General features: G+C 37.4%; 2 protein-coding genes across 2 annotated transcripts; both read right to left on the bottom strand.

The window, feature by feature from the left end:
- Window positions 1-9,846: 9,846 nt before the first annotated feature.
- On the bottom strand, window positions 9,847-13,442 carry LOC127878859 (uncharacterized). The gene is made up of 5 exons (XM_052425384.1): window positions 13,417-13,442; window positions 12,270-12,389; window positions 11,875-12,108; window positions 10,127-10,976; window positions 9,847-9,987 (listed from the first exon to the last, which is right to left on the bottom strand). The coding sequence occupies exons 1-5, from the start codon at window positions 13,440-13,442 to the stop codon at window positions 9,847-9,849; spliced, it is 1,371 nt and encodes a 456-aa protein (XP_052281344.1).
- On the bottom strand, window positions 13,178-48,777 carry LOC127878106 (uncharacterized). Its single transcript, XM_052424525.1, has 22 exons — window positions 48,589-48,777; window positions 45,816-45,881; window positions 38,943-39,134; window positions 37,311-37,514; window positions 36,355-36,492; window positions 35,681-35,824; window positions 33,824-33,973; window positions 33,290-33,445; window positions 31,938-32,090; window positions 30,433-30,576; window positions 28,466-28,645; window positions 27,687-27,824; window positions 26,996-27,119; window positions 25,941-26,122; window positions 25,061-25,203; window positions 22,214-22,292; window positions 20,165-20,226; window positions 19,701-19,811; window positions 17,406-17,525; window positions 16,678-16,832; window positions 15,793-15,928; window positions 13,178-15,165 (listed from the first exon to the last, which is right to left on the bottom strand). Exons 1-22 carry the CDS (start codon window positions 48,641-48,643, stop codon window positions 14,317-14,319), a joined length of 3,681 nt encoding a protein of 1,226 aa, XP_052280485.1. The 5' UTR covers window positions 48,644-48,777; the 3' UTR covers window positions 13,178-14,316.
- Window positions 48,778-52,880: the final 4,103 nt, after the last annotated feature.

Below are 52,880 nucleotides of genomic sequence, written 5' to 3' on the forward strand. Positions count from 1 at the left end.
TGGTTATTAGATTGGCGAATGCGGGCGGGCTGGCTGGCGGGCTGGCTGGCTGGCTGGCTGGCGGGCTGGCGGGCTGGCGGAATAAGCTTGTCCGGGCCATAACTATGTCGTTCATTGTCAGATTTTAAAATCATTTGGCACATTTGTTCACCATCATTGGACGGTGTGTCGCGCGAAATAATTACGTCGATATCTCCAAGGTCAAGGTCACACTTTGAGTTCAAAGGTCAAAAATGGCCATAAATGAGCTTGTCCGAGCCATAACTATGTCGTTCATCGTCAGATTTTAAAATCATTTGGCACATTTGTTCACCATCATTGGACGGTGTGTCGCGCGAAATAATTACGTCGATATCTCCAAGGTCAAGGTCACACTTTGAGTTCAAAGGTCAAAAATGGCCATAAATGAGCTTGTCCTGGCCATAACTATGTCATTCATTGTGAGATTTTAAAATCATTTGGCACATTTGTTCACCATCATGGGACGGTGTGTCCCACGAAAGAATCACGTCAATATCTCCAATGTCAAGGTCGCCACGACTAAAAATAGATTTAAAAAAAACAAAAAAACTTACAAAGGGGCTTAATTTTTTTTGGTCATTTCAAAAGTTCAGTTTGAGTTTTCTCCCTTTATCAGATTTTTTTTTCACAATGAAAACCTGGTTTTGTGACAATTTTGCCCCTTGTTTAGCATTGATTGAGGTCTGATCCACCTGTTTCAATGATAAATACAACACATGTTTAACGTTCAATTAGAGAATATTGCGAACAAATCCTTGCAAGGTCGCGCGTTGTTTTTATATCGCGTATTTTAAACCGTTTGTGTTGTGTAAAATATACCCAGTATATTTTACATCGTTACGTATTTTTGTATGTGCACTTCTTATTAGTGTGTATACAAAGTTGAAATTGGAGTAGTGTGCCATATGTTTGGTTAGATTGTACAAACATCAGCGGCGCATGGTTTAAAATATAGGTTAAACTTAAAACGTGTGATACATAAACAGAATTTACATTGAAGAAATAAAACTAATGTCAAATTAAATTAACTCAATTAATTAATCACAAAACAATAATAAAATAAAAACAATACAAAAATAAAAAATAAAAATAAATTAACAATTGCCCACTAAATAATCTTTAATTAGATTGAAGATTTTAAATTGTACTTAGTCATCTTGATTAAAATTATATTGAAAACATTTTGACCTTAAATATAATTTAGATACTTTAAATTAAATATAATTTAGATACTTTAAATTTGGTTAAAATAAATTTCACTGATTTGTTAAATAAATCTGATTTCAGTAGGTTTTAAAATAAAATAAATGTAGTGAACTTGATGAACTTGGGTGTTTGAATTACTTTATATATAGTAATATAATATATTAAGTTCAATTAAGTTTAATTCAATTAATTAAATTAAAAATAAAATAAAATTACATTAAATAAAATTAAAGAAGATTAAATTAAATTAGGTTATGTTTAATTGAAGTGAATGGAATGAAATTAAATTAGGTTTAGTTTAACTTAAAATGAATTGAATTAAATTTAATTAGGTTAAGTTTATTTGAATTGAATTTAATTAAAATAAATTAGGTTATGTTAAATTAATTGAATTGTGATTTGAATTGTGAATTGCATTGTGATTTCAATTGGGAATTGAATTTTGATTTGAATTGTGAATTGAATTGTGATTTCAATCTGAGAATTGAATTTTGACTTGAATTGTGAATTGAATTGTGATTTCAATTGGGAATTGAATTTTGGTTTGAAGTTTGATTTGAATTTTGAATTGATTTTGAATTCAATTGTGAATTGTGATTTGAATTGATTTGTGAATTGTGATTTGTAAATTGAATTAAAGTGTTCAATTGAAGTGAAGTGTTGAAGAGAAGTGAAGTGTTCAAGTGAAGTGAAGTGTTTAAATTAAGTGTTCGATTAAAGTGTACAAGTGAAGTGTACAAGTGAAGTGTACAAGTGAAGTGTACAAGTGAAGTGTACAAGTGAACTGATGTGTTGAAGTCAAGTGAAGTTGAATTAAATTGAAGTTTCTAAATATTAAGTGATAATTGGCTGTAAAGCTGCTAAATCATGGATAATCCTTTATCTGAAAGAGACAAAAGGTTGATGCGAAGGGAACAATTGAAATTAGAGATTGATAATAAAGGGAGACAAATTCAGAAGAGAACAAAGCTCGCAAGCATTAAACAAAGAGACAAAGAGATTGAAGAGGAACAATTAGCAGAATTGCAAAAACAGAGAAATAGAGTGGTTGAAATTTGACATAAGGCTCGACAAGATAAAGAAGACCTAAAAAAAACGCAAATGTGAAGAAATCAGAATAAAACGAGAAGACAAAGAGATTGAAAAACTGAAAGAAAAACGAAGGCAGTTGGAAAGACAGATTCTAGAAATCGAAGGATTTGATGCGTTGGAAGATGCTGATGGAAGCATGGAACAAGAAGGAGCATGTGGTTATGATACACAGTTTAAGGACATAAACACAGATGAATATAAACGAGATGACGTGAGATATAAAGACAATGCTAAAATGAGCAAATCTATATTAACGGTAGATGAATATGGACATATAGAGGATATCAGTAGCATCAGTAGGGGCATTAGGTACCATGAAAGTGAATTGGAACGTTCAGAGACTTGTTCAGAGAGTACCACAGACACCGTTGACAAGGAGTTAAAATGGCTGGACAGCAAAGCCAAGAAGCATGTTGTACCTGATCGTGGTGACAGGTTGAAATTTCAGAGGAACTATACTGTCGACAAATGTGATGATGAAATACTGAACATAGATGTTAATCATATATATCATAATTATAGAGGAAATAGAAAATTGAAAATGTCACATAGAAAGAAACATGGCAATGTGGATCAAATACACAGATTGAATTCTGAGGCCAGAATTAAAAAGGAGGGAGGTACATATATAACAGATGATGATGACACGTACTCAGATGACGAATATAGTATTGAAAGTGAAGTAGTACAGCAATTAAAGAAGGAGATAGAAGACATGAAACAGAGAGAAATACAAATGATGGATGAAATTGAAAGTAGAAATAAAACGGAAAAATTAAAAGCAGCTAAGAGAAAGCTCAAGCAACAACAAATAAGACGACTATTACAGCAAAAGCAAGAGTTAGAAGAGAGTCTGTTGGAGAAACAAAGCACTTTAAGTTCCCTAGAGGGAGAGTATAGTGCAGATGATTTGGACACTGACATAAAAGCAGTACGTGAACCTAAAGTGCCTTTTGTAATAAAGCCTAATGTTCCAAAGTTCTCTGATCCTCAAACATTCAATGAATGGAAAGTTGAAACTGAATGTATGATGAAATCTGGCATTTATCACCAAGATGTATTGAGGACAGTCGATAAGAAATTCCATCACTGGAAAGCCAAGAAAAGTTCTCACAACTTTAAAGCCTGATGCAAGCCTGCCAGAAATACTTACAACTTTGGAAACTAATTTTGGTGATATCAAGACGGGCCAAAGTGTTATGGAAGAATTTTATAATGCCAAACAAGAAAAATACGAAGATATATCGACATGGGCCATACGGTTGGAGACACTTATCCAGAAGGCCATTAATCGACATGAAATACAAGAAGAAAAGAAAGATACAATGTTGAGAACGAGATTCTGGAGGCACATCAATAATACTGAATTGCGAAATGCAACCAGAGTTTACTTTGAAACGGTCTCAACATTCGAAGAGTTGAAAGTTAAAGTCAGAAGGGAAGAACAGGAAATGGCTGTATGTAAAGGAACAGAACTGCCTAAAGAGAGTAACGTACTGCACATCGATGAGCAAATGAAAATATTAAAGGATCTCACAGAAAAAATGAATCTAATGGAGAAGAAGTTGAATGAGATGTCAAGAGAGAAACCATCACAAGATAGAAACGAGTCACGTTTTGAAAATCGAACATCCGACCAACCAAATTATAGAAGAGGTCATATAGGTCGTTACAGAAACATGAACAGAGGAAGAGGATTTAGAAGTTATCGAGGTCAATATCCAACTCGTGGGTACTTTAGACAAGATCCGACAGAACAACAACCTAAAACACAACATTTAAACCAACAGAGGCTCTAATCGCGGGGGCTGATGAGAGTGGCATGAACAACATATGCCGCGACACATTGACTGATGAACAACATGATAAAGGAGACTTACTGCAAAGAATGATCGGAGACCCTAATTAAACAGACATAAAAATAAACGGAATTCTAGTTAAAGCTTTGATTGACAGTGGCTCACAGGTCAGCTCAATCACTGAAGAATTTTATGATAACATGGATCACAAACCTGAATTGAATTCTATGGATGATTTTCAAATAGATCTAAAAGGTGCAAATGGCATGAAAGTTCCATATACTGGATACATCGAAGCATCTATAGAAACACAACTTACCTCTACACCAATACTTACCGTTTTATTGGTAATCCCGGTGTCACAGTATCATGGTGTAGCTCCAGTCCTTCTAGGTACGAATTTAATTCGCAATATTCAACAATTCAGAAATACAGATAACTTACCTGATGAGTGGGATGCAGCCATGATGTCCATCAATCCGTTTATCGGTAGAGTAACAGCAACGAAACCCATTACCTTACATCCAATGGAAACCAGAACGGTTACTGGATATGTAAGGAAGATCAAGAATACTGACGCAGCAATTACAGAGGCATTTGAAGATGAACACTCTCATAGTGCTAGTGTTTGTCCACGCGTGGTCACTGTGAATAACGCTGGTCGAACCGCAAGAATACCGGTAAGAATCTGCAACGTAACAGCAAGACCAATTAAGATCAAGGCAAGACAGAGCCTATGCCAATTAAACGAAGTTCAAGTATTACGAGAAGCACCCGTTTTAGAGCCATTGACTGCAGCAATACAGACTGAAACAGCACCCGCAAAGAAAGAAAAAGTTGAAGATGGAGATATTAAACATCAATACGGAGTTAATTTAGAACAGACCGATTTGACCGATGATGAAAAAAATCAAGTGTATAAGCTGTTCCAGAAATATGATACAATCTTTCCAAAACATCCACTGGATCTTGGACATACCTCAACTGTAAAGCACTCTATCAAACTAAACAATGAAACACCTTTCAAAGAGCCATATCGAAGAATCCCACCTGGAGTATTTAATGAAGTCAGAGAACACCTGAAAGAAATGCTGGACATGGGAGCAATTCGAGAATCAAGAAGTCCTTGGTCTTCAAACTGTGTAATTGTGAGAAAGAAAAATGGTACAATTCGATTTTGCATCGACTTCCGGAAACTCAATGAGAGAACGAAGAAAGACAGTTATGCTTTACCACGAATTGAAGACACCTTACACTTGTTATCAGGGTCCAAATATTTCTCCAAACTAGACTTGAAAGCCGGATACTGGCAGGTAGAACTTGAGGAGGAAGATAAGGAGAAGACTGCGTTTCAGGTTGGAGGCCTGGGGTTTTATGAGTGCAACCGTATGCCCTTTGGGTTATGCAATGCCCCCGCGACCTTCCAACGATTGATGGAACGTTGCATGTGAGATCTTAATCTACGAGACCGCCTCATCTACTTGGACGACATCGTCATTTTTGCCAAAGACATTCAAAGCCATATCCATAGATTAGACGAAGTTTTTTTTCAAGATTAGCTTCCTACAATCTTACAATTAAGCCATCCAAATGTGAATTCTTCAAAACCAAAATAACATATCTCGGCCATGTTGTCTCCGAGGAGGGAATAAGTACAGACCCCGAAAAGACTGAAACGGTGAAAAATTGGCCCGTTCCTTGCAATGTAAAAGACGTCCGGAAATTCTTAGGGTTTGTTGGATATTACAGACGTTTCATTAAAAACTTTTCTAAGATTGCCAGACCTCTCAACAACCTACTTATTGGCCACACTAACAAACCCAAGGAATAAACAAAAACCAAGTGCATTGTCCAAGAAAGTTCCGTTTGTATGGACAGATGAACAACACTCGGCTTTTGAGGAGTTAAAAAGACAGTTGGTTAATCCTCCAATTCTTGCCTTATGCGAACTATGAACTTCCGTTCGTTGTTCACACTGATGCGTCGTCACAAGGTCTTGGCGCAGTCCTCTATCAAAAAGAAGATGGGAAGGAAAGGGTGATTGCGTATGCCAGTCGTTCTCTGAGTCCAGCTGAAAAGAATTACCCAGCCCATAAACTGGAATTCCTCGCTTTGAAGTGGGCGATATCGGAAAAATTCCATGATTATCTATATGGAACCAAGTTTGAAGTGGTAACTGACAATAATCCTCTCACTTATGTCACCACTACAGCCAAGTTGGACGCCACTGGTCAGCGTTGGATGGCAGCATTGGCTAATTATGAGTTTACTCCGCGCTATCGCGCCGGACGTCAGAATGCCGATGCGGATGGACTCAGCAGAAAGACCGTGGATACAGATGTTTTAACTGCATTGGCTACAGCTGTGATGGCTACAGTCGAAGAAGCACCTTTATGCTTTAGTATAGCTGATCCCGACGTGATTGACAAACTTGAACAAGAAACAACTGTTCGAGACGACGTTATACAAGCATATGCTTTGAGTTCGAAAGATTGGCGAAAATCTCAACTGTCTGATCCAGTAATTGCCGAACTCATAAACCATATCCAGCAAGGCACCAGGCCGACTCTTCAACCGACCTCGAGTGAGTTTTCAGCTGCAAATAAGTATTTAAGAGAATGGAACAAATTGGAACTAAGGGGTGGCGTTCTCTATCGTATAGCCAATTATGGGAACCAGTTGTATAGACAGCTTATACTACCAGTCAGTGGCGGGGTGAAGTGTTCCGTGCCCTACACGATGATCTAGGCCATCAGGGTAGGGACCGAACCACGTCATTGTTTAAACAGAGATTCTACTGTCCTGGTATGGACACTTTCATTAGTCGCAACGTAGCCAGTTGTTCTAGATGTATTCGGCGCAAGACACATGCAGAGGCAGCTCCATTGGTTAGTATTCAGACATCTGCTCCTATGGAAATGGTGTGTTTAGATTTTCTTAGTCTCGAGAGATCTAAAGGTGGCTTTGAGAATATCCTCGTAATCACTGACCATTTCAGCAGATATGCCCAAGCATTTCCTACCACCAACCAGACAGCTCGTACAACCGCCCGTGTCCTTTTTGAAAAATTCTTCGTTCACTACGGATTTCCGGAAAGGATACATAGTGATAAAGGAGCCAATTTTATGTCCAGCCTCATTCAAGAAATTTGTCAACTTGCAGGCATACAGCAATCCCGCACTACTCCTTATCATGCAATGGGCAATGGAATGGTAGAGAGGTTTAACCAAACCTTAATACAAATGTTGGGAACATTAGAGGAAGATAAGAAAAGCAACTGGAAGGACTATGTAAGTCCAATGGTTCACGCATATAACTCGACTATTCACAATAGTACTGGGTACGCACCTTACTTCTTGATGTTTGGGCGCCACCCAAGGTTAGCAGTGGATGCACTTCTAGGTCTCAAAACAGACGATATTGGTGCGAAGTACAAGAATGAGTACGCTCGAAAACTCCGTGAACGGTTAGCTTCCTCATACCACAAAGCTAAAGAGATTGCTAACAGGACTGCGGAAGTGACTCAGCGTCAATATGACATGAAGGCAAGAGCTGCTAAAATCCAACCTGGAGATATTGTTCTTGTGCGAAATGTTACCTTAAAGGGAAAGCAGAAAATAGCTGATCGCTGGGAAGATACGCCGTATGTAGTTTTAGGCCAACCTAATCCTGAAATTCCAGTCTATGACGTCAGGAGGGATGATCCGAGAGCTAAACGCATACGTCGCCTTCATCGCAATCTGTTACTACCCTTTGGACAGGACTTAACCAGTAATGGCAGTGTTCCACAGTCTATACAAAAGCCACCAACAGAGTGAACTGGTTGACATACCACGGTATGTAATTCCGCAGCGGAGAGCCGGAAGTACAGTTTCCCAGGACGACGAAAAATCGTGTGTTGACGAAGTTCCAGTTTTACGCCGTTCCGCTAGGAAACGAAATCCGCCTAAATGGAGAACATCCAGAGATTTCGTGTATTGAGACAGTGAACTTTGTGCAATATGACAAACTGTATTAAGTAAACGTTGACCGTAAGTGAAAACGGAGAGTGCGTGTGTGTTTTTTTTCCTATGCTGTGATATATAGTAATTGAATATCGTTAATATGTATCACGTGTGATTGTGTTTTTTTTAGTATAAATATGCATGCCTTTAATAATGTGAATATTGCTTAATGTCAGCTTGTAATATTCAAAATGTGGTGAATTTTTTAAAATATATAGATGTTTCACTATATATGCGTTTGTTATTTAGTAGTCCGTATAAAGCCGGTTCTGACATGCTCTAAGTTAAAAGTTTGAGCATATTTGCTTAAAGTATAAGAACCCTATTTACTTATTATTTTCTCTATGTGTTGATATTAATTTAAATGTCGGGACGACATTTATACACCGGGGGGATATTGTCATAGGGTGCTTATAATGCCATAGGTTGATTAAATCGATGTTAGAATTCAAAGCCACTATCTTTAAGTAGGCATAGTCAATTGTTATTAGAATTGTAGTTGTAGTATTAGTAGTGTTTAACCGCTATTGTTATACTTCATGCTAACACCGTTTATGCGCACGAGCACTTGATTGATGGTTACAATATACTAAATCTTTTTGGAGTGCAATGCTATACTCTCTAAAAACATGAACATCATTTATTTGAAGACACGGTTCTCTGTAGGGTCACTTGCCATGACTTTATTTTAGTATATTTCTGTGTGCATGTGGCAGGGAAAACATTGTTGTTTACTAGAAATTCACTCTTTTATCTGAAGATTGGAGACTACATAAGACTTTGACAGATGGCGGGAAACCCTCATGAACTGGATAGAAGCCGGTAAATAGATGGCCGTAGAACAGTGACTTTTGATTCGTGGCGAGTTCTTTCTTACATGTCGCGTGACCTATCTTTTTTATTGCTTAAATCAATTCGGCTTGGAATGCTCTTCGAGAAAAGGTATGGTTATGAGGGTCTCTATGCGCAAAAGTTTGACTTTATTTTTCGTTAAAGTTATTGCATTTACATTGAATTTGTGTAGGAAATCTTTTACTATATTGTAACCTGATAATCCTTTTCGCGCCACTGTCCAAAAGCGGTAGCGACGGTCAGATAGCTAGACGCCATTTGAATGTGCCGATTTAGCAGTTGTTTATAAATACAACTGCAGGTATTTCATGTTATTATTGTTATTATTATCATTACTATTATTATTATTATTATGTTTATTATTATTATTATTATTATTATGTTGAAATAATATTGTGTTGTTAAACATGTCGATGCGGTTGCATTGTTTGCATTGTTATATGTTTGCTATATTGAAATGATTTATCATCTATTCTTTAACATAAATCCATTTATCTTCATATTATAATTTAATGCTATTGTTGCAGATTAATTCATATTTATTTGTCTGCACGGGGAAATTACACTTAGAAACATCAACCGTTGTTGGTATTCATTCTCCACCCACTACGGCTGGCGAGGCCGGCAACAGGTAGACGATTTCAAGACAATTCATGACTAGATGGCAAGGTCGCTCCACCAAGGGCATGCTGCACTGCCTTTATGGCCCCTCTAGATATCACAAAGCAGTCCACCCAAACCCTAGAACAGGATTCCCAAGAACGCTGCGCGCACTGTATACCGCCGTCATGGGACACTTCAATTATCTTCAAAAAGCCCCGCCATCGAAGTCCTTGTATGCAACTCTTCTCAGGCTCAATACCGTCCGTCTTCTACACTTCTTGGGAGTAGGCGAAGTCGACCGGAGGGGACGTCCGGATCGAGGGATGACGGAAGCGCTGGATTCGTAGAGCCGCCCGAAGAAGTTCACCTATCTGACCATCTTCAGACGATATAGTGAGGCGACTATCCACCTACAGATCATTAGCATTCCGCAGTGCGATTCTTCCGAGAAGTCTTCAATAGAATCTACTGCATGTCACTCTCGCCCCGGTCGCGATGCGCCCGCTCCAGCTACTGACCAAGATAGAGGGGGGTAGACATACTACCAACATCCCTGTATATACGCGTAGACATCCTTCCAGCAGACTCGTATATAGAGATAGAAATCCTGCCAGCAGACTCGTATATAGAGATAGAAATCATGCCAGCAGACTCGTATATAGAGATAGAAATCCTGCCAGCACACTCGTATATAGAGATAGAAATCCTGCAAGCAAACTCGTATATAGGGATAGAAATCCTGCCAACATACCCGTATATAGGGGAACAAATCCTGCCAACATACCCGTATATAGGGATAGAAATCCTGCCAGCAGACGCATATATAGGGATAGAAATCTTGCCAACAGAACCGTATACAGGGATAGAAATCCTGCCAACATACCCGTATATAGGGTAACAAATCCTGCGAACATACCCGTATATAAGGGAATAAATCTTGCCAACATACCCGTATATAAGGAAAGAAATCCTGCCAATAGAACCGTATATAGGGAAATAAATCTTGCCAACAGAACCGTATATAAGGGAAGAAATCCTGCCAACATACCCATATATAAAGGAAGAAATCCTGCCAATATACCCGTATATAAGGGAAGAAATCCTGCCAACATACCCGTATATAAGGGAAGAAATCCTGCCAACAGATACGTATATAGGGATAGAAATCCTGCCAGCAGACTCGTATAAAGGGATAGAAATCATGCCAACAGACCCGTATATAGGGATAGAAATCCTGCCAACATACCCGTATATAGGGATAGAAATCCTGCCAACAAACCTGTATATAAGGGAAGAAGTCATGCCAACAAACCCGTATATAGGGGTAGAAATCTTGCCAATAGACCCGTATATAGGGGTAGAAATCCTGCCAACAGATTCGTATATAGGGATAGAAATCCTGCAAACATAACCGAATATAGGGGAAGAAATCCTGCCAACAGACCCGTAAATAAGGGAAAAAATCCTGCCAACAGAACCATATATAGGGATGGAAATCCTGCCAACATATCCGTATAGGGGAACAAATCCTGCCAACATACCCGTATATAAGAGAAGAAATCTTGCCAACATACCCTTATATAGGAGTAGAAGTTTTACCAACAGACCCGTATATAGGGGAAGATATTTTGCCAACAGACACGTTTATATGGGTATAAATCCTGCCAACAGACCCGTATATAGGGGTAGAAATCCTGCCAACAGACCCGTATATAGGGGAAGATATTCTGCTAACATACCAGTATATAGGGGAACAAATCTTGCCAACAGACCCTTATAAAGGGTTATGAATCCTGCTAACAGACCCGTTATAGGGGTAGATAGTCTGTCAACAGACCCGCATATAGGGGAATAAATCTTGCCAACATACCCGTATATAGGGGAAGAAATCTTGCCAACATACCCGTATATAGGGGAAGAAATCCTGCCAACATACCCGAATATAGGGATAGAAATCTTTCGAACATATCCGTAAATAGGGATAGAAACCTTGCCAACAGACCGTATATAGAAATAATAATCCTGCCAACATACCCGTGTATAAGGGAAGAAATCTTGCCAACAGACCCGTATATAGGGGGACAAATCCTGTCAACAGATCCGTATAAAGGGAAAGAAATCTTGCCCACAGACCCGTTTTTAGGGGAACAAATCCTGTCTACAGAACCGTATATAGGGAAAGAAATTTTGCCAACAGACCCGTATATAGGGGTAGAAATCTTGCCCACAGACATGATATAGGGGTAGAAATCTTTCGAACAAATCCGTATATAGGGATAGAAATCCTGCCAACATACCCGTAAACAGGGAAACAAATCTTGCCAGCAGACCCGTATATAGGGGTAGAAATCCTTCCAACATACCCGCATATAGGGGAAGAAATCTCGCCAACAGACCCGTATATAGGGGAAGAAATCCTGCCAAGAGACCCGTATATAGGGGAAGAAATCCTGCCAACAGACCCGTATATAGGGATAGAAATCCTGCCAGCAGCCCGTATATAGGGGAAGAAATCCTGCCAGCAGACCCGTCTATAGGGGAAGAAATCCTGCCAACAGACCCGTTTATAGGGGAAGAAATCCTGCCAACAGACCCGTATATAGGGGAAGAAATCCTGCAAATATACCCGTATGTAGGGGAAGAAAACCTGTCAACAGACCCGTATATAAGGTTAAAAATCCTGCTAACAGACCCGTATACAGGGGAAGAAATCTTGCCAACAGATCCGTATATAGGGATAGAAATCTTGCCAACATACACGTATATAGGGGAAGAAATCCTGCTAACAGACCCGTATATAGGGGAAGAAATCCTGCCAACAGACCCATATATAAGGTTAAAAATCCTGCTAACAGACCCGTATATAGCGGTAGAAATCTTGCTAACAGACCCATATATAGGGATAGAAATCTTGCCAACATACCCATATATAGGGATAGAAATCTTGCAAACAGACCCGTATATAGGGGAAGAAATCCTGCTAACAGACCCGTATATAGGGGAAGAAATCCTGCTAACAGACCCATATATAGGGATAGAAATCTTGCCAGCAGACTCGTATATAGGGATATAAATCATGCCAACAGACCCGTATATAGGGGTAGATAACCTGTCAACAGATAAATCCCGTCAACAGACTCGAATATAGGACCAGTGCATTACTTCGACTGTATCAACCATACCACCATAGAAGATTTGGTAGTTGAGTACGGAGGCCAGGCATGCAAAACACGCATCATAGCGGAAACAACCTGTTTGACGCCTACACGATCAATCAACCAGGATTGTCAACTTCGTCAAAGGTAGAAATCATTCAGATAAGTAGATGACCAGAGTAACGAGTCGTGATCTCACACACATTTGCGGACGGACAAAGAACATTCTTATAACCCCTCCTTCTTTTTGGCGGGTGTAACTGTTTCAGAGGTATGGCAATAATAATAGCGCCAGTCTGACACAGACTACCAGTAATACAGAATGCTTGCTTATAACCGACAAACTTTAAAGTAGCAAAATCTGATTGTTGTGCAAGTCACTTAAAGATATTGATTGATACAAATCACTTCAAAGACAGAACAAATCACAAGTAGAACGCAAAGCAATTAATGTTATTTTATTTCTTATTTTCTTCTTTTGATTACATTTTTTATAAAACGTAAAATATTAAGAATACAGAAATATAGATAAAAGCATACTTATATACAAACAAATCGACTATACCTAATTATTATGTACACGTATATGCAAGTATATTACATTAACATTTATAAAAAAACTAGTTTAAATGTCGGATTAAAAGAAAAAATAAGCAAATTAAACGTATAAATTAAGATACATACAATAGCTTCAGAGAAATAAGTGCCATTGCAATAGTTGCCAGAATAATTAAATAGCGATGCACTAGTTTTCAAACCCCTTTCGATTCGATTTTGATATCACTACCTGAGACACGAGAACAATTATCATAAAATACAGGTTTACCAAACATAGCAACACATTTAGCGAACCTACATGACAACATCAATATCACCTTTGCTTGTTTGCAAATTAACAACTGGTAACGACATATACTATCATTTAAAAAAGCACAAGCCGCTAGACACGGTGTTTTCAAGTTTTCATAGCACTGCTTATGCACTATGTGTAAGAAATAAAAGAAACATTTCTGTCGAAATATGGCACGATGTTCGGTAAAATGAGAAACATGAAAGAAGGAAGAGAAAAGAGATATAGACAAATTAAAAATCTAATCAAGAAAATCATTATAATTATAACAAGAGATTGCCAAGCAATATGGTCCCCTACCGGTGAAACTCCACCATTGTCAGTAAAACAATTTTTTATTTTTTATTTGTTGCCATAGCAACCATAATTTTTGACGCAGGAACAAAATGAAATGACGTGCATAATCTCCATATTGCCATCTATCCATGTTTCAAGTTTCATGAAAAAATATTAAGAACTTTTTAAGTTATCGCAGGATCCAGAAAAGTGTGACGGACTGACTGACAGACTGACAGACAGACTAAAACTCTCCGAAAACAGCCAAGCTAAAAATATCTGACATGCGTCTGACTGGTTTCGCGGGGTTAATAAAGATCGCTTCAGTAAACGTACAACACGTTTTTCTCTGCTCAAGTCACAGGTCTACGCGTTCTTTAACGACATTTCATAGAAATACTAAATGCTGCTTACAGCTTTTATATATTTGGCCCCAGCATCACTTTCAGTGTGCACTATCACACTATTGTACTAGACGAGGGCACAGTTTCTTCGTAGTGTCCGGGACTCCGACTATTAGCCCGACTCCGACCTTGGCCTGGATTTTGCCCAGGATTAGCACTATCTGCATACTGTGAGCGTGGATGGGGGCGGTCCTCCAGATCGCGACCCGGGGAGGAGTCTCTTGTTCTCCTTTGACTGAAGTCATCTTGCAGCGGTCTACCGGGCGACGCCGCTCTGGCTGCCTGATTGCTAGGCGGTCGGTTAGGTCGGTCGGGGGACGGGCCATGTTGTAATCTCTCTTCCCGCGGGTCTCTAGAGGACTGAACTGGTCTTCCGTTATGCCCGGCGGCATCGGTGGGCCGCTGAGGGTCGGTCTCTATCGGCCTGAAAGAGCGGTCCTCATCTAACGCCCGCGGCTGTGTTCTCGATTGACCACCTGGTGACCTGGAGTCCATTCCGAGGTATCTTTGCTCCGGCAAGGCCTGCTGGTGAGCGCGCGGTTGTAAAGGTCGAATGATGGGTAAAGGATCGGCATTATTGTCCGGAGCCATTGGGCGACCATAGCTGCCAGCCTCACGCGGTGGTCTGCCACCATCATTCTGTTGTGACAGATTCCTTTGGGAAAACACGTAAGCCTGATTCGAACTTACAGACGGGTTTGTGTTATTGTTATTCGATGCAAAGTTTTTTGTTCGGTTGTTTGGACCGTTCTTGGAATTTAAATTTCCCGGTGCAATATCCGCCGTTACTTGTTGCTTGGTTGGACCCTTGTTTCGTGATGTCTGGTTGCTACCTGCCGGGGTTTTCTTGTCCTTCTCGGACAGGTAATTGAAGGCTATGTCATGTAAGAATTTGAACTCATCCTGCAAACAAAACATAACATTGCAAACTTCGCACGTCGAAAATGGCTAAACCTCTTAAACAATGTCAAAAAGTAAAACAAGAGCACCGCATAACGGGTGCCACGCTCGGCTGCGGGTGCATTTTTGAAGAAATGAAAGCTTGTCAATTTTTTTTAGAGGTCACAGTGACCTTGACCTTTGTCCTAGTGATCCAAATATGGGTGTGGCGTGTAGAACTCCTCAAGGTGCAGCTACATATGAAGTTTCAAAGTTATAGGTGGAAGCACTTTGATTTTAGAGCCAATGTTCAAAACCTTGACAAAATGTTATGGTTTTGCGGACGGCGGACACGACGACGGACATGACACGACACGACACGACGAGCTGGCGATGACAATACCTCGGGTTTTCTCCGAAAACAGCCGAGCTAATAAAAGCATTTTCCAATACTTTTAATATTATTGAAACGTATCAAGATATCTCCAAACACATCAAGGAACTGGTTCTTCCCAGAAAATAGAATCATTATAAGTGTAAGTCCTAAGTTTTAAAGAATAACGAATTAGCTACAATTAATATGTTTAAGCTTACTCAGAACACACCAACGGAAACAACAACCGTTGAACTAATAAGAACACTGTTACTTACGAATGTCCTCACGGAGGTATCCGTGGCCTTGCCCCCAATGGCGACCGTTCTGAGGATGTCCACCTTCCGGGACTCCGCCAGGATCTCAAGCATCGAGGCGACCAGTGTGAACAGCACCGCCTGCTCGTTCATCGAGCTGTAACACGTACCGCGGTGACGTCATAAGTTGCAGATACGTTATTATAGGTTGATGTCATACAATGTTTGATTTCTTAGAGGCTCGTATGCGGGAATATTGATCAGCTTTCAATGCACACTTACAATCTAATTCTGTACAAATCTGACGTTAAAGACCCAATAATGTTCTGGTATCGAACTGAACACCTCATATTCTTCTACGCCATGACCTTGTTGGAGCTCAATAAGGTTATGACGTAAGTACTAAGCGCCATTACTGACACGCATAAGCAAAATCTGTTATGGATCTTAATAACATAGCGACATCTCATTATATGTACTCATAGTGATTTGATTACAATTACGGTGGCAAAGTGAAGTATAAAAAGGAGCTGATACCGGCGTTAATGTCATATAAAAACATGAATCTAATTATGAAATATGACTTTCTTTTGTTCAGTAAAATTAAAATGACGTCGCACCAGTTCTTATTTGAGCCACATGTTGACAAAACTGGACTAAAAGCATGTGCGTCAAGTGCAATCCAAGATTAGCCTATGCAGTCCGCACAGGCAAATCATGGATGACACTTACCTTCTTTACATGATTTTGACTAAGAAGATCTTTCCTTTAAACGAAAACTAAAAAAAAGCCGAATGTGTCGTCAATAATCTACACGTGCTCATCTTGGATGACACTTTACGCACACGCATTAAGCCCGGATAACCAAGAACGAGGCTCGATTAATACGTGAATACTGATGCTTACACGTAATTGACGATGATGGAGCGCTCCCGTTGCGACCGGTGGAGCCCCCTGAACGTGTCCATGAACAGCAGAAGTGTCCCGATATTCGGATGAACCTCGTTGTGGCTCCAGAAATACAACTCTAGGTGGCGCACCGCTCGGCGACCTTGCATGCCCTGGAATAAAGTTACGACAAATAGTTTTGCTAGTAACCATGGAATTTTACTAGTGTTCATCGATTCACTATGCCGTCCCTGAATATATGAGTATATTTTTCTCTAAAAGATTGTCAACTCAACGGCATACATAGAAATACAATTGAATTTATGCTCGAGTTAACTACCATTATTACGTTTTTTGACTGTTTGAAGCGATGTACGTTTGTAATGGCATGTATTTACAAGACTGAATTTTTCGTGTCAGAATTCATCGATACTTTTTCAAAATGGCGTTTTTTTCTCACGAAAACCTACTAGAACTGTCTAAACAGACGGATGTTACATGAGTCCCGTTATTTAAAATCTGGGCTTCATGCATGTGCGATTAGCGTCATACAATATCAGGTGCCACACTTTTCGCCTAGAATGAATGTTTGTTTAGAGAAGACATCATTTAAACAAAAAATCAATTGAAAATTATCGTCCCTGATTAGCCTGCGCGGACTGCATTCGCTAATCTGGGATGACGCTTTACGCACTTACATTAAGCCCAGTTTTCACAGGCCCCGGCTCGCATGTTTCAGCACTAACCTGCCTAGACACCACCAGTTTGGTCTCGCGGTGACAAGGCTGCAGCTGCATGTCGATACACTCCACCACATCAAGGCCAATTGTGAGCCGCTCCCCGGGCCGCCACGTGCACGACGCCTCCTGCATGGATAGAAATAACTGGATACAAAGGGGCTTCGAAAATTGGCAAATACATTTGTTAAAGACATGCTTGGGGTGAATATCGTTCGTATTGTCCATCATATTTGTAAAAATGTTCCATTTTAAATTGCAATATGCTCATGTTTGATCTTTGGCCGATAGTGTTACATTGACTTTTGCCCAAGGATTGACACACTTTCTCAGTATGGTGCACATTTGTGGTAAATTATTTTGAATATGCATGACGAATGTAAAAACTGCTGTACTATGGCTAAATTTGAACTTTAACTTCAAAGTTTGACCATGAATTTGAGGTATAAACACGGGTGTAACGCCCAACTTTTACTATTAAAAGGAACGTCCGTAACGCTCATTCATCGTGAATTTGAAGAAAACAAGATATGTGTTCGTCAGAAACACAATGCTCCCTATTGCGCCGCTTTGAAATAAAAATTATTTTTTTTACCTTTGACCTTGAATGATGACCTTGACCTTGAACTTCCACCACTCAAAATGTGCAGCATCATGAGAACGCCGTTTTTATTTTTTATTTTTTTTTAAACGTTTGACCTTGAAGGATGACCTTGAAGGATGACCTTGACCTTGAACTTCCACCACTCACAATGTGCAGCTTCATAAGAACGCCACTTTGATTTTTTTTTAATTTTTACCTTTGACCTTGAAGGATGACCTTGACCTTCCACCACTCACAATGAGCAGCTTCATGAGAACACCGCTTTGAATTTTTTTTTTTTACCGTTAAACCTTGAAGGATGACCTTGACCTTGAACTTCCACCACTCACAATGTGCAGCTTCATGAGAACGCCGCTTTGAAAAAAAAGTGTTTTTTTTACCTTTGACCTTGAAGGATGACCTTGACCTTGAAGGATGACCTTGACCTTGAAGGATGACCTTGACCTTGAACTTCCACCACTCACAATGTGCAGCTTCATAAGAACGCCGCTTTGAAAACAATTTTTTTTGACCTTTGACCTTGAAGGATGACCTTGACCGATGACCTTGACCTTGAACTTGCACCACTGACAATGTGCAGCTTCATGAGAACGCTGCATTTTTTTTTTTTTTTTTTTTTTACCTTTGAAATTGAAGGACACCTTGACCTTGAACTTCCACCACTCAAAATGTGCAGCTTAACGAAATACACATGCATGCCAAATATAAAGTTGCTATCTTCAATATTGAAAAAGTTATGGCCAATGTTAAAGTTTTCGGACGGACAGACGCCATATATTTGACATTTGACCTTGAAGGATGACCTTGACCTTCACCTTTCACCACTCAAAATGTTAAGCTCCGTGAGATGCACATGCATGCCAAATATCAAGTTCCTATCCTCAATTGTGAAACAGTTATGGCCAATGTTAAAGTTTTTGGACGGACGGACAGACGCCATATATTTGACATTTGACCTTGAAGGATGACCTTGACCTTCACCTTTCACCACACAAAATGTGCAGCTCCGTGAGATGCACATGCAAGGCAAATATCAAGTTTCTATCTTCAATAATGAAAAACTTATGGCCAACGTTAAAGTTTTTTTTCGGACGGACGGACAGACTGACACACATACTGACTGACTGACTGACTGACGGACAGTTCAACTGCTATATGCCACCCTACCAGGGGCATAAAAACACCATGTATTATTTACATGTCGTTGTCAAGGTGTACATCCTGAATGACTCAATGGTAGCGCGTTAGATTTATCTCCCAGTTTATTATATTTATTTTCATTTATTAAAAACACATTTTATGATCTTTTCAATATTTCGAACACATTCAATATCTTTAAACACGACCGTCTCATAAGACGCTTAATGCTTGATTATAAAGATCATACTCGAATGAGCGTATTTGTTGACGGCGCATGGTTGTCTGTTAGACATTTCACGTCGTTACCAGTCTATATAAAGTATACGCCAGGGGATTTATCATTAATGGGTTGTATCTAACTTGTACTATCCAATTAATTAATCGGAAAAGCGTTTTTTAAAAATAACAAAGCTATTACGCTGATGTACTGTTATCAAAGGGCACTTAAATAAACAAAACAGTACTTAAATACGTGTTTACATTTTTATACAGAAAACATGGGTGAAAATAAACAAAGTATTGCAGCAAAGAGGAAAGGTTTAACTCCACTACAAATTTACCTTGCCGACGGAAATGATGGTCTCTATCTGGCGCTGCTGCAGGTGGTTCCAGAGGGCCGTGGAGGCCGCGGACTCGTTGATCAACAGGAACCCGCTCAGGTTCGAGCCCAGCTGAAGCGATAAACATAGTTGAAGTGATAGTCGGTAAATAAGGTCTCTAAATGTCAAACCCACCGCAAGTTGTATCTACGCTTCCGTCCTTCCCTGCTTTATCAACTTTAAGACACATCTAAAGTAGGGACGATATATGAATCATGGTTGCATTATCCAACCTTTTTAATAAAAAATTTTGTGAGTGCGGTTTTGTACCTGCCTAGTCTTTAATATGTTAAATAAAAAAAAGTTGTAATGAATGAGAAACATATTTTTACAGCAGTAACATTTAAACTATTCATATCAATATAATACCAAAACGGGCATGTAAATAATAATAAAACACAGACATTAATATAATGTAATCATACCGGAAGAAAGGCGGGAATCTTCGGGTTTGCGTCCCCATTGAGCTGCAGCTTAATATCTTCGGCTGCAAGAGAGCAAAAGGGATTTAAGTCTAGTTTTGGGAAAACTGGGCTTAATGCATGTGCGTAATATTTCATCAAGGATTAGACCTTGCAGTCCGCACAGGCAAATCAGGAACCACACTGTTTATGGACTTCTTCTTAACGTTTACATGAAGTCTCTTCTAAACGCAAATTCCATTTTAGGTGAAACGTAACGTCATTGAATAGCATGTGTGGACTGCACAGGCAAATCGGGGATGACACTTTACGCACATACATTGAGCAAAAGTGTTCCCAGAATGAGGCCTTTTAAGTTACAGCATTGTTGGCTATATTAAAAGTATCGTGTTTATCCTTACATGATGATATCCTTAATCATACCACATAATGATTTTGTAGAAGGAAAATCTTAAAGGTAAGCTTTACATGACAGACACGGTTTATATGACGGACTACTTTTTTCCATCGAAATGGTGAAGCTACGTTCTGTAAAGTAAATCTTCGATGGCAGTGCAACAATAATAATTTAATGATTAGCATTTATTGTTTAAATTCAAAAGCCATGTACAATTTTTAAAAATATAGATACGTGAAAAATATGTCTGCAAAGTATGATCTTATAGATCACAAACAGTTGGGTTAGATAGGAATAAGTGTAGAAATACGCTGCTTACAATACATGATAATTTACACATAAATACAGATTATGCTAAATGTGTAATTGTTCACTCCATCACGCTTTACTGAACTATTTCATATTATACTAAAACAGACTCCAGAAAGAAAATTATAATCGAAGTTAGCGAATTTATTGTCTAGAGGAAACGAAATTCATTTTCAAAACATAGGTTCGCAGGTTCGAGCCGATGCTGCACTTAAAACCAACTGAGTTGTCTTATGATTTAGACTTTAAACTGAGGTGAAGTGTTCTAGGTGAAAAAAAGTACTTAAAGGGACCTTTTCAAGTTTTGGTAAATTGACAAAATTGAAACAAAAAAAACGTTTAAGATTTGCAGATCTTCGTTGGTGTAAGGATATTTGCGATGAAGCAGTAATACTGGACATTTACCATGCTCGAAAATATCCATGCTATGCATCTTTGGACGATTTAAAAACCTGAAATTGATCAAGCGTTACAAATGCGAAATGACTGAATAATTTGGAGAGTTCCGTTGTTATCGTTATGTGATTTTCAGGTTTTGTTACATTGACAAAATAAAAAAAGTGTCAGATTAGCATATTTTCGTTGTAGTTATATTTGTGAGGAAACAGTAATACTGAACATTTACCATGCTTTAAAATATCCTTAGTATGCATCTGTTGACGCTTTAAAAACCTGAAAATTATAAAGCGTTGCAACGCGAAACGATTGAATAATTTGGAGATTTCTGTTGTTGTCATTATATTTTCTGAGCCGAGTGGTCTAAGCATTAGACTTTTAAACCAGGGGTCAGTGGTTCGAGCCCAGTTGAGTGTTACTTTTTTTTCTTTAGTTTTATTCTTGTTTTTTTATACTCGAGATGTTCAGATCCAATGTTAACATTTATTAATATAAAGCATTTAATGACAAACTTCAATACATGCCAAAATCTGTGAAAAGGTCCCTCCCTTTAAGATTTGGACTTTTATTCCAAGGAACAGTGGTTCGAGTCCAGTTGAGGTATACTTTTTATTTATTTCTTTAATATTATTCTTGTATTTTTACTGGATATATTTAGTTCCAATCTTTATATTTATCAATTTAAAACATTTAATAGCAAACTTCAATACATAGCAAAATCTGTGCTTGCAAACGTCCCTGTATTGACACACGATCTACGTCTCTTGTATTTTGCAATACACCCCGAAATTAAACAGTGGTACTGAGCATATGCGAAATAATACCATTGCACTCGATAAATACACAACACGTACACACGCTGGTATTTAAAAGATTTTAAATCATAAGACCATGTTCAAATATATTCGAGTTTATTTCAACTTAAAGCAATATTAGACGATGATACCTACTTGCGACGTTGTAATAGGACCCGGTTGTGTGGCCATTCTGTTCTTTTGAGGTAGACTTTGGTCTTTGTTCTAGGAAACTCTGGATAATACATACGTTACGAAAGGGTTACGTTTAAGAAACCATACACATCAGAAGCACTAGACTAAAATAAATAAAAAATATAGTCTTATCGTAAACTGAAGGAGATTTCGCTAGTGATGATATGACCCTGTCACAAGTACACTTAAAAAAGTATAGCACTACCCAAATGAAAGCAATCATAGCACGATTACCATTAAAACAAGTATAGCACGACTTCAATTAACACAAGTATAGCACGACTACAATCAAAACAACTATAGCACAACTACAATGAAAACAACAATAGCAAAAAAAACAATAAACAAAAGATGTGTTTGTCAGAAACATAATGCCCCCTATTGCGCCGCTTTGAAATAAAATTTCAATATATTATTTGTCAGGTTTAGAAATTATCTCCCCTTTAAAGGTTATTACTTCCCTTGGATTGTATTTTTTGACTTTTGACCTTGAAGGATGACCTTGACCTTTCACCACTCAAAACGTGCAGCTTCATGAGATACACATGCATGCCAAATATCAAGTTGCTATATTCAATATAGCAAAAGTTATCGCAAAACTTTAACCTTGAACAGAATTACAGAATGACAGCCAGACAGACCAAAAACAATATGTCCGCGATCATTCGATCCGGGGGCATAAAACATAAAATAGGAAGACTACACAAATAGCATGGCTACAGTGATGCGTTTACTACTGCCGTATTATGATAACCTTGACAGCAACTAGAGCACGACTAAAATAAAAACCATCATAGGACAACTAAAATGAAAACAACTATAGTACGACTAGTCGACTACCATGAAAATAAAAATAGTACGACTTCATAGGCAAACACTATAACACGACTACAATGAAAACCACTTCTGCACGACTACAGTAGAAATAACTATAGCACCATTATCCAAATGATGATATGGAGGATATTTAAAAACAAGAGGGCCAAGATGGCCCTAGTTCGCTCACCTGAGAGGAGTCGGTTCATTCAATCTTTATCAAACGTCAAACTTGACCTAGATATTGTCCAGACAAACATCCTGGTCAGCTTTCATCATTATTGAACCAAAACTCTTGCATATGGAGTGATTTTGTTTTTGTAAGATTTGACCTGTTGACCTATATTTTGGGTTGACCCCCCTTACCAAACATCAAACTTTGCTTACAAAAATAAATATTATGACCAAGATTCATAAAATCTGAAACAAAATTGTGACCTCTAGAGTGTTTACAAGGATTTTGTATAATGTAATGAAAATTTGGACAATCTAAGGGCAATAATTATGGCATTATGTGATATATATAAAACCAATCTTTCCACCAAGTTTCATGATGATTGGGCAAAAAATGTGACTTCTAGAGTGTTCACAAGCTTTTTTTACTATATAGATATGAGAAAACTGCCCCCCCCCCCGGCAGCCATGTTATTCAACTGACCGGAACCATTTTCAAACTCAACTCTCATATCAAGGAAACAAATGTTCTGACCAAATTTCATGAAAAATGGGCCAAAAATGTGACTTTTAGAGTGTTCACATGTTTTCACTATATACATATAGAGAAAAATGCCCCGCCCACTGGCGGCCATGTTTATCACCGATCTGGACCATTTTCGAATACGTCCGAGATATCAATAAAACCAATGTTTTGACCAACTTTCATGATGATTGGGCAAAAATTGTGACTTCTAGAGTGTTTACAAGGTTTCTCTATAGCCAAATAAGGAAAACTGCCCCGCCCCCCCCCCCCCCGGCAGCCATATTATTCAACTGACCGGAACCATTTTCGAACTCAACTCTCATATCAAGGAAACAAATATTCTGACCAAATTTCATGAAAATTGGGCCAAAAATGTGACTTCTAGAGTGTTCACATGTTTTCACTATAAACATATAGAGAAAAATGCCCTGCCCACTGGCGGCCATGTTTATCACCGATCTGGACCATTTTCGAATACGTACGAGATATCAATAAAACCAATGTTTTGACCAACTTTCATGATGATTGGGCAAACATTGTGACTTCTAGAGTGTTTACAAGGTTTCTCTATAGCCAAATAAGGAAAACTGCCCCGCCCACTGGCGGCCATGTTTTTCAACGGACCGGAACCACTTTTGAACTCAACCAACATATCATTAAGACAAACATTTTGACAAAGTTACATGAAGATTTGGCATGAAATGTGACTTCTACAGTGTTTACAAGTTTTTTCTTTTTTTTTGACCTAGTGACCTAGTTTTTGACCCGGCACGACCCAGTTTCGGGCTTGACCGAGATTTCTTTGGGACAAAGCTTCTGACCAAGTTTCATGAAGATCGGACAATAAATGTGGCCTCTAGAGTGTTTACGAACAAATGTGGACAGACGGACGACGGACGGACGGACGGACGACGGACAAAGACCGGTCACAAAAGCTCACCTGAGCAATCAGGTGAGCTAAAAATGAAATACTTTTAAATACAACGAAGAACAAAACAATAGCCGAAACCAATAGAAATGGAAGAAAACGTTGAAGAAAAGGAAAGTAAAAAGTAGAAGAAGAAGAAGAATGTGGTACTAAAAACGATGAAAATCTCGGACACCTATCGTCAGTTCATTAATTATTCGACATAAAATTGGATCGAGCGTAACAGCATATCACACGTGGGTAGTTTTTGCCGACAGAAAAAATAAAACATTAAATTGTATCAAGCCTAAAGGCACATCACAAGTATTTTCCAAAAGAAAAACGAAATACACCATTCAATTATCCAAGTCGCCCATAGTTTCACCTTAAAGCAGTCGTGCAGCAGTGTCCTTCCGTCCTTTGTGGCCCCCTGGAGCTGTAGATAAACCATCGGGAATGTGTCCTCGTGCAGCGAGTTCGAGTGGATCTTCGCGCACTCGTACATCTGGTTCACGTGATGCTTGCCTCCTGCAATTGCGTCTTGCTGGTTAATGCAATTGCGTAAAGTGTCGTCCAAGATAAGCCTGTGTAGTCCGCACCGGCTAATACGGGACGATACTTTCCGCCCAAACTGGATTATTGCTAAGAAGAGATTTCCTTTTAACGAAAAATACCATAAAATTGGAAAGTGTAGGCCCTTATTAGCCTGTGAGGACTGCACAGGTAATATCGGATGACACTTTACGCGCATGGATAAAACCCCGTTTTCCCAATTAGCGACTCGAATGATTTTACTTAGGTCATACTTTACTCAAGTCGTAAAACAAAATATTAAAAAAAAAACGATTTTGTTTCTCAATAAACAATAAACCGACACAAAGCTACCGAAAAGCTTAACACCATATTTGTGTGTATGTCATGTGTGTGTGGGTCTGGTAACATAAATCTATCCGTAATGTTAAAGTGAGGCTGTTCGGGAAGAGCTTGCATACTATTTAAATTGAATTAGAACGTGGCTTTTTGATTTGTTTGAGTAGCTTTGTGATGCCGAACAGGAATTTTGGGCGAATATTGAATGGAATTTCTTCTTTCATTGATCTTCACCCACATAACTCTTGCGAAAAGCTTGTGAGTAGTTGTTATAAAGATATCGGAATTATGGTGACTGTAGAAGTTATGGTGCGACGAAGTTAAAAATGTAACTATCACAACCAAAAAGGAATGTGTGTCCCCCAGACCCCGAAATCTCATTCTGAAGCACTTACCTCCCTTTCCGCCGTCCGTGATCGTCAGATCGTCGGAATCAAGCCTGGATTTGTCCTGGGCTCGCTTGCCCCGTCGGGAGAGCCGCTGTACTGACCGGCGAATCCCGTCGGCGCTTCTCTGTGACAGACGTCGGAACGAGTTTCGCATCGACTTTGCGAGGGAGCGTAACGCAATTGATTTGCTGAAATAAAAAAGTGTTTTTGTTGTTCAGATTTTGTAGACAATTATGGCCTCAGATAATATTACCATTTGTTACGCATTTTAGTTATCAGCTAATGTCGAAGGGACAACTTTGTGTACACGAATTTTGAGAAATTAAACATTCAATAGTTATTGCATAGACAAATTAATAAATCTCAGAGATAAACTTTTTAATACAATTTTAAACGTTTTCAAACGTTACGAGTCTTTAACTTTCGATCAGGTATTTTTAACCATTAAATGTACAAAAGCATTCATTAAAAAGAAAATGTGTTGCTTTCGGTAAATGATCCACATCAATTTCACTCGTAGCTATACAAAAGACAAGTTTATTTTCACTCGTTGCGTAGATGATGAAAATATAAGGCTATTTGTTTGTTTCAAGGAAAAAAAATCGATAATATACCGAAATCAACAAGCAATCTCTATTTGTCCGTACATTTTGTAAGCTCGCTTTACCGAACTTAATCTGTTTTTTATTTTTTAGAATATTACATAAAATAAAACAAACAAATTTAACTCCCTTATTTAAATCTCGTTTGCACTATTATTTTATAAGAAAATAGGATTCGCGTTCTGAGAAAACTGGGCATAATGCATGTGCGTAAAGTGTTATCCCAGATTAGCCTCAATGCAGTCCGCACAGGCTAATCAGGGACGACACTTTCCAACTAAACTAGATTTTGGCTAAAAAGAGACTTTCTTTAAACAGAAAATATCATAAAAGCGGAAAGTGTCGTCCCTGATTAGCCTGTGCAGACTGCACAGGCTAATCTGGGACGACACTTTACGCACATGCATTATGCCTAGTTTTCTCAGAACGCGACTCATAGTAGCCGCCTCTAACACTCACTCCTTCTTGTATCTCCACACGACCCAGGCAGTGAAGGCGATGATTAGACCCCCGCCTATCACCCCGCCTATAGATCCCCCCACAATGGGACCCACGGGCGTCTTGTATTCCTCTTTCTTACATGCTGAAACATGCGCGCAATCGAGAATAAATGAGCACAAAGTTTTGTCCCAGATTAGCCTATGCTTATCTGGGACGACACTTATTGCTTTTACTGAATTATTAGTAAAAAGTCTTTACAACAAAAATCCAGTCTAGGCGGAAAGTGTCGTCCCTCATTAGCCTGTGCGAACTGCACAGGGTAATGTGGGACGATACTTAATGAACATGCATTAAACGTCGTTTTCCCAGAACGCATCTCAAGTCATGATGAGTGAACGTTATATTTAGCTAGACTAGACTTGATAACAAAGAAATATTTATTGATTTTGAGTTTAAACATAAGATGGTTGATAAAAACTAACGTAACTTTACTACGTATGGTTAAAATAAAACGCAAACTACGTTTTAAAGTTTTAAAACAAAGCTTTAAGAACGGAAATTCTGTGCGTTACATGTAGTACTGTTCTAAACGGTCTGTGTAAATTTACCGTTTGAAAGAGACACACTACAGGCCGACAGCACATTCTGGTAACAGTTGTGCACTTCTCGTGTAGGGAAGAATCTCATTAACAACAGGGCACAGACTTACAGAGGTCACACTTGTATCCGCACCACTCGTCGGCACACCCTTCCGGGCACCAGCCGTCCACCTGGCGGCAGAACGTGCCCGCTTTGCAGTTGCCGCAAGGGGTCGCGCACTTCGGACCGTAGTAGCCGATAGCGCACGCTAAATATGAAAGTTAATAAGTACATGTTTCAGAATTTGATACTTGTTGTATTCTTGTAGATACTAGTTTGTTGTCGAATTGCCCACGGTCGGAAATTTTGACGCGTGGTACCAAATCATTTTTTGCTTCGAATCTCGACTTCATGGCGTGCGTTATTCGACAACAAAACTATGACCTACAAGTATTGTTTCTTAACTAAAAGGTCCCATAGAATATTGATACTAGTATTTGAACAATTAATCTTTGGCGTTTATACAAAAGCACGCTTAATTAAGTGTACAATATGTATTTATGAGCAATTTCAACACAGGTATAATACATGGGGTGAAAAAAACTTGTAGCTTTATGTGTGAACACTAGCAAATGTTCGCCACTGGCCAAGGGACATCACTGCTTTAACTTATAATATTTTAGATAAATGTTACCTCTCATGTTTGAATTCTTGAACAAATAAATGCCAAACCTATCCAAATTAGTGTTTTGGTAAATAAAAACCCTTCTACTTTTTTGACAAAATTTTCTTATACTGAAATGGTTTCGCAACCTCGCATATAAACTCTCGATGTAAACACACGTCAAGCACACACTCGTACACACACGTACATACGCACGTAAACAACCGCATAACCACAATACTTACGATCCTCACACCGCGGTCCGGTCCATCCATCTTTACATGTGCACGTGCCGTCCACATTGGAGCACTTGCGGTTGCACACTGTTTCCGTCACGTTCTTGACCGGATTGACTTCGCACTCCTCCGCACAGTTGACGTGACACTGGCGCGAGCAGTTGGAGCCGTAGTATCCCACGTCGCACACTGAAGCGATTCATTAGCGCTTACTGCATTCATACACATGCCAATTAAAGCAATTATCAAGAAATTTGTCGATTGATAATAAGCTTCTTTATGATACAAATAAAACAAATCGCACTTGGGTACAAGTAGTTTTTGTAACATTTTTATCCCTTTTTATGACTTCAAAAACTGCCTCCAGAGTAAATTAGCATGTGAACTTACTTCAATTTCATATGAGTTTCAAACGATTTTCTTTTTGATGACATTCTCTAAGATGACATTCTTAAATAAGACATAGTTTTGTGTCCACTAAACTCTGTACGCGTTGTTTCAGTCTATACATTTTTTGCTGAATGAATGGAGGTAAATAGACAGTGGCGTTAAAGGGGCATTTTCGTGTTTTGGTATATTGACAAAATAAAAAACAAGAGATGTGTTCGTTAGAAACACAATGCCCCCTATTGCGCCTTGAAGGATGACCTTGTCCTTGAACTTCCACCACTCAAAATGTGCAGCTTCATGAGAATGCCGCTTTGAAATTATTATTTTTTGACCTTTGACCTTGAAGGATGACCTTGACCTTGAATTTCCACAACTCAAAATGTGCAGCTTCATGAGATACACATGCATGCCAAATATCAAGTTGTTATCTTCAATAGTGAAAAAGTTATGGCCAATGTTAAAGTTTTTGGACGGACGGACAGACGCCATATATTAGACATTTGACCTTGAAGGATGACCTTGACCTTTACCTTTCACCACTCAAAATGTGCAGCTCCGTGAGTTACACATGCATGTCAAATATCAAGTTGCTATCTTCAATATTGAAAAAGTAATTGCCAATGTTAAAGTTTTCGGATGAACAGACGCCATATATTTGACATTTTACCTTGAAGGATGACCTTGACCTTCACCTTTCACCACTCAAAATGTTCAGCTCCATGAGATACACATGCATGCCAAATATCAAGTTGCTATCTTCAATAGTGAAAAAGTTATGGCCAATGTTAAAGTTTTTTCGGACGGACGGACAGAGTGACATACTGACTGACATACTGACTGACGGACAGTTCAACTGCTATAAGCCACCCTACCGGGGGCATAAAAATGTTTCAGATTCGTTTTAGTAATGATATGTGTGACCAAACAGTAATACTGAACATTTACCATTCTCTAAAATATCCATTAAATGCATCTTGTGACGATTTAAACACCTGAAAATTATATAGCGTTTAAACGCGAAACAATTGAATAATTTGGAGAGTTCTGTAGTTGTCGTTATATTTTGTGACACTACAAGTATTGCTTATATAATGTATTAAATACATCACCAATTGTCTGAGCACGGATGGCCGAGTAGTGTGTTAGACTTTTACTCTAGGGGTCAGCGGTTCGCGCTCAAATGCGAGTTACTTTTTTTCTTTCTTTAATTTTATTCTTGTTTTTTACTGGTGCTTTTTAGATCCAATCTTAACATTTATCAATATAAAGCATTTAGGGACAAACTTCTATACATGCAAACATCTGTGAAAAGGTCCCTCTAATACTATTTGCTGCTGCTATGCATCATCTTATTACTGCTCTTTATACAAAGTAATCCCCGTGAAATTTGTATTTGTTTACTTTATATGTGTTCCGAGTTATTTTAAGAGTTCTAAACATATAATTATATTTGTATATTTCACAGTTGTTGAATATTAAGTAGTTAATGGCTTAGCGGCGGTTGTTAAGTCGAGAAATAACAGTACCTACCACTATGCCACCACAGTAACAACAGTAACTACAGTTAAGAATGTAACATAGTTTACCTTGTTTGCACGTGGGGTCAGTGGCGTTATATCCGTCCGTACATCCGTTTGGGCACGAGCCGGTAATAATGGCGCACCTTGCGTTATCTTTACAGTTGCCGCATACTGATTTGCAGTCAGGACCGTATTCATTACCGGCGCAAGCTTAAATATATAGGACTACAATATTTTTTACGTACTTATGTAAGACCATAAAAATACTTAACACAGACGATTCTATTTTTAACATCACTGAACATTTTGATGTTGTTCTTCAAAACTGCAGAAACTGATAGTGCCTTTTACATACACTAAGTGATATATAAATCTAAATGAAATTGTCTGCCCCTTTGTGCATTTCGAGATAAATAAGGTCCTTGCTGTGCTGTAAGGCGCGGTAGGCGGCGGGGGGGGGGGGGGGGTATCGCTAGATGAGAAGCGCATGTGCCTGCCGCCACTGCGCTAAATGGACCACCGTTTTTATTTCTGCCACTAACATTTGTGATCGTATTACACAATTAAAAAATGCAAGTGGATCATTCTGCAGGTATCCACACGCTCAATTAAACTCAGCCAATCGTTGCATGCCTACTTACAAGATGATAACATATTTTTCAAAAACATATTGAAAATATTATTTGTGGCACGTACGGTCTTACGTTTATTGATTGAAATCCGGTTTAAACGAATGGATGATTCGCGGAATAGAAAAACATAATTTATTACTTGCGTGCACATCGCATGAACTAAAATATTTGACTTTTTGTTTGACTGAAAGTCTGGTTCCGCTATTTTGCTGTAAATACGTTGTAACCTAAAGTGACTTTTGGCAATGTAAATAACATTCCGGTTTTACCATGACGTTTACGTGAATGTAAATTTCCTAAAAAAGCAAGTGATAAAATAGATCTCCCACTCATTCTGATTTCACACCAATATATGATTCAGCTCGTCCAGGTAGTTGGTTAGTAAGCTCGTAAGAAAAATTGCGAGGCTCGCTTTCCTCAAACAAAATAAAATTGCTCATAAGAATATGTTATGAAATGATAATTTATGTCAGATCCTTCATCTGCACGATCAAGCGTACCCAAAGTGATAAGTATTCCACTACATAAATATGCATAAATGTATGCGTAATTTATCGTATTTGACCTTATTTTGTATACATGTATCATAATTCTGTTATCTGAACGCGTACATTATTTTCGTCATAAGTTAGCGTCCGTATGACGTCATTCTTGTTGAACGTATATAGTTAATTCTTTTCGACGGCAAGTTCTGTTTGGTTATTCCCTTAGGACCTGTTAGTTGGCTTACATGGGGAGTGTGGGATTCAGAAGACGACCCTTTCCAGAGATGACATTGGGTCTTTTAGTGCCCGGCGTTAATCACAAATTACAGTGCACCTTGGTTAAAGGTGTCATGGGAAAGTCTAGTTAGAAGGTTGGTGCTGATCGAGGACTTGTCACCCCTGAGGTGTGGCACCAGTGTACAATCACTGGGTCACGAATCCGCTCAACACTTACATTCATTACAAAGGCGCCCTTTCCAGCCGTACTGGCAGCCGCTCAAGCAGTCACCGGTCACGTGATAGCAGGTGGTCGCCGTCCGGTTGCCGCCCCAACCGCAGCGACCGCACGTAAGAGCGCAGTTCAAACCGTAGGTGTTTCCCCCACATTCTGTTGTGAAAAGTCAACGTTCATTTTTTAGATATAACAAAACACAAACAGGCAAAGGGCGTCGTCATATAACTATGAACGTTGCAAGTGATGGTAAATATTAGAAGGAACTTATCAAAAGATGTTTCAGCATAAACTTTTGATAAACAAATGTAATTTCATCACTTAACTCCACATATACAGTAAATGGGATAATCTATAACCCATATTTTATGCAGGAAAAGGTGCTGCCGTGGCACGTCCGTTGAAACAAAAAAACTAAATAACTCAATTCATAACTATGTATTCAATATGCAATATATTCTGGCAATTTTTGAAATAAATATTAAGTGTCATCCAGGAACAACATGCGCATGCTCACATACAAACATAAGACGATACTCGCCATTTTATAGATAGTTATTCGGCCTTCTTGCTTTCTTTATATTCATTTATAAATGTTATTTCACCGTTTTCTTTCTTACATAAGTCAAATCACTGCGGTCAGTTAGGCGACAAACATTTCCTGGGTAAGCTGGTTTACCAGTACTTATTGCACATACTTATGCAACTTATTAAGCATCTGCCCTACTTCTGTGTTTAAAATGACCTGAGAAATAATTGCATGACCTTTCTTCATACGGTATCCGGACAACCCCCCCTCCGGACAAAAACCCTCCCGTCATTTTCATAGGGGGCGGACAAAAACCCTCCCATTAAAAAACTGGGCCGGACAAAAACCCTCCCATGAAAAAACGGGGGCGGACAAAAGCCCTCCCGTGAAAGATCATTGTCAGTGTGGCTTGTATTAATCTAAAGTGTCTACTATGTTGGTTTGCTTATTAATTAATTAAATTTATTGTTCATCGTTTTTATGTAACATTCTCCTGTCTAGACTTCATAATACTTGATATCTGTATAACAGGAAATAAAGAATGTCTGGGGAAGCTTGTGTCCGTCTCTGTTATTTTTTCACGGGAGGGCTTTTGTCCGCCCCCTTTTTTTATGGGAGGGTTTTCGTCCGGCCCCGCTTTTCATGGAAGGGTTTTTGTCCGGCCCCTATAAAACTGACAAGAGGGTTTTTGTCCGGGAGGGGTTATGTCCGGCATTCTCTTCATACATGTTGTCGGGCCGAGAATACAAAACCGCGACCCTCGAGTAGCTCAAGAAGCGTCTTTTTAAATGAATCCACTGTGTTCTTAAAATACAGAACGGCTCACCGGTGTTACATCCGGCTGTCTGATAATAACCAGCAGCGCACCCGTGAGCACATGACCCATTGACCTTTGAGCATGGGCCATGGGCGTCCTGGCCCGGCACGTGGCATTTACCGCAGGTCTCCCCGCATGCGTCACCCCAATGTTCATCGTCGCATTCTGGAAAAGACACAACAGACACTCACGTCTCGTGTGGAATGTGATCTTACGTTCCGTGAAACTCGTTTAATGTTGCGTATTTTTCCAAATAAAATTTGACAGTAAGATAATTAACGTATACAATAATTCAAATAAACCTTCCACGTGCTTTTGCACAAATACTAATAAAATAAAAAATAATGATTTACGTTTTATCAAAACTGGAAATGTAGTGTTAATTCCAAAATTATTTCAACCTTGTAAGATTTTCCCAAAAAGTGAAAGGTAGTTTTCCCCAAAAATTGTGCAATGTAGAGAATTACCGTAAGTATCGATAAAAATGTCGTAAGTCGAATGCTTATCGCTCAAAATCTCGGATATTAATATACCGGTACGTACCGCCTAGGCAGCTCATATTAACAGTGGTGTACTCGTATCCGGGTTGACAGCCAGATTTGCAAACTCCGCTGAACTTGTCACAAGGGGCGGCCGATTTTTTGCAATTACCACAGGCTATACAGCCCAAACCCCATGTGCCATCCGGGCATACTGAAAATTTATATGAATTCGTATGATTTGAGTCGCGTCATGCAAAACTGGGCATAAAGACATGTATGTGCGTAAAGTGTCGTCCCAGATTAGCCTGTGCAGTCCGCACAGGCTAATCAGGTACGACACTTTCCGCTTTTTTTGACATTTTTCGTTTAAATTAAGTCTCTTCTTAGCAAACATCCATTTTAGGCGGAAAGTGTCGTCCCTGATTAGCCTGTGCGGATTGCACAGGCTAATCTGGGACGACACTGTAAGCACATGCATTATGCCCAGTTTTCTTAGAACGCGGCTCACTCTGATGAGGAGTCAGAATGTCCGCTAATGAGACCATACGGCCTTAGGTGACTTTCTAACGGACAGAGTAGCTCCTGACCAGGCTGCGGGTATGTGCATGCCTGTCTGCAGCTACGGTGGCCGCGATAAGCATTTTACCCATTTTCGTATGACGCGGCCCATTAGTACGTGAAATGTCGGGGGACCTGGCTCAGATTTTTTAAATATTCTTTATAAAAACAAGTGCAAGTATCGTATTTCTTCGATGAAAATTATAATGTCCAAAATTAGTATAATAAAACAACATATAATGCAGTGTCATTAACTAACACTAAAATTAGTAATGTGTGTATACAACATAAAAAGCATATCTTATGCAACTAATGACGTTCTTTTAAAAATAAATATTTATTATAATTTTCAAATAAAAAATTGATTTAACGACATAAACATTTTTATACAGTTGGTGTTGGACCTAACAGATGAAATCCGCATTAAAACAACAACAACAGCAACACAACATCCGAATAGTAACATGTAGGTACAAACAACACTGTCACATTTTATCTACCAATGGTTGCTTCATTGCATGTGATTTTGTACGTGATTTCTAAAGAATTATGTAGTATGTATTATGGTAAATGAGTCAGTTTGGAATTTACCCCCAGAAGAGTCAGTTTGTAAACAGCTTAACCCACTCCGCAGCCCCCAGAAGAGTCAGTTTGTAAACAGCTGAACCCACTCCGCAGTGAGCAGACTAATAAGCTTTTAAATAAAGATAACACGCTTTGATTTTCTTAGATCTAGTGTACTTTTTCAGATGATTAATGTATTATTATAAGTTACACACTAGAATTTCACAGCATTGGGCTATACAAATGCTAGTCAAGTGTGAATACTTCGCTTACGTTAGTTCGTGAATTCCGGAACAGTCTAAATTGTTGCAATAAGTTTAAATACTAACACATAAGAAATGATTCTTGTGGAAATCATTTATGTTTAGTTTCTTTGCGCATTTTCTTTTATTTTTCAACATAACAGAAAAAAGAAAAAAACAAGTTTTAGGTGAATGATTCAATAATTATTTTAAATATTTATTTTTTCCGTATGAAACATACGAATAATAGTTATGGAACGTTTTCTATATCCTCAATTATTTGAAATCATTATAAAAAGAACACACTTATTGTTTTTTTATTTAATACTTTAGTGAAATAAATTACACAAAAACATGAATACGCGAAAAATATTTTTTCGTAAATAACGTTATAAAAACATGTGCTTTCAACGGCATAAATGAGCAAGATAAGAATAAGTGTCGTAAAATGTTCGTCGTTTCGCGTAATGTTTTTAAATCTCGCGAGAACGTACGCTTAAATGAGCGTAAACATGTTACATTATGCAACGGAATTGCGCTCTATTATTACTTACGCGTGGTGCAGTTTCCGGTTTGGTAGCCCGGTTCGCAGGCACCGTTGTTAGGACACATGCCAGTGAACTGGAAGCAGGTAGCGTTGTACTGGCATTTACCACACAGGCTAGCGCAATTGTTCCCGTACGTTCCGAACGGACACACTAAATATATACAGGATTGACATGGACTTCGATGAATATTAATTATTTATTAATATTTTATCATAATATTCCAGAACCAAACATATTCAACCATAAGCCTTTCATAAGTCCTGTTACATAAGATTGTTCCGATTAAAATAGATGTTATAGATAGCAGTTGGATATCATAAATGTATCGATGAATTTCTTCAAAAAGCTTTCGCATTCCAATTGGAAAGCATTATTTGAAATCCTATTAAGGGGTTCGAAATAATGTTTTATTTGTTATAAACGAATATGTTCGACACATTTATGTATAACGGTATTGAACAGGGTTTGGAGAAAACACGACCTAAAGTAATTTCACTACATTTGTCAACGCCTTTTGAAAAAAGCATATTTTTTATAAAGAGGAATAACAATACCTTTCTGACCAATAATACAGATTTATAGAACTCAAAACATTGTACACCCAAATAAACAAATAAGGTGATCTAAGAAGATATCCGATTGCCCCGCCTCTGCAAAATAGACCAAGATCAATAACTCACAGTCTTTGCACATGCTGCCCGTGTAGCCCACGTCACATCCGCTCGGACACTGTCCAGTGGTGGGGTTGCAAATGGAGGCATTCCTGCAATTTCCGCATGTCTCCGAGCAATATGTTCCGTACGTCCCCTGTACACAGCCTGTCAAGGGATATTATCAAATATAAATACTCCTTTTCTAAAGTCTTCTTTCAGCGGTTTCCGCTCTCGAGTCATAGCACGAATTAAAATTCCTCTGGAAAAATCTAAAATAATTATTCGCCCTCAAAATAATTTACAAAAAATTGAAAAAAAAAAAATTTGCCTTCACCCAGATTCGAATCCTGAACCTTTGTGGGCCAGATCTTCCGCGCTTCCACTGGGTGATGCAGACTTTATCATGGGCCAGATGTTCCGCGCTTCCACTGGGTGATGCAGACTTTATCATGGTTTATTATTTCATCGATTTCGATTGATGATAATCATTTACGATTAAACATGTCTTTTTTGACGTGAGAAGTATTACCTTGTCTAATATAACGCTTCATTTAAAAAATAAATAAAATCTGAATTTTTAAATTGGCATTTGCCAATCTTTGAAGAAGTCCTTTAAATTAGCTGTCGCCTCAAGTAACTTAACTTGCATTGTATATATTTACATGCATAATATAAAGTGTTTGAAAGTTTATGTCTCTTGAAAAACCGGGCTTACTGAATGTAAAAAAATATTCCCCCAGATTAACCTGTGCAGCAGTTTCAGGGACGAAACTTTCGCTTGAAATGGATTTTCATTTAGAAGATTGCATGAAAGTGTCGCCCTGATAGCCTGTGTGGACTGCACAATCTAAAAGGGGTTTTACTCGACGCACATGCATTAGGCCCGGTTTGCCCGCAGAACACATAATTCGTTAATCAAAGGATCCGGAGTTTAAATGTTCAAGACTCTACATAGAGAATTTTTGTCTTAAATCACTCCTTACTTCCGTAGACGCCTACTGAACACAGTCGCAACGAAATCGTCGCGTTGCCTGTGTAGCCCGTGATGATCACGTGGCGACCGGTCTGATTCTGCAAACACGTGAACGCGTAGGGCACCGGAAGTCGTACCGATGGGTTGCTGTAACACATCTTCCGGTCGGATGAGTCATCGGCCTCCACTTCAACGCTGAATGTTTTGAGAACGTCTAACAAAGAAACATATGTATTGCAGTGAAATAAAATTTCACCTTAAAAACAAATGTAAAAAAATAATAATACATTTATGATCATTTTCATCAAACGTATTTATCTTGTCACGTTGAAAATGCTAACTAAGCAAACAACAGGTTTTAGTTAAAAAGGTGGATATTATTAACCCATTTATGCCTAGCGTCTAGAAAAAAGGCATTGGCACACAGCGTAGACCCAGATGAGACACCGCATGATGCGGCGTCTCATCAAGGTCTGCGCTGTTTGCTTGAAGGCATTTCTGTAAGAAATATTCTAAATATAGAAATAAATATACTAGACATCCCTAATTTTAGAAATAAATTGATCCAATTTAGAAAGATGGGAGAGTCCATTAGGTATAAATGGGTTAAACTAACTTATACAGACAGTAATGTCAGAGATTAAATGCCCTAGCGGTTAAAAGTTAATTATGTATTAAGTATCTTAAACGTACAATGTAGTGAATATCTGCGGTGTGGTTGCTACAAATTAAGTTGATCCTGACAATTATAAAACGTCTTAATTCATTGAATAAAATGTTCATGATAGAGGTCTTAAGCGACAAATTTTAACAACTGTTTTAAATCAACAAAAATGTCATACATATTTAAGAGACATGGAATTATACATTTTTATTCTGTTCGAATTCACATTATAATTAAACCTTGCCCAGTTACCACACAAAATCAGTTTAAAAAGTAGGTATAAACCGCGATATAATGACAAAGCATGTTCAGACTTGTCAAAACTTGTTTCTTTTGTTTGAGCGAAATGCATATGTGCGCTCAATAGAAACTTCCTGGTTGACCATGGATAAAACGCAAACCTTTCAAATTTATCATTCTACGTTTATTGTTGTAAAAGGCGATCAAGTTGCACATTGCCTTCCTCCTCGTATACAAGTGTACCTTTACATTACCGCTGTACACGGCATTCACAAATGATGGTGAATTAGTTAGGTAGTAATTTATATCCACTGGTCCATTTAACGTAGATTTGATGCGTTCCTTAATTATGTTATCGCACGTATGGGCTGCTTTTGTTGACGATTTGTTTTATGCGTTTGACCCGACTCACGGTCCGTCTAGTATCGTCCCCGCATTCCCCATGCATTAAATGGAATCGAAATAACTCGACACACTTGTCAGTCGTTGGGGTTAATTCCCTTTTATGCAGTCAAAAATGATATGATGTCAAAGAAATAGCATTGACGTAGGGTTATGGACTTCCCCTTGCTAATACTGTCCCATAAAGACAATAAATACTGGTTCTACCAGAAAATAGACACGAGATCGTTTCAATAAGCTTTAGACTTTCGATAAAATTAAGCGAAAATAAGTAGATGTTAACTAAACTAAAGAAGCCGATGGCAACAAAGGTAAATCACTAATTAAATGACCAACCTCTGATACTATTATCAACAAACACCACCAGTCCGCGGACTATGACGTTACGACCTATATCCACGCGCCACCAGGGGTCCGTGACGTTTTGCGGATTCGTGCACGTGTCATTGATGTTGTCGACTGCCAGGGACGCAGAGAAGCTTTCAATTTCCTCTTTCTGTCGCGCGGGCTTGTTGAAAGCAAGATCGTCTGCAATACAACAATAATAGATGGAATATAGATCGGTCACATTTTCTCGTGAAATTACATGTAAATGATGTATTTCTTGTTAATTTTATTTTGCGTTGATATCGCTGAGCGCACGATCGCTTAGGGAAATAATGAACTTTGGCACGTGACAACGTTTAGTTATGTAGAAGAAAGCCTGTTAGTCCTCACAGGCTAGTCAGGGACGACATTTTCCGCCTAAATTGGATTTTTGCTAAGAAGAGACTTCATTTAAACGAAAAATGTCATAAAAGCGGAAAGTGTCGTCCCTGATTAGCCTGTGCGGACTGCATATACATGTATATAGTAAGTCTATATAGTAATGTTACATCATGTGTCACAGTAAATGGTTTATGTACAGATTGGTTTAATGTTGAGTGTGGCTTGAGGCAGGGGTGCTTATCTCCCCTTTTATTCAATCTGTACATAAATGATTTAGCTGTACGTATTAAAGACCTAGATAAAGGTGTTACTCTTGATAGTAGTAAAATGTGTATTTTATTAGATGCAGATGATATTGTTCTATTAGCAGAAAATGAAGAAGATTTGCAATTTATGCTTGATAATTTATATCAATGGTGTACTGAGAATCATATGAATGCTAACCCTGAAAAGAATAATATTATACACTTCAGATCACAATCGGTCAACCGAACTTCATATAATTTCACATGTGAACCCCATGAGTTGAGAGTGGTTGACAGATATACTTAGTTGGGGCTGTTATTAAATGAGTTCCTTGATTATGATCTTACTGCTAAAGTGTCTCCCAAAGTGCAGGCAGGGCTCTTGGGTTACTTATTGCCGAATGTTAATCAATAGGCGGAGTGCCATACAAGGTTTTCAAGAAACTAAATGATAGCACTGTTTGGCCAGTCATATCCTATGGGGCCTCAGTGTGGGGTATAAGATCTTTCTCTTGCATAAATGCAGTCCAGAGTCGAGCGTTGCGCTTTTTCTTGGGTTTGGGCAAATATACACCAAACAGTGCTCTCTATGGTGAATTATCATGGCAACCACCACATGTGAAACAATGGAGATATGTTGTTCAGCAATGGCATAGATTAAAACGTATGGATGACAGTAGAATAAATAGTAAAGTGTTCTCAATATGTTGTCATAGTAGTAATAATAACTGCTGCGGAAAACTGGCAATTTTATGTTAAGTCTTATTTCAGAAGTATTGATTTGTTGAATTATCTTGATGAATGTGCAACAATTACCTCCAAGCAATTATGTAATCTTGTAGAATCTGTATCCATGAATAAATACATAGAACAGTGGAAAGATTCAATACAGAGTGAACAAGGTCCATCCCGTACTGGTAGGAATAAACTTAGAACATATCGTATTTTTAAGCAGGATTTTGATACAGAAAGTTATGTGAAATCTAAAATACCCATAAAATATAGATCTGCTTTTGCTAAATTCCGGTGTGGGGTGGCACCTACCTATTCGACTAGAAACAGGAATATATGAGAATTTACCTGAAAATTTACGGTTTGCAATTTATCAATCGAAAATGAGATTCATGTAATACTTAAATGTTCTGCTTATGTTGACGATAGAAATGTCTTATTACGTAAGGCCACAGAAATAGACAACAACTTTATTAATATGTCAGACCAGGATAAATTTATATTTCTTTTTTTCCAATGAAAGTTTTATGTATGAGACTGTCAAAACCTGTTACAAAATACTTCAATCTAGAAATAACTATTTGTATAGATAGTGTAGTTGGGCAGTAGGGGTGGTCTGTTGTATGTACACTGACAATGCCTTGGTCTTGGTCAATTGGTTTATGTTGCAACCCCCTGTGATGACCATCAGTGTACATGCCATGGATTACCATATTTCTTGATTGTACTCTCAGTTGTTTAATTTTTTATTCTTTTAGTCTTACTTGATCTTACTGTTTTACATATTGTACAATGAAACACGATAATTTCCTAAGAATATGATATAGTACATATCAGTGGTGCTAATCAGTTCACTTCAGGCCTGGCCTGTGGTGGTATGTGTTTTATCTACATTTTACAATGTTGGCAAAAGTCACGATATTTCATTTTAGTTTCTTCAAATTCTTGTTTTCAAGGCAGTTTTTAATCTTATAAATGAAAATTAAGATTAGCACTGCTGATATGGCTTTTAGTTAACTGTACAGTTGTTGCATTTTTGAATGCATTATGTATATACTCTCTCCAGTCATTCAGTAATCATGCTGTTTAAATGTCAGATACATTTACATGTATCAAGATGAAAACATTGATATTGCATACATAATATTCACACAATCACACTCACTCACTCACTTACGGAATACATGTACTATCTTTTACCATAAATGTGTTCACTGTATTATATAGACTATTTTTTATAGTCTCTTATAATTCAAATTTGAATGGCCATTTACAGATGTTGTTATACATGTGTTTTTATATCTTGTATATACTATGTTGTACATGTAAATGGATGAGACTGAAATAAAAAAACAAAAAAAAAAGACTATTGCCAAGCAATATAGTCCCCTACCGGCTCCACCATTGTCAGAAATTCCACCATTGTCAGATTTTTATATATATATTTGTTGCCATAGCAACCAGAATTTCTGACGTAGGAACAAAATGAAATGACGTGCATAATGTCCATATTGCCATCTATCCATGTTTCAAGTTTCATGATAAAATATTAAGAACTTTTAAAGTTATCGCAGGATCCAGAAAACCACCATTTTCAGCAGTATTTCTAGTCTATTTGTTGCCACAGCAACCATAATTTTTGACGTAGGAACAAAATGAAATGACGTGAATAATGTCCATATTGCCATCTATCCATGTTTCAAGTTTCAAGAAAAAAACAAACTTTTAAAGTTATCGCAGGATCCAGAAAAGTGTGACTGACTGACGGACTGACAGACTGACAGACAGAGCGCAAACCATAAGTCCCCTCCGGTGAAACCGGTAGGGGACAAAAATTACTACATTTGAGAACAGTTGTTTCGGCGTGAATTAAAGCTTCGTATCCACTTGATGTTATTTGCAGTTTAATTAAATGTTCATGTCAACTTGTTGTGATAGCCATTAGAGTCACATGCCTTTTTATAAGCTTGTTTTACATAGGCATATTGTGGGAAGCCCCCGGTGGGCGGTCCTACGAGCACACCAGAATGTGAAAAAAAATCTGAGTTACAGTAAAGCTTTTGAGGTTCGAATTACGCACTCGCCCATAACAACGCATTTCTCATACGTTTGAGCCATTTTTGACAAATTCTATGTTTATGTCGATTCTTGACTGGTGAAGCCTCCTTTAGTTTTCGGATTCAGTATTGGATACAACGAAGAAAAAAATCGCCCGAGCATCGCTCGATTGGTCATTGTCGGCGCGGGTACTACTTGAACATGTACCCCGGGTACTCTTAAGTAAACTTACATGTACCCCGGATACGGTAAATATACTAAAATGTACCCGGGAATTTAAGCACTAAATCGGTCGTTGTCGCCTATTTTTGAAATTAATTATGTTCACATTTATGTCAATTTTCTGTTAAATGACCTCTATATTACCGGAACCCATACTAAGAAAGCATGTTGATGCAGTTTTTTTTAAAGAGAAGTTTGTTTAAGATAACAATATCGTTTTACGGTAATCGGTAGCGTGTTTTACGACATCGGATTTTGGGCGGGAATACAACTCGGGTAAAGTGCAATATCGACCGTGTACGTTTAAGTATATTTACCGTACCCGGGGTACATGTAAGTAGTAACCGAGCAGACAATGACCAATCAAGCGTGGGTATATGGTGTACATTTTTATATTGAATACTCTTTATAAATAGTGTTTAGTTATAGTTCAACTTGACATGTCCAGATGGCCAGTTTTTGAGATACGTTCAATAAAACAATAAAATGGGCGAAGAATGTAAAATTAACATCTGTTCACACTATAACACAAATGCAGACAATCTCCGGTTTCATATTTTACATTCTTCCGAAATTCCTCACATTTAACTGCAAGCTGTCTCGCTCTGTTTATTCTATGGCATTTTATTTATCAAAGCACGCGTGGTTAGATTTACGAGTATTCAATAGACTGATCCCGGAAAAGCACGAGTTTAGAAAAACCCACTAATCACCCCGGTACAAACAACGCTGGTACATTAAATCAGCCAATGATAGCTTACTTTAAATAATAACGGTTGATACGGTGTGTGATTTTGAAAGGATTATAAATGGGTCATGTTTATTTGTACCAGCAGATTAGTATGTTTTTCCAAAAAGTTGCTTTTTCCGGGATACATATATTATAACACAACAAAAGGCATTCGGATTTAAAATACTTCCTCAATTGTAAGACAATATAAACACTGCGAATGAAATTCAAAATAACTTAATTTTATTTTGAACGTTAACTCGAAATTAAAAATATTTTTATAACGTCTTTTAACCTTTTCATAATTCGTCAAATGTTTATAACTCATGTATATCACTGGATTAAATCTATATTGAGATAAGAAATCATAGCACATGAATTACTTACTGAAAACTTATATGAAAACTTATATTGTAGAATTATTAAATAATTGATGGTATTAATCCAAATTCAAATAATTTATGGTATTAATTCAAATATGAGAATGTATGGTTGGTTTGAATTCTTTGTGGCCAGTTTAACTGTATTTCTCTAAAAAATGAGGCCGGTTAATTTGCTTAATGCCTTTTTTTGGACCGGTATAATTTTTTCCCGCTTTGACTTGCTTCCAATTTGGTTTAGTTCGTGCTTTACATTTGCTAGAAAATAAACATATTACTTACAAACTATTAAAGACATACAATACCAGCTACGGGCTTTGTTCTTTGTTTAATAGAACGATAAACGTTTAAATCGGCGAAAGTATTAAATGGTTCATACTCCATCAAAAGCACTTTCTATGTTTACGCAAGTACCCGTTATATGACACATGCCGGGCGAAAATGGTTCTTTTGGCCGCATTTTGCATAAGATCCATTTTCGCATTACGCGGGTCATATGTTTATAGGTTGCTGATTTACGAAGTTTCGTACTTGGCTTAACCCTCGTAGTCTGTTAAAGACCATGCCCATCCATTGCACACAATTCTACTTCGTAGTTCTTTACAAACAAGCATCGGTTCATATGAAAGAAAACAACATTTATTCAACTGGAACCTTTTTTGTTTGTGCGTAATTCATTTAAGCTTGGTTCGAATGGAACATAATACTATATTGAACGTTGGGTACGAGCTTGGTGTTCTTACTCGATTTTAGGCCAAACAAAAAAATAGTCTTGGTTCAGGGAACCCGACTTACCCTATTTTTTGCCCCCGACCCTAACGATTTTTTTGGTCCGCGGAAAAAAATCCGGTGGCGATGTTTCTCGCCGGTACGGTATGGTATGGTACGAGTTTTACCTATAGGGCATTGTTTTGTTTCATTGACATTTATTCTACATGTATTCAATAAATGCTTTATTCCAAATGCAGTCTTTAGTTTTCAAGGAATATTAATTTGTAAAGTTATTTACAGATAAAGACAAAAGTTTTTTTCTGTTACACAATCCGCATCAGAATTTTATGTCCGAAATTTACGCAACTGCGGAAAGCGTCTGAATCGTTCAGAACTGTTATTTTTGTTCATGTTTTGTTTTATTTACGTTTATTCTAGTCAAACAATGCTTTAATCAAAATGCAGTATTTAGTTTTCAAAGAAAATTTATTTGTACATTAACTTACAGATAAAGACAAAAGTTTTGTTTTGTTACAAAATCCGCATCCGAATTATATGTCCGAAATTTACGCAACTGCGGAAAGCGTCTGAATCGTTCATAAGTACAGAGTGTGATTAACAGGCAAAAGGTGCATAAAGAGCTAAGAATGATGAAATTATTAATAATATACAACACATAAACACCACATGTGCAATTTTAATCATTTGATCAGTGTTTAAACAATCGTGGGTGCATCAACTGTCACTCAGACCCTTTTTCACCCTGAAATAAGTCGACTGGTAAAAAAAACAACAAAAAAAACCTACCTACCCTCCTACATTTTTTTCTGGCCATGTTCCCTGAACCAAGACTTTTATATTTTTTTTTGCCTTACTTTTTTTTACCTCCAGGGATCATATGTTAGAAACTTTAAGATTACGAATGATCATCTTGTTGTAATTTTACCAATTTTGATGCGCTTTTCTGTAATTGGGTTGATAAGATATGATGGTCTTGAACTCACTTCTGCAAAGGGCTTTAGTTCAAATACCCTTAAAAGTGTTGCAGCTGTGCGGTAAAGATATTTTTCATGTCATTTTGGAAAATCTGCTTTATCGGTTTCTGTTGTCACGTGTGTTTACGACATTTTGATAACAAAATATGACTTTACATTTACTCGGTGTACATGTTACATTTTTAGTGTACATTAACCCATTTATTCCTAGTGAACTCTCCCATCCTTCTAAGTTGGATCAATTTATTTCCAAAATTAGGGATGTCTAGTATATTTATTTCTATATTTAGAACAATTCTTACAGAAATTCCTTTCAGCAAACAGCGTAGACCCAGATGAGACGCCGCATCATGCGGCGTCTCATCTGGGTTTACGCTGTTTGCAATGTCCTGTTTTCAGGACGCTAGGCATGAATGGGTTAAACTTACATTCGTTGCAGTTTGGACCAGTCATGCCGTCTGTTTGACATATTTTACCAGCCGAGATCAGTTGCACTGAAAAAGTAAAACACGGAAATGAAACATTTGAGCCAATATAAAGGATTTAAATGTCAACATTTTATTAACGCAATCTTTAACCATCATATGCATATGACAGACGAATGTTAAATAAAATAAATTGACAGCCGCTATACGGTTCAATTAATCAAATATTGTTTAATTCAGGGAAATTTAAAACCAGCAATTATACGCTTACTCGTGAAGTTGCATTACCAAAATTGTTTTATGTCTCGTATTAACGAAACTGCTCAAAGTAGTGAGGATTTCCCCAAAAAAGTATATGTATTGTGTGCATGAAAAAGTTTTCTTCTGCACTTCACATAATTATTTGCAATTCAAATATAAAATTATTTCGTTTATTTTCTGGAATTATTTGATTTATCAAAGTTATGTCTGTTTAAAACAACAAACACAATAAGATCGTATGTACTCGCTTTAACCAATATCGCAATCAAGGATCTGTTCACACCTTTATTTTTTCCAAATTACTGAATTTTGAAATCTGCATAATCTGTCACTTTAAACTTAAATTGTTCGCCGCAAAACAGCATGAAAGCTTTTTTTGCGTCGTTTAAACAGTTGCAAGTGTTTTCTTGCATTAGAATATTAGCTTCGCTGTAACAGAGTTGTTAAGTCTTGGCTAAGCCTCTTAACCCATTTATGCCTAGCGTCTAGAAAAAAGGCCTTGGCAAACAGCGTAGACCCAGATGAGACGCCGCATTATGCGGCGTCTCATCAGGGTCTGCGCTGTTTGCTTAAAGGAATTTCTGTAAAAACTATTTTACATATAGAAATAAAAATACTAGAAACCCCTAATTTTGAAAATAAATTGATCCAATTTAGCAGGATGGGAGAGTCCACTCGGCATAAATGGGTTAAGTTGAACGTTTCGCCTGCCCTTCGAAGTACTTCAATCAACCTAGCTCTTTGTTGTCTATTTTGTATCATATTTGATATCGTTAGCATTGTTGGTTTCTTAAAAAAGGATTGACTTCAATTTTACAAAACGAAGTTACCACTCGATAACGATACTCGGATGAATACTGAACATGTTTAATGATGCCAGTTTATTGTTGATGGTATGAATTCCACATTTGGAATTTATCTCGGGATAATAAATGACATACCATCGCTCAATATTTAATAATTATACAGTGAAGATGGCGACTAAAACTAAAATGCTGTTGATACTGCTTCTATGGACGACATGGGACGATAATGAAGATGATGGTGATGACTATCATGTTGACAGTGATGATAAGTATGGTGATGACGATGGTGATGATGATAATGGAGATTACGTTGACAATGATCGCCATTTTAATGACGATAATGATGACACAATTATTATGTAGTGTTAAAGCTCTTAAATTTAAAGCGATTTGTACGAACGTACAAAAAATCATATCAAAACTCGCAAGAGGTTGATGAATAAAAAACTATAATAAACGTTGAGAATAATTGGTGCCATACAATTAACGAAATTATAGTTAAATCCAATTGCAAATAATGTTCGCATGTATAGCAGAACATTAATTGCTGAACAGAACCTTAACTGTTTTCGGAAATCCGAAAGATTCTCTTCAGATTTTTTCTTTCGATGCATCGACAGATTTTTGGTTCTTCACATAGATGAGTAAACCAGTCGGTATCGGCTTAAACTTTGTCGTTAAGAAAGTCATTGAAGTAAACATAATTTGATTTATGGTACCATCACAAGAGAGAACGTGCATTTTATTTAACATTCCTTGCCTATACCTATTTGTTTAAGACTGAGAATTATGACATTTATCGTATATACTCGCATTATGAAGCGTAAGTACAAGTTAACACCAAATTCAAATTTACTGTATGCTAGTTATTTCGCCAACTACTACTACTACAACAACTACCACAACAACAACAATTACTGCCACTACAAAAACTACTACTACTACAACACCAACTACTACTACAACAACTACAACTACCACAAAAACAACAACTACCACTACAATAACTACTACTACTACTACTACTACTACTACTACTACTACTACTACTACTACTACTTCTACTACTTCTACAACTACTACAACAACAGCAACTCGTACAACTGTTGCTGCTGCTGCTACTGCTGCTGCTGCTACTACTACTACTACTACTACTACTTCTACTACTACTACTACTACTACTACTACTACTACTACTACTACTACTGCTACTGCTAATACTACTAATACTGCTACTACTACAACTACTTCTACTGCTACAACTACCACCACTACCATCACCATCACCACTACTTCTACTAGTCTAAAACGCTAATATTCGTTGTTTACAGCCATACATATACTATTTAGTCCATGACTGACTATAAGTAATCATGCATTATTATTTATATTCATACTCAAGGCAATTCACATCCGTGAAGTATACGAACAACGGCAGTTAATCTGGCCCAAAGCAAAAGTACGACAATGCGACTACCAGTCCAATATAAACAAAGTTGAAAACGAGCATGTTGTTGTTTCTTGTGCTTATTTACGTTTCGATCACAGATTCGACTTGCTAGCGTGTTCTTTAAACGAATTCGTTAGTTAAGTCTTAACACGGAAATACACACCTTATTTAATATGCGATTAGTCCCACCATTATTCATCATTTCCGTGCATTTGCCTATTTACCAGTATGTTTAATATTAAATAAATAAAGAACTCACCTGTGTGCACTAGTATTGAAACTATCCACACGTTTATTTTAAATTTACTAATCATTCCTTCAGGAACATCTAAATCGAAACAAAGTAAATGTTTATGTTTACATTATAGACACTGTCAATTGTTTGGAAATACGTATAAGTTCAGGTCCATTTTGAAATATGGCGGACGCGGTTTAAGTTATCCCACATCGATCTGTTCTATTTATAGCACTTACCTGTATTTGCAGGTAAACACAATGTCAACTAACGATAAGGGAGCTAACTTGCTATTGTATTCTACCATTATTAAAGGGACTGTCCAACAGATTAAAGCGTCGCTCGACGCGAATCGATATTTTGGGAAACTACGAGGATTGCTTATATAGCTTAAAAATACCTCCACATTTGACGTAAGCGTGGACACAGGTGGAAGTAACGTACCCAGGATAGTTTTTTTCATATATATATTTTTAGGAGCCCAATATATTCAAATAAATATATAAAATCAAGTTTAATGAGACAAAAATTGACAAAGAGCCATGAAAAAAAATCCCCACCCTCTGATATTGGAAACATAACAAGGTCATTAACTAGACTTTATTATAGACCTGTCTTCGCGGGCCGCAAAAATGTCAAAAATAGCTTTAATCCAAAGCATCCCTTGATCCTACTATGGGCAATTGGACAACCTTTCAAAAAAAGTTAACTTCAAAAATATCTGTCCAGCCGTTAACCCACAGTCGGTCAAAAACCGAGCAATATTTCGAGTCCGTTTGTCAACCCGAATAAATCTTCTACAGACTTTCAAACAATATTTTTGAGTTTTGCCCCTTAATCGATAGCTCGCGTCCTATTCCTTTGAAACAACGAAGCGTGTCAAATAATGCATGCATATGCAACCACTTACCCCTAAAAACTTATTCCAATACAATCAGAATGATTAGTAATTTCCATTTATTTACATTTACTAAAACATTGTTGTTGTTGTTGATTGGATATTTATGTGCCTGGCTCTGTCAGTGTAATTCACTGCTAAGCCGGGTTCAAGAGCGATGGCTACTTTCGTTTTCAAGTAAATCAAACTTAGAGTTAAAACAGTTGTTGCAAAGAAAATATAACATTTTGGAATTAGTTTTTAGGGGTAAGTGGTTGCATATGCATGCATTATTTGACACGCTTCGTTGTTTCAAAGGAATAGGACGCGAGCTATCGATTAAGGGGCAAAAACTCAAAAATATTGTTTGAAAGTCTGTAGAAGATTTATTCGGGTTGACAAACGGACTCGAAATATTGCTCGGTTTTTGACCGACTGTGAGTTAACGGCTGGACAGATATTTTGAAGTTAACCTTTTTTGAAAGGTTGTCCAATTGCCCAAGGAGGATCAATGGATGCTTTTGATTAAAGCTACTTTTGACATTTTTGCGGCCCGCGAAGACAGGTCTATGATAAATTCTAGTTAATGACCTTGTTATGATTCCAATATCAGAGGGTGGGGATTTTTTTTCATGGCTCTTTGTCAATTTTTTTCTCATTAAACATGATTTTATATATTTATTTGAATATATTGGGCTCCTAAAAAAATAAATAAATAAATACTATCCAGGGTACGTTACTTCCACCTGTGAGCGTGGATGGTCGAGTTGTAAAGTCGGGAGACATTTTACTCCATGCTTCCATGACTGTAGGGGTCAGTGGTTCGAGCCCTGTGGAGGTTAACGTTTTTCTTCTTTTTTAAAAATTGTATTCTTATTTTTTCCTGGAGATTTTTAGTTCAAATGTTTAAATTTATCAATATAAAGCATTTAAAGCAGTTAATAACAAGCTTTAATACATGCCAAAATCTGTTGGACGGCCCCTTTAATTTTGCGTCAGCAATTATTTTAATTTCAACAATAACTAAATATTTTATATTAAATTATGTCTTTGCAAATGCATATCATAATACCACTACAGTCAACACTAAGATCAAGAATAGCATTGCGACATCTTAAAGGGACATTTCGATGTTGTGCACTTTTATTTAGGTACAAGATATTACTTGCCGCGTAACTCAAAAGTCGTTTTTATAAACTGTGAGCAGAATATTTATTATTTTCTAGAAACTAGTATTACATTTATTTGAATGAAATGCGGACGAGTTTTCAGTGAATCCATTAGTAACCGTCTATCGAACAAATGGCATTGTATAGGTATAAAATAGTAACTGTATATATTTTTATATTGCGAATATTACGAATTAAGTCTGATGGCAGAGTGCAGTTTAAACATAAAACGATTTTGGTCGGCTTAAATATATAGGGTCCGATTTAGTTATACATTTGAAATCGTCTTTCCGATAAGTTAAAATGACTTTCTCCCAGTTTTTTTAAAGGTCATTGAATAAATACTAACAAGACAATAATATTTGGACTAATTAAAATTTTACAATTTTGGCTATAAACACAAATGTTTTCACAAGATCACCTGGATCCTTCTCGTTATACACTCATTTTCCAAAGTATCGATGAAAAACATAAAAACGATAAACAATAGTATTATTTCAATTGATTTTTAAACATTAATGAAACGATATATGTGGCTGGGAATGAGATTTTGACCCATTTGGCGCTGACGTCGTTTCCGAGAAAAATGACTTTTTAATAGTACCTACCGTTTCGCGTACTTTGTTCACTCACTTCTTGTGATAAAACAATAGTTTTATTTTGAAGAATAACCTAATCCAAGGTTATTAAGTTAATGGAACAATAATTTTCGTATTTTCGTTTGATTTTTAAATCGTTTAAATAAACCTCAGCTTATTTAACATTGATTCAGTAGGGCACATTTCGACATTGTTAATTTTCGGATAAAGTTCTTGCTTTTTTAACCGTGAGTTTTTCTTGCTTTTTCAGTCTTTTTGTTTCAACAAATAGCAAATTTGTTTTTAAAATGAATCTCTTCCATCAATCATGGTGTGTGTATGAGTCGATGTGGCCTTGTGGGTGTTACAATGAAGATTTTTGACGATATTTCTTTGTCAAGTTTGTGTGTTTTGCCCGTCATTGTCAACATCTAAAACACTTCTCAATTTAACCTTTGTTGTTGAACTTTTCTATTATAAAAGTAATAACATTTCGTTAAAAAGGTTAGTGCATGTATTCCCCTTACATTATTCTTCTATCCCTCGAAAACGTGTATTATTCCTATATTTTATGATTGCAGATCTTCAAAAATTCATTTTGTCAATCATGGTGCAACCTAAGCTTACCAAGCTTACATCTTTCTGTCAGTTTGGACATTGGGTGGATGCTAATATGGGCAATATATTGTATTGTGATTGACCGTTTTTTGAACAGATAAAGTAGTTTATTCCAGACTTAAAACGTCTTTTTTTATCAAGGAATAACAAAAATACAATTTTATTGATATGCACAAATTAGTAGTACATAATATCAACGATGTGTATCTTATGTTGTTTTGTTAACAGTCTGTCATCAATAATTAAGCATATTAAGCATGTTAAGTATGTTTAGGGAATATAATGTATGCATTTTTTTCTGCACACTATGTACGATACATGAAAATATGTTTTATGATAAATGATGAACAACTCACTCATAGTGATCTCACTATAAAATATTATGTACAGTATAATAAATATATTGTATTGTATGCCTGGCATGTGTTCTAAAAATAAAATCAATAATACTGTTGTAGTTCATATTGACATCAAGATATGTGATGTAAACATATGTATTCATGTTATGTATACATGTATATTATTTTTTTTCACCGGTAATCAAACATTGTGTTGTGTTAAGGTCAATCTATGATGACGTGTGCCATTAAATATGTAGTGCTCATTGCTATAATTTAGTTTTAGTTTTTGAACCTCTACATATGAAATGAGTGAATTTTGTTTTCTATCTACACTAATGCTAAGATTAATAAGATATTAACTTTAATTATATTGTTGATAACAAATAGCATGTATATGATGTTGAAAATGTACTGGTTCCATAGCAACTGTAAACTTAATTAATTTTGTCTAATTAATTTTATCAATCGTTAGATAAAATAGAACTGCTAAATAAAAAAATGTCTGGCAGTATAGATAAACAACACAAATTGTATCATGACCAGTTATTCATTTTAGTTTCAAGTTCGTAGCCACACAAACTGTTCAAATTTCTGAATAAACAATTATTTCAAGAAAATGTGCATACATTTTTTATATTATAAACATGTTTATGATGTCCCATATCAGTCTAGGGCACTTTAAAATATTTGCTGTTATGTTTTTGTCTTAAATTCTTTACAATGGTAATAAATA

Source organism: Dreissena polymorpha, chromosome 4 (genome assembly GCF_020536995.1).
Source record: "Dreissena polymorpha isolate Duluth1 chromosome 4, UMN_Dpol_1.0, whole genome shotgun sequence".
NCBI classification, from domain to species: domain Eukaryota; kingdom Metazoa; phylum Mollusca; class Bivalvia; order Myida; family Dreissenidae; genus Dreissena; species Dreissena polymorpha.

Coding starts and splice junctions, on each gene's coding strand:
- LOC127878859 (XM_052425384.1), bottom strand. CDS start 13,442: ATGGCACTTATTTCTCTGAAGCTATT. Junction 12,390..13,416: donor CTTATTTCTCTGAAGCTATT/GTATGTATCTTA, acceptor GTCTGTTGGCAG/GATTTCTTCCCCTATATACG. Junction 10,977..11,874: donor ATTTGTTTCCCTGTTTACGG/GTATGTTGGCAG, acceptor TTATGTTTGCAG/GATTTCTATCCCTATATACG.
- LOC127878106 (XM_052424525.1), bottom strand. CDS start 48,643: ATGATTAGTAAATTTAAAATAAACGTGTGGATAGTTTCAATACTAGTG. Junction 27,120..27,686: donor CGGATACAAGTGTGACCTCT/GTAAGTCTGTGC, acceptor CGCATGTTTCAG/CATGTAAGAAAGAGGAATAC. Junction 15,166..15,792: donor ATACCTCCGTGAGGACATTC/GTAAGTAACAGT, acceptor TTTTGTTTGCAG/GATGAGTTCAAATTCTTACA.